Here is a 72,089-nt window from a genome sequence, read left to right as displayed (position 1 = left end):
AGGAACACTGTTGAATCCATTTTTGGAAGCATGTCAACAATAGTGTGATAGTTTTGAAGAAAAAGGTTTAGTATAGATCATATAGGGAAATTTGGGCCTGTTGCACCACATCTAGTCAAGTGAAGACAAGTTGGTTTCTATAGTGAAAAAGGATTTTGTGGTGATGGATGAAGTACATACCTAGGTCAACGACCTATAGGCTTTGAGATCAATAAAAGGTCAAAAGTATTGTATGCTAATGGAGGTGTATGTGGCTAAGGAGATTGATGAAGCTTAATGATTGGATAGATAAACTATTAGTAGGTAATAAGGTTATGGAGGGATTGCATGATGAGATTCAAAAGATTAAAGATAAGGCTCAAGAGCATTTTTTAGAAGTGGAGAGATATTAAAATGCCACTAGCCTTGAGATTTTTAGGATGATCAAAGACCAAGATTTTTGTGGTGCAATCAAATATCCAATAGTTTAGAGCTACATTTGAAGAAGCTTCATCAAAAGATGACATCATACAAGCCTTCAAAACTAAAAAAGTACTATTGGTACTAGACACCAAGCTTGAGAATTTTGGAGAAATAAGGATCAAAGTAAGAAATTACCAATAGCTAGTAAGGCATACATATGGGGGTCTAGATTTACCAGAAGCTACTCAAGTGGTTGAGATAATAGAGAAGTTTAAGAGAAAACATCCAAACATCATTTTAGTGTAAAGAGGGAAAAAACTTAGATGCTAGAAATAAAGTTTTGACACTTGAGAAAATTTTGGATTTTTGGAACCTATCACCAAGGTGTGCAGGTGCACTTTGCATAGAGGTGCATTGAAATTTTTGGAGAAGAAGCAGTGCACCAACAGTTAATTGTCAATTTCTATTTTAGAGCATTCCATGCACTAAAAATATATTTTGACGGTAATTTAGCTTCCATAAATGCCTAGACAAGGTCAAGCTTCAATTTTTACAGCTCCCAGAGACTCCCATATCATCTCGTGGATTCTATCTTCTTATATTCTCATTTATTTATTGTTTTAACTCATGTAAAGACTGATGCTGATTTGATTTCTAGGATCTAGAACTATTACAGATTAATGCTAACCAATTACATAAAGTTAATTTAAAACTTTTAATGAATTAAATTAACATAACTGGAAAGAAAGAACAACACAAAATTAAATGACAAAATGAGAAATGAGAGATAGGGACACAACCCATTTGATCTCAAAGTTCATTCATTATGGACTACGTCTTTGGGTTCTGCACTAATAGGGGGACCAATTTGATTAACTCCAAAATCAGGTATAGTGTTATAAATCACTCCCTCAAAAGTACAACAAAATCACTCTGATGTATGGGATTGAAAAAATGTCCTCATAGAAAAATCACAAATTTTAGAATTTTTGAATCATCTGCCTCCTCCAGAAAGGCCCCTAACCACCCTTTTTTATACAAAAAATTAGCCAAAATAAGGCTATAACAAAATTTTTCAATAATAGACCCTTTACCTGATTCATATTTGAAATAACCCTCTTTAGCCATTTTTACATTTGGCTTATGTAATTTTTGGTGTAACAAGTAACAAATAACCTTATTTTAAATATGGTTAGGTGGTTTAGTTTTCAAGTTTAATAGAAAATGCCATATATGTATCTCAAATCTCACAAATGGCATATTGGTAGTTAAAAATTTTAATCAACTGCCAGTCGGGGGTTCCAACCCCACCAGCGGCCCCTCTTTTCCCCAATTTTTAGCATCAATAGTTTAAGTAAAAAGTGTTTAAGGGTATGGTTGAAGATAGTTGGTGGCTCAACAACCATTGGTCAAGGTTTGGAGTCCAATGGTCATGAATTTGACCCTGTCGACCACCAACATACTTTTGTTATGGCTTATATATATATTATTTTTATTTTATATATATATATATATATATATATATATATATATATATATATATATATATATATATATATATATATATATATATATATATATATATATATTTGCCACATCATCATCTTAGAGTTCGATCAGGCACATGTTTTGTGTACAGGCTCCATTTTTGATGAAACGAACATCATTAGAAAGCTCTCGACGAGTCCTTTATTGTGATGTTGAATTTGACCAATTTTAGAGAGTTTGAAATTTTTCCATTCTGATAGCCTTTGGATCAAGGTTTGACAAACCTTTTACTAGCCATAACTTTTTCATACAGACTCCATTTTCACCCGTTTGAATTGCATTGGGTCCTGACTTTTGAGAACTTTAACATGGTACTGATTATTGGAGTTTTGGAGCTACTTCAATTTTTGATGAAAATATCCTTCAGATCAATCATCCTTACTGAAGAGCTTTTAGATCTCAAAATGTTTGGATTACTTGGAAAGTAGGTAAGGGTATAGTTCCCTCATTTTTCCAATCTCCATCCATCCTTTCCTTACTTGGATGCATCCCCTTCAATCCCACTTGGACGTATTCAACTAGTCCTCTCAAGGAAGTTTTGACATTCCTATCTAGGATAACATCTTCTAGCAATTCTGACATATACTCTAGTGAAAGATCATCAACAGATGGAATCTGAATGTTGGTGTCTTCATCCAAGATCATTGGAGGCTCATACAATTTCAAATTCTCTACATTGACAATTGAGTAAATTTGCATGTATGTAGGAAGATTAAGGTGGAAGGCATTGGTACCGATCTTTTCCAAGATCTCAAAAGGACCATACTTGGTATGCTTGAGCTTCCTTCCTTCACCTTGCATTCTTTCCTTGCTATTATATAACCAAACTCTATCAGTAACTTGGAAATGGTGATTGATGTGATGCTTATCATTGCAAGCCTTGTAATCTACTTGGCTATGCTCAAATTGTGCTTCTACTACTTGATGGATTGCTTGGACCTTCTGGATGAAATTTAAAGCCCTTTCTACATCATGGTATCCATCGATAATGTCATCCTTCCCAAAAGAAAAATCCATTGGTGTCTTAGGAAAATAATCGAAGCAAGGCTCAAAAGGTGACCTCTTTGTAGAAGAGTGTGCTACATGGTTATAATCATGTTGCACATAATGAAGAATTTCATCCCATAACTTAGGATGCTTGCTGTAGTAACCTCTAAGCAGATGCACAACTATCCAATTTACTACCTTTTTCTACCCGTCAGTTTGTGGATGGAAGGCTGTACTTTTCCTTAACTTAGTATCCATGAGGCCCCATAATGCCAACCAAAATTCCCCTAAGAATCAAGAATCTTGATTTGATACAATGGAAGTGGGTAATCCAAAATGAACCCATACATTTTGAAAGTACACATGAACTATCAGTTCAACAAAAATTTTCTTTTTACAAGGCATTAAAATACACATTTTGCTGAATTGATCAACTACTACATACAAATAATTATGACCCTTCCTAGACATAGGTAAACCCCCTACAAAGTCCATAGATACATTTTCCCATGGATAGAATGGTATAGGTAATGGTGTGTACAAATCTAATTTCCTATTACTTGGTTTGCTAGTTGCACACATTACACATACTTTTATATACTTAGTGATAGTTTCTTACATATGAGGCTAGTAACAATATTTTTGTAATTTTACTTACCCCAAAATGTCCTGCAATCAAAGAGGTATGTGCTTCCTAGATTACATGTGCTTGTTCATCTTTAGGAATGCATAATTTTTTGAAGTGGTACAAAAAATTAACCTGCACATAGTAATCTTTCTCTTCTACATGGTTATCTTGGATTAAAGTTGTATAAATATCCTTAAAGTTCTCATCATTAGCATATTGTTCCTGAAAACTTTCATAAACCATAGAACTATTCTGAAGGATTATCAAAGCATTCTTAATAGGAGGGCTAGAGAGCATATGTGCTACTTTGTTATGGGCACCCATCTTGTAGTTAATTACCAAATGAAACAGTTGTAGAAAATCGATCCACCTAAAGTGCCTACTTTTTTGCAACTTAGATTGTGAGTGCAAATATTGCAGTGGCTAGTGATCAGTGTGGATTATAGTTTCCTTTCCCATTAAGTAGTGCTTCCATTTTTTAACACTTTGAACTAAAGTATAAATTTCCTTATCATAAGTGGGATAGTTACATATTGCTCTTGAAAAAGTTTCAGAGTGGTAGCAGACTGGTTTACCTCCTTGCAAGAGTACAAATCCCATGGAAAACTCGCTTGCATCTGTCTCAATCTCAAATGATTGATGTAAATGTAGTAAAACCAAAACTACTGTGATGCTCAACTTTTCCTTCAAAGTGTTGAAAGCCTTCTATTGTGGAGCTCCCCACTAAAAAGTTATCTTGGTACTAGTTAATGCATGCAATGACAATGTAATGAAAGAGAAGTTTTCAATGAACTTTCTCCAATAACTATATTGCACCTAAGAAACTCTTGACTTCTGTAACTATACTCGACTTAGGCCATTTCACAACACATTCAAACTTTGTAGGGTCTACTTTCAATTGAGCATCTCCTACAACATAGCCTAAGTACACTAAGGATGTCTTAGCAAATTCACATTTATACATTTTTACAAAAAGTTTTTCTTTTCTTAGTATATCAAATGCTTTCTTTACATGAATTACATGATCATCCCAAGACTTACTAAATACAAGAATATCATCCAAATAAACTATGACAAAATCATCAATAAAAGGACAAAAGACATCATTCATGACTCTCATGAATGTAGCTCGTGCATTACAAAGCCTGAATGGCATAACCAACCACTCATAAAGTCCCTATTTTGTCTTAAAAGCAGTTTTCCAAATATCATTTTCTGCAATTCTTATCTAATGATATCCACTACGTAAGTCAGCTTAGTGAAATAAATTTCATTTTTCAATTGATCAAGTAAATCATCAATTCTAGGAAGAGGGTACTTGTTCTTTACCATTATCTTGTTTAGAACCCTGTAGTCAATGCACATCCTCCAAGTCCCATATTTCTTTGGGACCAACACAATAGGAGAACCACAAGGAGAAGTACTAGGATGGATAACTCCTTTCTTGACCAGCTCCTAAACTTGCTTCTTCATTTCTTCATTCTGCAAGACTGATAAGCAGTGCATGCCAATATTAGGAAGTGGCACATCTTGCTACAACTAAATCTCATATTGTATCTCTCTCTTAGGAGGCAATCCTTTCAGTTCTTGAAATAGGTCATCATAAGTAGAAACAAATTTGACCAATTCAACCTTATGTTTTGGATCACATCCCTTAAATGCCTTAGATGTTTCATCTTCTTTGGCTTTTACAATCATCAACATAATTCTTACTAGAGTTGACTAACCTTTTAATTTGAGCAGCATTGACTAATGCTAGATTAGTCTGAACCTTATGTGCCTATACAATGTATTCAATTTTATCTTTAAATAGATGATACTTATTTTCCTCATAAAAGATAGCCTGTTGGTCATAAAAATAGGGACTCCCAAGTACAAGTCCACAAATATCTAAAGGGACTACATTAGCTTCTACCTCGTCCACAAAGTTTGTAGTGATAGAAAATCTTAACTTGCATTTCTTAGTTACTTATAATTGTGCATCATCACAAACCCATCCAAGAGGATATGGTTTTGGATGAGGTGTTGTAGTCAAGTTAAGTTTTTTAACTTCTTCAGATATCAAATTAACTTGAGAACCCATATCAAATAAAGTATCAACTTTAGTATGTTTGATAACAACCTAAATATGAAATAATTCATTCCTTTTCTCATCATTCTTAAGAGAAGATTCTATACTTGTACTTGCACTTATGCTAGAAAAAATTGTAGCTGATGAGAGAGATATACCTTTTCCTTTACTTTAGATCCCAGCAACAATAATCTTTGTCTCATCTCCAGAGTCAAATCTAAGATCTTGTTGAATTACAGTAGTAGTCATTTGTTTTCCTTTATTTCCACCATATCTCTTTGGCCTTTTTTTTGGGTGTAGCTTCTAGCACTTAGAATCATCATGCCCTTTTTTCTTGCAATGTGAGCATGTGGGTTTTTCACCCTCTTTCTTTACCGTAGATGTCTTTTTTCTTCACTTTGTCTTTGGATTTACCTTCAAACTTAGATGGCTTCTTCTCAAAATTATCAATGAAGGTACCCTTACCTCTTGACTCTAAATGTGTTTCCTGTACACATACTTCATCCAAATTACAAGGATTCAAGATGAGAATAGAATGCCTTAGCTAAGAATGAAGACCACCTATATACTTGAGTAAAGTGTCCTGGGTATACAATGGGACATTTAATGAAATATCCTTTTTATGAAACTCATGGGTGTACTCCTAGATAGTTTGACCTTTCCCTTGCCTAAAATGTTTCTAGTTCATCATTAACTGCTGCATATGGCCTAGGGTGTGGAATTGCTTCTTTAAAGCACTAACAAATTTTGACCAAGATAGATTGAACTTACCATGTTGTGAAGTTTCATGCCGAGTCCTACTCTCCCACAAAGTTAGAGCTACACCACCTAACCAAAGAGTGGCTAACTGAATTCTATCAACATCATCTACAAGGTTTTGAACTCTACAGTAGACTTCTACTTGCTGAATCTAGTCATCTAGTTTCTTGACATTTAACTCCCTTCAATATTTTGGCAAGTCAAACTTTACATCCAACTTAATTCGAGGCTTATGTCCACCCTTAAAAATATTAGAAGACTTAGAATGGGTAGAAGAAGTAGAAGAGGGGGGAGAAGGAGAAGAGGGAGAAGATGGAGAAGAGGGAGGTGTGTTTGGAGGATCATGATTGCCTCCTTTCTTTTTCCCTTTGTCCTTCTGAGCTACACATCTTTGCATCTTTTCTTCTCTTTCCTGTACCAAAACTTCTACCATTGTTTGCAAATTCTAAAGAGTCTTCTGGATACTCTTATCTTGAAAAACTTGTCCATCACCTTTGTCTACCATTTGTGATGATGGTTTAGTCCTTCATTTTTTGATCTCAAGATTGTATTCCTCGAGCTTTCCTTTGCCTTTCTCAATCCTAGATCTTGTTAGCATTCAAATATGCAATACTAGTCACACAATAGCTCTAATACCAAATTTGATATGATTTCTAGGATCTAGGACTATTACTAAGAAATGCTAACCAATTACATAAAGTTAATTTAAAACTTTTAATGAATCAAATTATCATAATTGGAAAGAAAGAACTACACAAAATTAAATGAAAAAATGAGAAATGAGAGATAGGGACACAACACATTTGATCTCAGAGTTTGTCTAGTATGGACTACGTCTCTGGGTCCTGCACTAGTAGGAGGACCGATCTGATTAACTCCAAAATTAGGTACAGTGTTACAAATCACTCCCTCAAGAGTGCAAAAGCATCACTCTAATGTATGAGACTGAAAAAAAATCCTCATAGAAAAATCTCCAACTTTCAAAATTTTTGAATCATCTGCCTCCTCTAGAAAGGCCCCTAACCCCTCTTTTTATATAAAAGATTAGCCAAAATAAGGCTATAACAAAAATTTTCAATAAGAGGCCCTTTAACTGATTCATATTCGAAATAACCCCTTTTAGCCATTTTTACATTTGGCTTATGTCATTTTTGGGGTAACAAGTAACAAATAACCTTAGTTTAAATAAGGTTAGGTAGGTTCATTTTCAAGTTAAATAAAAAATGCCATATATGTATGTTAAATCCCACAAATGGAATGTTGGCAGTTAAATTTTTTAATCAAGTGCTAGTTGAGGGTTCCAACCCCATTAGTGGCCCCCTTTTTCCCCAATTTTTAGCATCAATAATTTAAGTAAAAACTATGCTGGTGTATGGTTGAAGACAAACGACAACTCAATGGCCACCGATCGAGGTTTGGAGCTCGACGATCATGAGTTTGACCCCGCCGGCCACAAAAATACTTTTGTTGTGGCTTATATATATATATATAATTTTTTTCCACATTATCATCTCAAACTTTGATTGGGCACATCTTTCGCGTACGGGCTCTATTTTTGATGAAACAAACATCATCGAAAAACTCTTCACGAGACCTTCGATCTAATTTCACTTTGAACAATTTTAGAGATTTTGAAAATTTTCCATTCTGATGGCCTCTGGATCAAGGTTTGACCAACCTTTGACTAGCCATAACTTTTGCATACGAACTCCATTTTCACCTGTTCAAATTGCATTGGGTCCAAAATTTTGACAACTTTAACATGGTGTTAATTATTGGAGTTTTGAAGATACTTCAATTTTTGATGGAGAGATCCTCCAGATCACATGCACCCATTAAACTGGTATAAACAAGGGTGGAGATCTATTTAGCACCATTTAGAGAATTAGGTTGTATTTAATTCACTTTATTTTATTAGTTTTAGCATAAGTTTTCATTTTAAGATCTGTCACTTGTAACACAAAGGAAGGAGATGCTTTCTTATAAATACATGGATGTAATGTGTACTCTAGGCCATTATTTTGATGTAATAATATATATTATTGGTGCTCTCATTCTGAGTGTAGTTATTCTTGTTAGAGCGTGTTATGTTTTTGAATGCATGTTCATGAATAATAATGGAGCCAATGGTTTTATTGTGTTGTTATGATTGTGTGATAGTTTAGTTCTAGTGTTTTCTTTGTGTTAACAAAATTTTCTAACATAACAAATTGGAGAAAGCATCATCTTTGTTATTACATAATATCTTTTCTCCCACGGGCACACTTTCTATGGCTTTACAAATTGATGAGACGTGAAACATCTTTCAGTTTATGTTGATTTCCCATCAATGATTACATCAGTGGAGTTAAGGAAGCACTACTCCTAATTTCATGGGTTTCCTACCTAATATTTTTGAAAATGGGCTTTCTAATGAATGGTTCATAAGGCACAACACTTGGTGAAGGTTTTGCAAATGGGTTTGCAAGATTTGGGTTTAACTCTGGAGGAAACTTTGTAGTTAAGTGTGCTCAGGCTGGAGTAGTACTTGGATGGGTGACCTCTTGAGAAGTCCTAGTGCTTCACCCCTGTGAGCATTACCTAGATCCAATGAGTGCTAAGTGTTCCATTTATTCTCATGAGAGATGGATTCATGTTGAATCACTAATCATGAAATATGGGTCAATGAGTTTGACTCAAAAATCACATAGTTAAATCTTGATAGCAATATCATAATTTGACTTGTAGTCGAAATTATCTCCTACTTATCACTCGATTATCTTTTCAAGAGAGGGGTTTGAAAGGATCCCTGTTGTTCAGCATCATTCAAAATGATAGCTCAATATATCCTAGGACCATTAATGACTTCTGAGAATGCATTGGTACCTCTTTATTTGAATTAGGACCTGTTAATACCACTTAGGGTCCCTTAATTTGTATTAGGATTACTTATTACCCATAATGTATCGTAAGGGTCATGGTGGGTCATAAGACTCATTAATGAGTCCTACAAACCATTAGAGATCTTTATTGCACATTAAGACCCCCAAGGACCTACCATGTATTAAAAGGAGTTCTAATGGGTCACAAGACCATTTGTAACCCTTATAACCCCTTATAATGCATTAGAACCCATTATTGTATCCTAAGACCGCTTAGAATGAAAAGTAAAACTCATTAAGATTGTTATTTATAATAGGGGGTCCTTAGGGCTTAAAGGACTCATTAATGATTTGTAAGACAATTAATGATTCATTAATTGGTTTATATGACCCCTTATAATGCATCAAGACCTCCTAGGACCTATTATGCATGATAAAGGGTCTTAACTGATTGTAGGACCCGTTAATGGGTCATAAGCTCATTTAGTATCCTTTATGACCCATTAATGTGTCCCAAGACATTTGAGACCTCTTAAAACTCATTAATGGGTCCTTAAAACCCCTTAGTATGCATTACAACCCCTTACAAGATACTATGTATCATAAAAGTGTCATAAGATCATTTAAAACCTCTTAGTACTCATTAATGGGTGTTATGGCCCCTAAGAACCCTTTAGTATTCCCTAATACCCACTGAAAAATGCTTATGGCCCATTAGAACACATTAACCATCATAAAACACATTAATAGGTCCTAAGGGGTTATAAACTATGATCGTAATGTATTGATTGGGTCATAGGACCATTCAAGACTCTTATAACCCCTTATAATGCGTTATGACCCATTATTGTATCATAAGACCACTTAGTATGAATAGTAGAACTCATGCAGACTATTATGCATAATAAGGGATCCTTAGGGGTCAAATGACTCATTAATGAGTTGTAAGACCATTAAGGATTCATTAATGGGTTCTATGACCCCTTACTATAATTCATGACCTCCTGGGACCCATTATGCATGATAAGGGGTCCTAAGTGATCGTATGACCCATTAATGGATCATAAGACCACCTATCACCCTTTATGACCCATTAATGGGTCATAAGACCACTTATCACCCTTTATGACCCATTAATGTATCCTAAGACCATTTAAGACCTCTCAAGACTCATTAGTGGGTCCTTTAGACTCCTTAATATGCATTACAACCCCTTATAACCTACTATGTATCATAAATATATCCTAAGATCATTTAAAACCTCTTAAGACTTATTAATGGGTCTTATATCCTCTAAGTGTTAGGATTAATCTCAAATAGAAATAACAATTACATGCAAATATAACCAATACCATAAAAAAGTAGATCACATAAAAGAGAACACAAGACACCAAGATTTAACATGGTTCACCCAATCCCTAGGCTACATCCACCAATAGAAGGTCCAATATTATTATTATCTAGTGATTACAACTTGATTACAATTCATAATCTCTTATAGCTCAATACTATCACAAGGTGCTACAATATCACCATTACATCATGAAATCCCTAACCCTAAGCCTTTTTATATAAGTTTTTGCTGCTTACAAAATTAGGGCTAGAATAAGTCGTCCAGTAAGAAAAAATAGCAATCAATGCTTTTTACAATATAGGGGCATTTTTGGCTTCGAGGATGCTGTAGGGGTGCTGCCCCTTGACTTCATTTTGGTTGTGCTACCCTCAAACCCCCATAGAAATAATCTGGGGAGAAAACCATGGTGAATAAACCTATAAGTCTGATTAGGCTCCATATCACAACAATCTCCCACTTAGAGATTGATCAAACTCCATAACAATAACCTCCCACTTGGAGACTGATCATAGCACTACTAAACCTATAGCTCCCACTAGAATATATCAAACCACCCTGAAGTTTTCTGTTCTTTTATTCTATTTAGTTGAAAAGAAATTGAAGCTGGAGAGGAATTAAGCTTCCCCCTTATCACAACCTTTGTAAAAATATCCTCTGGATTATCATCTATATGTATCTTGTCTAACTTTAACTGTTCATCATCCAAATCTAATCAAATGAAATGGTATTGCAACTATATGTGTTTTGTCTTTGAATGTAGAGCTGAATTCTTTGCAAGATGAATGACACTCTGACTATCTATAAATGAATAATTATCCTTGTGAGGGTGTCCCAATTCATCCAAGAAGAATTGTAGCTATATCATCTCCTTAGCTGCCTCTATAGAAGCAACATACTCTACCTTTGTAGCAGATAAATCATTAACCTTTTGTAACCTAGAAACCTAGCTCACGACTACTCCACCAATAGTAAATACATAACTTATATATACTCCACCTGGTAGCAATACCCCCTACCAAATCTGAGTCAATGTAGCCTTGTAAATAAGTAGTAGAGCCCCTAAAGTGTAAACACTTACTAGATGTTCCTCTCAAATATCTGAGAATCCATTTAACTGCATTCCAATGCCCAATTCCTCAATGACTCATATACCTACTAAAAACTCCCACTACATGTGCAATATCTAGCCTAGTACATACCATAGGATACATCAAGCTTCTTACAACTAAAGCATAAGGTACCTTTGAAATCTTGTCCTCCTTTTCTTGTATCTTGTGACACATCTCCTTAGTCAACTTCAAATGACTAGGTAAAGATTTGTTGATAGCTTTAGCATTCTCCATAGAGAAATGTTACAACACCTTCGCACCATAATTGGCTTGAGATAATGTCAATTTCTTGTTCTTCCTATCTCTGCAAATTTTCATACGAAGGATTTTTTTTTTTTGCCCCCAAATCCTTCATAGAAAATGAATGTGCTAACTATTCCTTTAACCCATAAATGTGATCCATGTTAGAACCAACTACAAGCATATCATCAACATATAAACATAAAATAATGTAGTTGTCATCATCCAACCTCTTAAAATAAATACAACGATCTGAATGACACCTATTATATCCATGCTCATGCATAAAACTATCAAATTTTAAATACCATTTCTGAGGTGCTTGCTTTAAGCTATATAAAATTTTCTTCAATCTACACACTAAGTTCTCTTTACTTTTGACCTCAAATACCTATGGCTAAGCCATATATCTCTTCATCCAAATCACTATTAAGGAAGGCTATTTTTGTTGAAATTCTTTTAGAATAACTAAGGGGGGGGGGGGGGGGGGGGAGGTGGTGAATATTAGTTATTCAAGTTCCAGATATACAAATAAAACTTTTTTTATCTTAGTGAACCCATAAAACAATCATATTCATGCATGCATCCAAATAAATATGTGAATACTTAAAACTTGTAGGTTACTGTCTAGTCAAATTGCAAAAATGTAAAGCATGAAACACAACACATTCATCAACACATTGGACACAATGATTTAACATGGAAACCCAATTTGGGAAAAACCACCAGTAAAATGATACTCATTTTCACTCTTCTAAAGTGATGCCTTGTGAAATTCCAAACCTATTAAAGGTTGCAATACACACTATTAAATGTGACTCGATTAAGGGATTTTAGTCACCTTGTTAAAAGTGAGCCTTGTTAGAGGACTTTAGGCCATTCACTTGGAATACCACCCTGTTAAATATTTTCTAATGACTATTAGGTCAACCTTAATCCAAAGGATTTACCCTAGGTTGATACAATTGTTAGAGAGTAATAGTAGTGCTTTCAACTAATACAACTTACAACGTCACTTGCAGATTATAGATCTCTGTTCAATCTTCAATTCTACTTGGATTTCATACTTTGCAACTCTGACATCTAGTTCACCCTTCAAGAATTCATATCCTTAAGCCTTCATGCTTGGTATTCCATTGCAAACACTTCTCTTGGGTCACTTGATGAAGCAAAACCATTAATTCCTTCTCCTCCTTAGGTTCTCACACATGACACCAACCTCTCTGACTTTTTTACTTCATGACCATATAGTCCTCTATAAAGGAAACTAGAATATTTTCTCATTCATTATCCATTGTCTAAATTAGGGTTTTGGATGGATTAGGTAGGATACAATGTATCTACCCCATAGCTTGTCTTTTCTAGAAACTTATCTTAGAATCTCTTTGAATTCGCGTAAAAATAGTTTACATCAAATTCTGTGCCACCAGCTCATTAATCTTATCTTCCTCTTGGTTTACAAGTTCCAAGAAAATAAACTTGTTGACTTATATTTGGTGACTCTTTGATCTTTTTCATAATGCAGTAGCTCAGCATTATCAATCTTCTGATGTTCGGTACATATTATGTCACTCGACGTCAATTGTAAAATCACTTGGCATCAACTAGATTTTACCTTTGCTTGGCATCAACTAAAATTTACTCAGCTCCAATTGTCTTGCTCAATATCTACTAGAATTTTCTTTCACTTAGCTCCAACTGACTTTCTACTCAGCATGCACTAACTTTGCTTGGCACCTACTATCCACTAGGTCAAGCTTGGTAGACAAAATTTATTCAACTTGTTGTTCTAAACTTTCTAAGTGCAGCTAGCCATTTTGTAACCTTAAGTAGATCATCAATACATCATGTCATCACCATCTTAACTAATCCTTGTACTTCATTACATAAGCATAACTCAACCTTTCCTCTAGGTACTTTTGTTACATCTTGTTGATCAAATCGTCCTCATCAATCAACTAAGTGATAGTACTTGAATCTTATAAGCAATTGTCTTACCAAAAAATAGCAAGTTTGACATCATTCATAAAAAAATGATTAAAATGCAGAGTCTTTCTTAAACAATCTCCCTCTTAACAATAGTCTTTTCAAATGATCTTTTCAATTAGATATCAATAATATTTCTCTTTGGCATTGATGGTAAATCAAATTGATCAACCAAGTCAATCAAATGATGAACATCTTGTTCAACAAGACTAACTAGGTTAAAACAATATGACAATACCAAAAAGAAAACTTGTATTTCTTATATCAACAACTTCAATCTTCTAATTAGGTTACAAAAAATCTTTCTTATAACTCCCTCTAATAATGATCAATTCTCCCTTTTTGTTCTAATCCTTTCTTTGATATTCTTTCTCCCTTTTTGATCACTTTCTCCCTCTCTGATATGACCAATTCTCCCTTTTTGTTCTGATCCTTTATCTGATATGATTTCTCCCCCTTTGATCACTTTCTCCCTCTTTGATCAATAGATCAATTTAGGATTTTCTCCCTCTTATCTCTTGATCTTTTAATGATGTACTTTCTCCACTTTTCTCTTGCATTCATTCTCCACTTCTTCTACTGATGATGATCAGTTTAATGTACTTTCTCCCTTTTTGAAAACAATTCCAAAGACATATACCAAACAATTGGCATCTTTAATACATGAAAACATAAGATTTTTTAGGTTCTTCAATTTCTCTCTCTATCACTTTGCTTGTGACTAATTTGTAGTTCTAGTTCTATTATTACTTTAGGCAGTCTCTAATGTAAGATCCACTACATCAATTTGTATTATATGAACATCAGTTTATTTGATATAGGACACTCTCTTTATTTCTTACATAGCCTTTGATAGGGGTATCACCCCTAGTTTACCTCTTAGATACTCATGAGAATCCTTAGGTAATGATTTTGTGAAGATACCAACAATTTTCTCCTTTGAGTTAACATATTCCATCTTCACCTCTTTGTCTTGAACTAAGTCTCTTACATAGTGATACTTGATTTCAATGTGCTTTGTATTTGTGTGCATCACTAGATTCTTTAATATATTGATATCACTTGTATTATCACAATAAAGTATCACTACTTTTGTGATTTCTTCCTTTATTCCTTTGAGTAGTTGTTTGATCCAAACAATGTTTGTGTAGTTTATAGTAGTAGCAACATATTCTGCTTCAACAGTAGATTGGTAAGTACAACTTTGTTTCTTTCTAGTCCATGTAACTAATATTTTGCCTAAAAAGAATGCTCCTCCACTGGTGCTTTTTCTATCATCAATGTTTTTAGCCCAATCAACAACAGTGTATGCTCTTTGTTCAAACTTTGCATTCTTCTTGTAGCATAAACTTGTAGATGCTCAAAAATGGTTCGCATCTATGACTTCATCACTTCTTCATACTAATTTGTCCCATTTTCTCATTCTACTAACTTTGATTTGTTGGCCAGATTGACCATATTTCATCATTTGTATCCCCTTTCACATCAATTTCATATCAACTCGGAATCATATCAAATCAACTCAAAATCACCCCAAATAAACCTGGAATCACTCAGAATCAATCCTAATCAACCTAAAACATATCAAACATCTCAAATCAATCATCATTTATCTGCTCCTAGGCATTGTTGTGGCTTTTAGTGGCTTGGAAACCTATCAACTTATCAATCTTATCAATCTAACTTTAGTACTGTCATGGCTCTCAGTGCTAGGTCAAACTATCATTCATATCATCCAATCTTTGACATTTTTGAGGTTTTCAATGTTAGATCATGGCATCACCAACCCTTTTAATAACATTGACAATGTTCGTCGATGTTATTATGATCAAACCTTATCAATCAATTTCAATCCTATAGCATTTACAATGTCGGTTAAATGTTACATATCAACCAATTCATGTCATGTGTCCTTGGCATGTTATCAACTTCAATCAATCATGGTCATCATCTTATTCCAGATCCATCATCATTACATTTTTATCAAAGGGTACAGTCGCATTCATTTAATCAATTTGGCCAATCATTTACTAATTTTCTCTATAGGATTAAACAACCCATAATTTAATCCTATTCTTTCTAATCATTCTTCCTAATTATCATCCTCAATTAATTAATCTTATTAATTGATTGATTCATTATCTGAAAACCATGGAAATGTACAATTTCCTAAGTTCCATTTTCCATCATTAATTCCATTTTCTACTAATTCTTATTTTGTGGAATAAAGGGGATTTTAATTCGGATATTCCATAAAATATTGCATCATCATGACACTTGGATATGACACCTCGTGGATTCTCCTTCGAAACTTGGCTAAGACTTCTCATAATCAAATATTCTTATTCTCTTATGCATGTCTCTATTTGGCTTCTTTGTCATAGATTCTTGGCTTTAAGTGGGTTGAGGTGTCTTATGACGCATCATAGATTCTCTTCCACATTTAGCTAGGTTTGACTTGCATGTGTCATAGAATCTCACAATTGGCATATTTTGTCATATGTGTCATGGATTCTCAAAGGAATCTCTTGCCACATCACATATATATGGGTGAAAAATCCAATGCTCTCATCCTCCATGTCAATTATAAATTGGACACTTTTTCTCTCATTTTGGGTCCTGGAGTCCTTGAATCTGAATGCTTAAGTTTTAAAAATCCAAATCTTTGAGTCTTTGAGTCTCTACTTCTTTGCATTTTGCATTCTTGCTCTCACATTAAATCACACTTCAAGTATTCTCATGGCTTTATCCCTATCATAGGCTCTTTGCTTCAATCTTGTGTGCACTATAAGAAAATTGGAGCTACAATCATTTGGAGAAGAAAGAAGGACATGGGAGCTACAAACGGAAAAGGGAGTTTTTAATTATGTTTGCTTTCTTTTGATTAGTTTGGCTTTCATGGTAGACTAGTGGGTGCTAACGTATTATTATTGAGTTTTGTGATTTTCTCATAGTATGTTATGCATTTAACCCATTTTCTGGTCCTACATTTGGTGAACCCGACGTGAACCTGCATATCTAACTTGGGTTTTCTTGTTTTGTGCTTGTAGGTGCAAGGAAGGAGCTCACTTGGAAGGGTATAATGACTATCTCCTATTCCTTTTCACACCTAGATTAATTAGGGGGTCTAGAAAAACACTTATATGCTCTTGTTTCATGCATTCTGTTAGCTTGCTGTCCTAGGGTGCACTCTGCTCTGTCAGGATGCACTTGGGACCCCTAGGAGCAGTTTTAGCAGTCCAGAAGTCACCAAAAACTCCTTCTGTTGTTTTTGACTTACCAACTGTGCCCAATTGGGCTCCAACTATGTCATTGATGCAATCTGCACTGTTTGGGTGAACTTGGGAGTGTAGTTTTGAAAATTTCAATTTTTGGGTCTTGTTTAGGTACCATTTCCCCACACTCTGCACCTGACTTCCCAACTGTGCCCTAAAACTACCAATTGCACCCAACTGGGCTCCAACTACATGATTGACATAGTTAGCACTGTTTGGGCTCACTTGGGAGTGTTCTGAGCCATTTTGGCCTTCTGGGGTGCAATCTGCTCTGTCAGAGCACACCTGGGTTCACAGTAAGCACATGCATCAATCAAAATCTACATTTCAGTTTCCTATCACTCTCTAGGACATAGATTAGGAAATTTTGTGTTATTTATGGTCTATTTGCAGCATGTGGCGATCATTGGATGAAGACGTGATCATAAGAAACTACTAATGTGTGCTTTGCAGGATGTTGTCGAAGACTTTGTGTGTTTTTCAAACTATGTGTGTGGATTTCCTAGATTAGATAACATTTTGTTTGGTGCTTAAAATGAACCTTTTTCTTTTCTTCCTAGTATGTCTACAATGTTAAATCCCTAGGAGTTGCATTGGATGTATCCTCTCCCCTCGCCATTCGTGGATCTTGGGTGTAAGAGAAATCCATGTAACTTCTATAGGAGGCCTGCCTTGGACCAAGATACTCGATATTGGGTATGCTAGGGGATGACCTCAGAGTAGTAACAGGCCAAAGCCAGGTCAACGTTCCAACCGCTATATAAAATTTGATTATGGTGAAAGCTGTGTTGGCGGTATTGCTGCGTGATAGCTCTCCTCCAGTACCCTTGTGGTGCGTCAAACCTCAGTTCTCAGGGCTGGGAGACCTTCAGCGAAAGTTTATCATTCAATTTCCAAACAAAATGCCCTTACTAAAAACCATGTTTTAGTGGCCAAAATCCTTTCTATCCACTGGCTCAAGGGGTCACCCATGCCCATGAAGACATCCTACATTCTCGCGGTCCTTAGTAGAGGCAATAGTCCCTTGGGAAGTCATGCCCCTTGGGAAGTGGATCTTGGTAGCCTCAAGAAGTGAGTGTTCTGTAAGGGGGAGCCTGTGGTGCCAAGATCCTAGGTTGTCTACTTTGGATAAGCATGGCTGAACTTTGGTTCAAGTATGAGTCAATGGATACAGTCCTAAAAGCCTAGGTTGTGGTGTGTTTGTGAACTTTTTACAACAACTATTCTTGTCTTAATGTGTCTTGCGTGTGTGTAAAACATAATCAAGATAAAAGCCAAACTTTTAAATTTACACCTTGGATATGATTTGAACTTGTCAAAACATCACACATTGCCAAAAAATTTCAACCTTTATCAAACTTTACAAACTTTGGTTCAACACACTCAAACCTTTGAAAACATGTTGACTTGTGCTCCTAAATGTGCTTGGCAAAACGTAGATCTTACACTTGCATAGAATTAAATTGCATTCACCCTCATATAGGCCTCATTCATGCATCATATAGACTTCATATTTCACCTTTTAATCCTCATTTAGTATCTATTACCTTTCATATTGCATCCATTTAGGTTTAGTTTACTTTCCTTAGTTTTTGCATTCCCATCTCCAAATCAACACTTTGCATTCACCACCTTGCATCTTTGCATACCTATTCATGATCTTGATCACTTTATCCATCATTTTGAGTTTCCTAACCATAATTTTGAGCATTCATACTGGCCCTAATGCTGTTCTCTACTATTTACCTCTCTGTGACATCAATCCTGAAACCATAGCTCCCAGAATTGCCTTAGTTTTAGCCTAGTTTACCAACTGCGCCCAAAAACTACCAACTATGCCCAATTGGGCCCCAACTATGTCATTGACACAATCTACACTATTTGGGTGCACTTGGTGGTCTTAAGATCTAGTTTTGGGTTCTAGATAACATTTTGGGGCTTCAACAGTGTCCTTAGGTACCTGGTTAGCTCCCCTTGCACTAGCTTGCCCAAATCTGCATTCTACATCACCTCGTCATCATCACCTTCACTTAAGACATCATTCTCTACATCATAACCTTCATTTTTCATCTCCCAACCCATCCTAACATCAACCCCAACATCTTAGCTTCTTGGCATGTCAGTTTGGTAACCATACCCTTTAGAATCAGCAAACATTCTTCCTAGCTTACCAACTGCGCCCAAAAACTACCAACTATGCCCAGAATGGATCCAAGTGCATAAATGATGTAGTTGGTACTATTAGGTCACACTTGGGTACTTGCATGACCATTTTGGGCCTCCAAACTGCACTTTGGGACCCCAAAACTGCATCTAGGAGCCTCTAGACCTCCCTGTTCTGCACTTGACCCAAAACCGCATCTTGCACCCAAAATCCCTTTTTGCATCATAGGAATTGCCTATATCACATATATTCTTATCATCACCACCATTTTGAGTCCTCTAAACATCATTTTGAACCCCCAAAACCTTTGAATTTAGTTAGAAATCTAAACAGAGTATGAGTCTTAGAGTATCTCCTAGTGTTGATGGATAATGGATCTTGACTAGTCTTTTTATCTTTTTTTTATCATTTTCTTTGGTCAAAATCTATCTATGTCTTGATATATTTGACCTTTTCATCTTTTATCAATTTGATCTTTTCATCTTTTATCAGCTTTTGGTCAAAATCCAAAGTCCTTTATCACAAGGTTAAACTCCTAGGCAAAATACTTTCAAAAGGTTTTACCTAAGTTCAAAAATTTCCACATACCATTGTCATAGAATAATCATATCCCTAGCATCTCCAAATTTCATTTTGACTTATCCTAGTGGTATATCCCCTTCATATTGCATTGATCAAAATCCTTCAATCATTTTCACTATCAAACCTTATCAAATTGTCCATCAACCAAATTACCTTCTTGAGCATTTACCCTCATTTTGCATGTCCCAAACGTCATTACGAACCCTGGAACACCATCCTTTGCATAATCTACCTTGCATACACCTACCTTTAGTATCATTACCAAGTCCAAAACATAACCCTAATTATCATTTCACATACCTTAGAGTCATTTTCATCTCCTCTAGTCAAACTTCAAAACATCACCTTGCATTTGCATTTGCATAACATCCCTAGGACATTTACACTTTGCACATCAAAACCATAATTCATCTAGCATTTCCTCACATTTCATAACATTCCTAAACAATTAAAAATCCCAAAAACACTCATATCTTGTATACCCATCACTCTAAATCACCCAAAACACTCAAAAATTCCATTGCATTTGCACTCTGAGGTATCATGCCAGCACTTACTAGGACAAAATCAGCTCAAAGACCCAAGGAAATATATCAACCTTTGTTCTCTAAGGCACAAGCACAACCAAAACATCACCCAAGACAGAAAAAGAGCAAAAAAACCCAACAAACCTTTGACGAAGACCAAATCGAGGCATCACAACCATTACTAGCAGACCCCCTGAACATGTATCCGCAAGATCCTCATAATAAAGCTATGGCACAACAAACCTTGAGCAATGAACCTACCATGATATTTCCTCCAAACACTTCCCCCACACATGGGATGGTTCAATGGAGTCTTGAATTTGAACCTATATTCGTGCCAATACCACCAGGAGGAGGAAGTGTACCAACCACACCTTAAGATGAACAATCACATTCCTTTGAATTCAGCCAACCTAACACATAAAACATACAACAAGGTACTGTACACCTAAGTGATGACTCTAACATTTATTATGGCATCACTGATGAAGAAATGGCTAGGGCATGTCAAGACAAAAGTTTTTGCAAGAACTTCAAATGTTTGGCAGCCCAAGAAATTGTCAAATTTAACCCAAACTTGGAAGGTCCTAAGTCCAAACATCAAACCAAAAAAACTATTGAAAACATACAACCCATGATAAATTTGGACTTAGACAAGGGAAAATAACCTTTGGAGTTTTCAAACACAATAATGGCACCTATAAGGTCCCATCAAGAGTCAATTATCGAAATCCTCCAAAGTACATTTGAACACATCAATGTTAATCCCTTGTTTGATGAAATACCACCAATCCCTAAACACCCTAAAAGGACATTAAGACTTGATTTTAGTTACATGATGCAACAAAAAGATGCACCTAAAGGGACTTGTGCTCTAGGGATGCCAAACATACCTCCTTTGGAGGCAAATCAACAAAGTACACCTTTTCTCCTAACTTTACCAAGTGCTATGACATCAAATGCTATGGAGCCTCTCATAAATACAACATGTGAAACATCAAGTGCAACCATCCCTATGGACACACAAAGGAAAAGTCTTATTGACATTACACCCATTCCCAATAGAAACGTATCTCATAGTCAAGTCAATATGATGTCGCAAGTAGGAACATCTAACACAAAAAGGTACCAAAATCACAATCCAAACATGACGTTCAATTCTCAAGGACTTAGTCAACCCCCATGACAATAAAAACCTACAGTGGTACAAGGACTCCACACTTCCAAGGTGTAGCCAAGTATACATCCACTTAACAGACATCCCACATATCAACAACAACATCAACCGCCACGACAACAACCTCAAGTGGGGCAAACATCCAACATTCTTAATACACAGTCCCATGAGAACTCACTTGACTTGCACACAATTTATCAACAATAATTTCAGCAGCAATTTTGACAACAACAACCAATGTTTGCTAAAAAACAAGAGCAACTCAATCAACAGTTGGAATACCAAAGACGCCTTGAGCAAAAAATTGCATACCAGCAACATTTGTTACAACAACAAGAAGTGCCACATCAAATACCACAACAAGTTCCCAAACAACAAAGAAATTTCTTTCTTCGAGGTGCCAACATACCTCCACCACCTAGTGACACTTCATCAGACTCATCAGACACAGAAATGTCAAAACTAAGTAGACATGGTTCTCACCATAGCAAGCGGTCTACTCACAGACAAAAAAGACTTGAAGGAAAGACCATCATACAGAACCCCAATGAAGAACTATTAAAACAATTCAAACAACTTTCCAAAAAAGTTGAGGCATTGGGAGTCCAAAAGAAACAGGCTCTATATATAGAAAGGGACCTACGTCCCAACCCATTCGATAAAAGTTTGTATATGCCTCCATTCCCAAGACACTTTGAGGCTCTAAGGTTTGAAAAATATCGAGGAAAAGGAAACCTTGTTGATCACATCTGAGAATTTTGTGCTTCATGTACCAAACTTAGTGACGAGCCCACTTACCTTATGAGATTGCTCCCTCGTTCTCTAGGTGGCCTACACTTGAATGGTACTCCAAACTTCTTGGTAATATCAAATCTTGGTTAGAACTAGTAGACAAGTTTATCTCCCACATTGCCTTTAATATTACAAATGAGGTGACACTTTCTGATTTGTGCTCAACTAAACAGAAGATGGGAGAGTCATTCATCACATTCTTACTACGTTGGAGAAGCCTAGTTAGTTAATGCTCACTGGACATTCCTGAAGAACAACAAGTAAACTTGTGCATTGAAAACTTAGTCCCTGACTTAATGTATTAACTTAAAATCAAGAGCCCAAGCACCATTTCTAAACTAATGAAAAAAGGCACTAGTATTAAAGATGCTCTTATCCGTAAGGGAATCCTCAAGACAAACAAGGACAATACCAATACCAACTCATCTAATGACAAGCAAAAATTTTTCTCCAAAAACAAGAATGTGACTAATGATGGCATTGTGGATGCTCGAACAATTAGCACAACACAACCTCAATTGACTTTGAAAGGCACAAACCCCACAAATTCACAAACTCCTAATCAAACAACACCTCAACAACAAAAAATTGAGACTTCTACACAAGACAAAAGACATCCTAGAACCAAGGATAGAAAATTCACACCATTGGGAATACCACTTGAGACTGCATTACAACAATTACTGAGTAATAACTTCCTACAGCTACCCCCAATAAAAGATGAACAATTAACTAAAGCAGATTGGTGGGATGACAAAAAGTATTGTGATTATCATCGCACCAAAGGACACAAGACTTCATCATGCTTCCAATTGAAACATGCAATACAAGACCTTATTGATGATGGTGTAATCACAATTGATCCATCACTATTAGCATCCAACTCTAATCATACTATTTTCAAAGATCCTTTGGGTAATCATGACAAAGAGAAACCCTCAAGTTCAAACTCAAACTCACAAGGTAATGTGAATTACACACGCACCGGCTATGACTACACCACCAATTGCTTTAATGAGTCTGATTTCTACATATCCACATTTGCATTAAAGGTTGAAGATGCTTGTTGTGCTATCACTACATGCCATAGCAAGATCACCCTACCTAGAGCCCTATCTAGACCTACTACTTCTACTAGACTTGCACCTCCAAGTAGACCTACTGCTCCTACTTCATCTGATTATAGCCTTGTCAAACAACTTGGAAAAACCCCTGCACAAATATTCATTTTGGACCTACTGCGTGCATCTCCCCAACATCAAAAGATCTTGGATCAAGCCCTTAAAGAGTCAGTAGTCCCAGATAACATTGATGTTGTCTAGTTCCAAGCCATGGTTGGGAACCTATCCACATCATAGCATATCACCTTTTCCCCTTGAGATATTCCTAAGGATAAACCTAACCATAATGATCCCCTTTATCTCAAAGTCTTCATCCATAATGCCAAAGTCAGACGTGTCTTAATAGATGGAGGAGCAGGACTGAACATCTGTACTCTTAAGGTTGTCAACAATTTGGGATATTCTGAAGATGATGTAGATCCCTCTTGAAGAATCACAATAAAAGCTTATGATGACAGTGAACGCTTCTCCAAGGGCATCATCACATTACCTATCAGAGTTGGTCCAACTATTAAAGATACATTGTTCCATGTCCTAGATATAGAAATGAATTGCAACATGATACTAGGATGCCCTTGGCTTCATGCTACGAAAGCAGTCCCTTCTACATATCATCAATGTTTGAAGTTTTCCTATCACAACATAGAGGTTACCATCCCCAGTGATCCAGATCCTTTCCAATCTTGTGCTAATCTAAGAGATGCTACTACATTCCAAATCCCAACAAACAATGAAGCACAACCCACAAATCCCTCTAAGTATGTGGATGCCGATATACTACTCAGTAAAGCCAAGGAAAAGATGAAGATTGAAGACAATGGGTGTGGAGAGTACTTTATGTCTCAAGTCTCTCACATTAGGGAGTCACCACTTTATCGCATCAGTACAAAGAATTATACTTCTATCAATGAGAATACATCTGCAGAACGAGAACCCACTTTGATATCTCCTAGCAAGTATGGACCTGAGTTTACCATCATGCGGAAACAAGGCTATGATGGCTATAGTGGTCTTGGATCTCAAAAACAAGGAATCATTGAACCTATCACAATAGAAGGACAACCTCCTAGTTTGGGGCTTGGATTTAAACCATTACAAATAGGTCCTCCTAGTATCACGGTACCTACATGTAAGACTATGGATGTTTCAAACGATGAAAAGGCATCTGAGGATATCCCACTTCAAACCAACAATCCCCTAGCCTCTGAGCATAACCCCAATGACCCAGTTGAATTAGTTACCCATATATCTACCTTTAACCAAAGCCCATTCAACACTAATGATTACATCTCCTCAAGTTATCCTAAACCTTTGGATTGGGACCAACATGGACCACCAATTTTTGATCGATTCGACAATGATGACACTCTTATAATAGAATTTGAAGGCATTATGATTGAAGATCATAAAGAAGTAGTTTCTCCTAAAGAGAACACATTGGCATATTTTGGGGAGCCAACTCCACTTTCTAGCTACAAAGCAAAAAGAGAAAAAGATAGCAACCATAGGTCTCTTGGTGAAAATCAAAAGGCGCCATTAGACTATAAAAAATCAAAAGCTAAGTAGCTCCCAATGATACAAAATGAAAAATATGATGCCATGAATATCAGTGTTCCAGTGTTCAACATGCCACAAAGTCTTTTGGAGCTCTCTCAATCAGAATTCATGGGGAAGGTCATTGGTCTCAACCTTCCCAACCCTCCCTTATATCCCTTTGTTTATCCCCCACTCCAGTTACCTAATTTATCCTATAACCAAAATCAATCCTTTATCCAACAAGCCTTTGCCTATGTCATCATTAGTGACATCCCACATGACATTTATATTGACCCAATTATCCTTAGATTCCTTGATTCGCAAGAGATAGACATTGTCTTACATACGGTACATGATGGTATCTCTCGAAGCCTTTCTAGTGGTTTGATTTTAGCTACAGACTCAGAACAAATCCTCCATAGTAATGGTCAATCATGGATCCAGAGCTCATGAGCTAGCAACACCAACAACAGATATCTTCTCAACATTTGTCAGTGACATTCTTGATTTCATCTAAAAGTCCTGAAAAAATATCAAAAAAATAGTAAAAAGTCATGAAAAAAGCAAAGAAAAAAAAAGTGAAAAAAGTCATGAAAAGATGGATGCCTTGATGAAAACCTGGTAAATAGGTGTCTTGGCACGAAAATTTGAGTCAAGAGAAAAATTCCATCCAAAAGTGAAAACTTGGCAACCAGGCACTTTGGGCAAGTACCATGGTGAAAACCTGACAAACAGGCGCCATGTGTAATCAATTATTGCTCCTCCATCTATCAGGATTCCATCTAGTCTTTTCCCCCTCTATCATTCCTTGATCATACCCTTCATATTGCAAGACATCCTTGGTCCCTTATCATGGCTCATGAACTGGTTAATGTCATTTGTTACCTTGCCTAAGCATCACTAGTCTGCATACACACTCTGTCATTGGCCTTTGTACATAGTTTGCGTCTTGTCTAGGGGCATATTACCTACATGGTGCATGAGTTTGAATTTGAACTGGGGGCATATCCCTAAGTGCTTTTTTATCCATTATACCTATCGCATAACGAATTGGAGCTAACACTTGTTTATGCTTATACAATCCTAAAAAAATCCCTAAAAATCATAAAATGTCCTGAGAAAATCACTAAAAATCACATAATGTCTTGAAAAAATCCTAAACATTCACATAATGTCCTAAAAAAATCCTAAACATTCAAATACAAACTTGAAAAAGTCACTAAAAATCATAAATTGTCCTTAAAAAACCCTAAAAATCATAAAATGTCCTGAAGAAACTAGTCATGCAAAAACATCATAAAATGTCTTGAAAAAACCCTAAAAATCACAAAACTCATCAAAATTTGCAATAAACCTTGTACATATTCACTGTGGATAACCATCCCTTTTGCATTCACACTTGCACTTTGCAAATTGAAACTCAAAGCACTACACTTTCAAGACAATCACACTATCTGAGCAACGTGAACCAACAATGAATCCAACATGTCACTATGAACCTATCAACTGAATCCACAAACAATGCTATCACATTATCAACCTATCAAACACCATCTAAACACCTAACACACTAAAAATCAAGTAATAATGGACAAGGATAGCTGTTGGCTCATGTTGTTTAGTGAGTGATTTACTTTTTGCTTTGTTTTTCTTTGATCATGTTCCTATGCCACTCGATGATATAAAACTAATCTATGAGACTGGTCGAGATGGTTCATGGTCATCTTTTTCCATTTTTGTCTGTTACAATGTACCTTTGAGAGTCTGGGGCATGTACATATGCCTCAGGAAGGACAAGGTCATTCTCTCTTTGCATCGTGTTTGTTTACACAAAAGGCTTGCATTTGCGCTCTTGCCCTTTATGCCATGATGCGTTGCATTCCCTTTGCCAAATAAAAATAAAGCTGCATTTGACATATAGTGCACTTTTTAGAAGCAAAAGTCTTTCCATCATACTAACATCTCCTCATCTCATATTTCTTTTTCATCTCATTCTCCATCACCATGATCATGTCTTCTGATTTACCAAATCATCTTCATCTTGCATTCATGCATTCTTGCATCATCCTACACTGTCAATCAACTTTCTATGGCTTTCCACCTGGTTCAACCTTAGTCTGACATTTGTCTCATCATATTTGACCAAATACGACCATTTTTGATGATTTCCCTCATGTTATGACATCTTTCCATCATTTTGGGCATGCACGCATAGTTTCAGGTCATTCCGAGTCCAATCGGGCTGATTTTGCGTTTTAACTCCGATTTTTGATCCGTCAGTTCCTATGGCTTTTTTTTCCTGTTGTTGATGAAATTGACCTATCATATGCCTATGTTGGTCAATTTCTTGAGGGGTAATAAATATATACCACATCACTGGGGCATGCTTTTATGGCTTTTTCGTTAGCATTCTTTGACACAATGCTCTAAATCACATTGTGTCAAAGAGGGGCAAAATGTAGATGCTCAAAAATGGTTCACATCTACGACTTCATCACTTCTTCATACTAATTTGTCCCATTTTTTCATTCTACTAACTTTGATCTGTTGGCTAGATTGACCATATTTCGTCATTTGTATCCCCTTTCACATCAATTTTATATCAACTCGGAATCATATCAAATCAACTCAAAACCATATCAAATCAACCCAAAATCACCCCAAATCAACCCAAAATCACTCAGAATCAGTCCTAATCAACTCAAAATGTATCAAACATCTCAAATCAATCATCATTTATCTACTCCTAGGCATTGTTGTGGCTTTCAGTGCCTTGGAAACCTATCAACTTATCAATCTTATCAATCTGACCTTAGTATTGTCGTGGCTCTCAGTGCTAGGTAAAACTATCATTCATGTCATCCAATCTTTGACATTGTTGAGGATTTCAATGTCATATCATGGCATCATCAACCATTTTAATAACATTGACAATGTTTACCAATGTTATTATGATCAAACCTTATCAATCAATTTCAATCCTATAGCATTTACAATGTTGGTTAAATGTTACATATCAACCAATTCATGTCATGTGTCCTTGGCATGTTATCAACTTCAATCAATCAATCTAATCATTGCTTTGATCTACTAGTCATCATCTTATTCCATATCCATCATCATTACATTTTCATCAAAGGGTATAGTCGCATTCATTTGATCAATTTGGCCAATCATTTACTAATTTTCTCTATAGGATTAAATAACCCATAATTTAATCCTATTCTTTCTAATCATTCTTCCTAATTATAATCCTCAATTAATTAATCTTATTAATTGATTGATTCATTATCTGCAAACCATGGAAATGTACAATTTCCTAAGTTCCATTTTCCATCATTAATTCCATTTTCTACTAATTCTTATTTTGTGGAATAAAGGGATTTTTAATTTAGATATTCCATAAAATATTGCATCATCATGACACTTGGATATGACACCTCGTGGATTCTCCTTCGACACTTGGCTAAGACTTCTTATAATCAAATATTCTTATTCTCTTATGCATGTCTCTATTTGGCTTCTTTGTCATAGATTCTTGGCTTTAAGTGAGTTGAGGTGTCTTATGACGTGTCATAGATTCTCTTCCACATTTAGCCAGGTTTGACTTGCATGTGTCATAGAATCTCACAATTGACATATTTTGTCATATGTGTCATGGATTCTCAAAGGAATCTCTTGCCACATCGCATATCTATGAGTGAAAAATCCAATGCTCTCATCCTCCATGTCAATTATAAATTGGACACTTTTTCTCTCATTTTGGGTCCTAGAGTCCTTGAATCTGAATGCTTAAGTTTTAAAAATCCAAATCTTTGAGTCTTTGAGTCTCTAATTTGCATTTTGCATTCTTTCTCTCACATTAAATCACACTTCAAGTATTCTCATGGCTTTATCCCTATCATAGGCTCTTTGCTTCAATCTTGTGTGCACTATAAGAAAATTGGAGCTACAATCATTTGGAGAAGAAAGAAGGACATGGGAGCTATAAACAGAAAAGGGAGTTTTTAATTATGTTTGCTTTCTTTTGATTAGTTTGGATTTCATGGTAGACTAGTGGGTGCTAACGTATGATTATTGAGTTTTGTGATTTTCTCATAGTATGTTATGCATTTAACCCATTTTTTGGTCCTACAAAACTAAAATCTTTTGTCCCTTTCAGATATCTTATTATTCTCTTCACAACCATCAAGTGATTCTGTCTAGGATTAGCAAAGAATCTTGCAACTATCCCCACAACTAATGCAATATTAGGTCTGCTATGTACTAAATATTGCAACTTGCCAATCATAGACCTATACAGTGTCTGATTCACCTCACCTAAATGATCATTCTTTGACAACTTGTGTCCTGTCACCATAGGTGTACTTACTGGTTTGGAATCCTCTATTCCAAATGTCTTCAATATCTCTCTTACATACTTTTATTGAGTGATGTATATACCATACTTCATCTAATATACTTGCAATCCCACAAAAAATTTGATCTCTCCAAAAATAAACATTTGGAATTCTTGCTTCATTTGATTTGCAAAGTTCTTACACAAAGCATCTTGTCCTCCAAATATGATATTATTAATAAATATTTCAGATAACAAAATACATTTTCCCTTTTCTATCTTAATGTACATATTGTTGTTATCGTCAATCCTTTCAAATCCAATCTTCACAAGGTAAGTATGAAGTCTCCCATACTATGCTCTTAGTGCTTGCTTCAATCCATATAGGGCTTTGTGTAGTCTACATACCATGTTCTTATTGTTATCATCATCAAATCCTTCTATCTATTCTATGTAGACTTCCTCTTCTAGTATGGCATTCAAAAATGTAGATTTAACATCCATCTGATAAACTTTGAAACCTTTGTATGCAGCATAAGAAAGTAGAGTAATTACTCCTTCCATTTTTGGAACAGGGGCAAATGTCTCACCATAGTGAATTCCTTCTTCTTGTGCATATCCTTTGCAAACAAATTTTTTTTTGTTTCTTATCACTTCACCATTCTCATCTAGCTTGTTTCTGAATACCCACTTGGTGCCAATCACATTCTTGTCTTTTGGTCTAGGAACTAGACTGCATGTTTTCTTCTTCTCTATCTATTGAATCTCTTCTTCCATGGCCTTGTACCATTAATCATCTTCCAATGCATCTTTCATTATTTTGGGCTCCTTCATGTTTAACAAACATGATTCAATTCTCAATCTATTTCTTGTCATTGGCCTAGCATCTTTGTTTCCAATAATTTGGTTAGCAAGATGATGTCTTTCGACATATTTAGACAATCTTGGCTTTGCTCTTGTTTCTAAATTTTATCTTTCATCTTTAGAGTCACTATGTTCATCTCTGTCAGGTATCTCAACATCTCTTTCATGTATACTAATCTCAAAATCAGAATGTGCATTTTCTTCATTCTGCAACTCGACATCTGAATGCAGCTCGGTTCCTAAATGCAACTCATCATTCATAGGATGTCACTTGACAATTACTGGGACTTCCTATTGATTTGTAACTTGATTTGTAGCATCTTCTTCAGCAGGAATTCCTTCATAAAAGTATACAAATGATTTTATTCTTCTTGTTCTTTCATAGGTTCAACCTCATGTACTTCTATAAATTCATCAAAATTCACATTTGCACTTTCCACAATTTTGTCAGTGTTAGTATTTAAACACTTATAGGCTTTGCTTCTTGTGGAGTATCCAAAGAATATACCTTCATCACTTTTTGCATCAAACTTTCCATTCTTAACATCTCTAAGAATATAATACTTACTTCCAAATACCTTAAAGTATTTTACATTAGGTGGATATTCATACCATAGTTCAAAAGGTGTTGAATGAGTACCTTTTTTGACTTGCACATGGTTCAAGGTATATACAACATTACTTACAACTTCTCTCCAGTATTTCAGAGAAACATTCTTCTCCATCATAAGTGTTCTAGCACAGTCCATTATAGACCTATTTCTCTTTCAGAAATTTCATTTTGTGGAGGGGTCCTAGGTGTAGATGTCTGTCTTTTGATTTCTTTGTCATTATAGAACATCTCAAACTCATTTGAAGTGAATTATCCTCCTTTGTCTAATCTCAAGCATTTCAAACTCTTACCTATTTCTTTTTCAACTCTTGCTAAGTACCAGTTAAACATTTGAAAAGCATCATTTAATTTCTATTTTAGAAACATGATTGTCATCATCCTAGAGTAATCATCAACAAATAATATTATGTACTTATCTCCTCTGTAGCTTTGCACTTCAATAGGTCCACACAAGTCAGTATGAAAAATCTCTAGTATCTTTTTAGAGGTCTAAGCTTTACTCTTAAAGCTTGACTTTGACATTTTTCCTAGCTGACTATTTGCACAGTATATTATGAGGTTTCTTCAACTTAAGAAAATTTCTAAGTGTTTTCATGTTACTGATACTAACCAAATTATCAAAATTAACATGACATAATCTCTTGTGCCAAATTCATACATCATCAAGTTTTGCAATGAGACAAGCAACATCCTCTATATCTAGATAGAAAGATTGCTTCTAGTTTTATCACATTTTCCAATCAGCTTCCCATTTGTGTCATATATCTTGGCAATTTTTTTTTCAAATTCAACCTTGCATCCTAGATTGTTCAATTGTGACACACTTAACAAGTTATAATTTAATCCTTCAACATAGTAAGCATTGTCACATGAAATCTTGTTTCTAAATTTGATAGACCCTTTTCCTTTTATCCATCATAGCAAGTTAAGGTAATGAACTTACTTTTGTCTCTAGTCATCTGATGTGAGCATCCACTGCCAATGATCCATCTAGCATTCTTGTTCACACAAGTCACAAGTGTTGTTGCCTCATCTTCATTAGATTTTTCCTTCATTGCAACAAATACCACTTCATCATCATGTTCATCAGAGTCATGTTCATTAGCAATGTAGCATGACTTCTTTCCTTTGTCTTTGTAATCTCTACCATCATCTTCTCTTCTATTTTTGTACTTGTTTCCTTCTTTGTAGTTCTTCTTCTATGTACATCTTGCAACAATATGAACAACTTCATTGCAATTGAAACAAATGATGGGTAACTTACCTTTGAACTTGCCTTCTGTTGGTGTTCGAAAATGTTACCCGTTTCCAATTACCCTGATGAGAACAAAATGCATCTAGGGGCAGCTATCTCCCATTGTCAACACATCCATTCAGACACCATGCCAACTATAAGGCTATACACCTTTTGCACTTCAAGCTCTGCAAAACCTAGGCGGGTGAACCTATAGATTCCTTATATGGTACCGGTTATCAAAACATACACTGAATCTAATACAAAGCAGATAGAAACCCTTATTTCTCCTAATAACTTTTGAAATAACATATATTTGTAGTAGCTAGATGCCAAACAATGAAATTTATAAGCTGAGTGAGGGAATTCTATTTATAGATCTTCAACATGAAAGGGAAATTCATTTGATTAAAGATATTGATTCAACAAAACCTCAAAAATGCAATAGTATAACCAGTGATCCTATAATTGATCAGTGCCTAATCCATTGGGCAATTCCATGAATTCAAAACATACATCTGTGACATCAGGACGTATCTCATATACCCAGACATCAGATCTATCCAACCACCTTGTGATTTAGACATCAGTCTTCATTCAGGTCTCACTCTCACAAAATATCCTTCTCACACAATCAGTAACCTTGTTTAAACATATCGAGCATTTACTTGGCCCTTTGGTCCAATAGTAAAATACATCAAACATACAACCTGAAAGGGATGCAAATGGGTCTCAAATCTTTGTTCCAAAACCACATAAGACTTACAGATTGCTGAGACAGGAGAAAAGAACCAGAACAAAACTAGTGAAATTGTTGCTCATATGTATTCATTTCCTTGAAACTATACATTCAGATGCATGAAATTAAAACATGAAACAACCTAATATCTCAGAATTATCTATATTATCTCTACAATGCTGTTCACATGAGAGTTTTGCTGAAGAAAAATGGTGTCACAGTCATGGAAACATGTCAAAATACTGGAACCAATGGTCTCACAGTGAAAAAACTAGAATCCCTAATGGTATCACAACAATGAACTTTTTCTTCCCAGAAACTGGAACTTCCCAAAAAACTAGAACCCTCTAAAAGACAGAAAGAAAGAATGATATAGAAGAGAAAGAATTTTCGGATCTGATCTTTACTTTACAAGTGTCCACTTGAAATTCAATCTTCTAGCAACTGAAAACTTCGTCCTTCCTTCTCCATCTTGATCTGATTTGATTTCATCATTGCCTTGTAACTGATTTGCAAAATATCCCCTCTCGAATGATGAAATCTCTTATTTGCTAAATATCTGATTTGCATCAAAATGTTGATAAAACCTGCTTTAACGGACTCAGAGATGCCCCCAACTGAATTCTCCTTGTCTTTTATGCATATTCAAGCTATCAACTTGCCAAAAATCACAACTAAACTTCCTGGTCTGAAAAAGGTTGCAATTCAGGTACCTGATAGAAAACCTCCTGTAGCTTGAACTAGCTACTAACTGTGCAAAAACTGACTCTAGAATTGGATAGTTCATCTTTTTCCAGTTTCGACGATGTATTGGAGTGCACATCTAGCTTATCGAAAACCCACTAAGTCTTCGTTTGAAAATCACCCCTCTGGTTAAAAATTCAAGCTTGCACTCAATTTGATTTTAAATTTCAAGAATTTAATATTCTTTAAAGTCAAAACTTTACATTTAAGCCCTTCTTAAATTTAAAATCAACTTGCACGTAGCACATTTTTTATAAAAATAATAATAAAATATTATTATTTTTTTATTCTTTAATATTGCCCCTTCTTCAATCTGGGTCAACCTTCAGTTGACCAGCCTTTCTGCCATGTGGTGGCCTCTGATTGGCCAACCATTGTTCTCAGATGCCACATCAGCACCGCAGGGACCCAGTGCCACATGTCGCCAAGGCGCATCCCCGCATTACTTAAATCCCTACAACTCCATATTGTGGGGATGCATAGACCGTCGGATCTCGCCACGTGGAAAAATCCTGTGCCTCTGCTTGAGCTGCTCATTCTCGCCATGTCATCACTAGTGGGACCCATGGTGCCATGTGGTGCATAGGCGCATCTTCGCATTATTTATCTCCTGAGCATCTTAAAAATGTGGGCAAGAACGCACTGCTGGATGTGACACATGTTGTCATCTCCTTCACCGCCTTCGAATCTGCCAAGTCATCATTCCTATGTGTTTGATCAAAATTTCACATATTTTTCCCCAATTGACATCATCTATGGCTTCACTTGCGTGTTGCCTTTTCAAAACCATTGTCTTTTAAGACAACATACATATTATGTGCAAGTGTATTTAAAGAACTTTGAAACTCCCCCATTGGCAAATGTGGGATATATAGATTTTTCTTTATTTTTCCTTTTCTTGCGCTGACGTGATCTCCAAAAATGGCATGGGCGTCTCTGCACAGACTTCTCCATTTTCAAAAAATGGCTCCTCTCTAATTTGCATTTTTTTTGTTTTGTTTTAACTCGTGGCTCTTTCTTGTTCAAAAGGCGTGAGTTGTCTTTTGTATGCGTGGAGTTTTTCTTTTTACTGGTGACTTTCTTTTGTTAAGCGAAGGGCATGCATGTGATACCATGCCATGTCCGGTTGACTTTGATGATCAAAAGTTTCATCTATGACTACATGCAGAATGAAGTGAACAATCTTTAGCTCCTTAAAACTGCCTCGAGCCAAGGTTTTGGAACAAATTAGTGAGCTGCGGCTGATGACAAACACAGACAAGATCGAGACGCTGGTGTGTTCGATTAGAAAAATGACTCTTGAGCGCCCCCTCCTCCTTGTACCTGGCTCTAGCTTTGGATCTGCTGCGGGTTTCACCCATATTTAGGTGCAAATTTTCTTTTAAACGTAGAGCTCCCCTGCATACTTCATGAGTGATACTAAAAACATAGCATGAGTCTTTGTTTGAAGGCGTGGGTTTATCCTCTCAAGGTGTTGATTTCCTATCTCAACGTGGAGGTCTTCTTTTGTTGAGTGGAAGTTCTGCCCTGTCTGATGCCGCCCTATATCTATGATGCCACTCTATATCTGATATGGCCGCACGCAGGGGCTCCTTTTCTTCTTGGCGCTTGTGGTTCTCTTTATCTGTGTTTTGTGTGGTTACTTGTTGATGAGTGGACGTTCTGCCTCCTACAGACCATGCCAATGTTGCATGAGTATCTTTTATTTCAATGGCGTCTTCTTCTTTTTTACTACTCACATAGGCTCCTTTCAAGTAGGTGGCTTCCTCCTTTTATGTTGCACGGGATATATTTAAATTTAGTATGGAAAGTTCTTTCCCTCCTGCAACATCATGCATACCATATGACACAACATTAAATATAAATCACACTTGCTTTTCCATATCTTTAACTGCAGCAGCAATGCGTGAAATTACTGAAGAAGCAAGTGTTCCACATTCTAAAATATCTGATTCTGAATTTGATGTTTTTGATATCAAGGGTACTACCAATAGCTGCATACTACGGGTACAAAGAAATCAAAGTGGGAAGTTAATGTCAAATTCCAAGTTTGAAGTGATAGATCAGTTGAAGGGGAAGTCAAACCAAACACTTTCTACTCCAACTTGCAATGAGGACTCATTGTTTTTCATGGACGAGTGTAACCACTAGCTCAAAGACCAAAAAACTGCGGCATCACTTCCAATTCTAAAAGAAAGCAGCTTACATTTTTTAGTTTTAAGACATGCTTCCAAATGATTCCTCAAGAATAAGAAGAAGATTGGAAAATATCACTGTTGTCCAAATCCGTCAGAACTAAATAATAAGCAACACTAGTAGCTTTCTAATGCCTTGGAACAAGAAAGAATTGTTATCGTCCTCTGATTGTTTAGCTTTCCTTCTATCCATTAAAATATGTCTCTGAGACTCATTAATCTTTCCACCATAGTCTACTTCTTCACCCTTCAATCCCTTCATAAGGGCCTCTGATTCCCTGGCCTTGTGATTCAGTGATTTCCCTCTTAATCTTCTCAAATTGACTGGAGTCAAATTTGATCACAAATTGATCATTAAAACTCTTTTTAAATCAATTCCGCACCACTGCAAAATCTCTGTCAGGAGGCCTATTCCCTGGCTTTAAAAACTGTCATAATCACCTGACCAGGCTCCGAAACTCAGGATCTTTGTTCTCTCCGACATGCTTAACAGGCCTGCCAAATCTTCTCACATGAAGACATTGGAGTCAAAAGATATTGACATCCGAAGTTGGCCACTTCAAACTACCTGCAGAATAACATGTCAGAAAACCACAAAGTGCATTTGGTTTGATCTCTGAAAACTAGGCAAAAGGATGTTTAAGGATCTGGAAATAGGGGCATTGGTACTTTTTCATGAGGAGAATATGATTATATGATTTAGGCTCATGATGAATCACGGGGCATGCTTGGCGAAGGCGCAAGGTTGGCTACTTGGAATTGCTGGACAAGGGACAATAGCAGAAAGATGTTTTTGGCAAATGGAATAACCTTGGTAAAGTGTGAAGACGGATTCGTCAAGTTTTGAAAATTGGCATACTTGGAGTATTTTAAGTATAGAAAATAGGGAAAAAAATGATTTGATCAAACCTATCACAGATCAGGAGATATGACGTCCCGAATAGGGGTTACAATCAATCTGCAATTACTGACACCAGTTAAAACTTATAAACTGCGTTTGGAATCACGCTTGAAAACTGACCAAACGGATTCTTCATAAGCTGAAACTTGGAATATAACAAGTCTCTGACGTCTACAATGCAATGAAAAAGGAATTTTCTCATTTGGGTCAACTGGTCAAAAGTTATTGCACGTCAAAGAGGGCTTCCCAGAATTAGGTGCAAAGTGCAAAAGCATGAAAACAATAACTGACCAACTTTGAGGGATTCAAAACCTATTCAAATGGACTCAAAATGACTTGAAATCTGAAACATAGGTTCTCAAGTATGGATATTAGACACTCTCAAAGGGGTAAGTCATGACACATTTCTAGGTGCGAGATATTCACTCACCAACAAGGCCTCTTATCGCTGTCTAACACGGTGAAAAAGCAAGATTGGCAATTGTTCAAAATAGGACTTCACTGAATAGCTCAGAATGATGATTTGACCATATGGAACAGGTAGACAGGATGAATGGAAGGTGTTAGAAACATTAAACACCTCTTAGGCCTCATACTGACAGCCAGGTACATAGGCATATGAAAGCATTTATAGGGCTCAAATTCACTATGGTGCTCAAAATCAGGGCTGCAATTTTGAGCGCCAACTCCTTCACCTCTGTGAAATATCCTTGCTAGTAGTGCTTCCAATTATTTAATGTCTTCCTCATTTGTATTACTATCACTAGATGCATATCTTATCTTTCTTCTTCTTCTTCTTCTTCTTCTTATGCTTTACCTCCTCAGTTTCCTTCAATAACAACTTAGCTTTAAAAGTAGATTCAAGACTCTCTGGCTTGTAGTTGTCAATGTTAGATAGCTCAAAAGTAGTGAGTCTACCTACTAGACCTTGAAGGGTTAGATCATTTCTTAGAATACATCTCAACTCTTGGATTGCAGAAACTCTAATAGCATAGATAGGCAATAATGTTCTCAAGATATTGCTTAACATAGTATCATCATCTATATGACTAGTAGCTCCTCTTATTGCACTAAAAAATTCCTTTGTCCTAGAAACATATTGAGCAATATTCTCACCTTCTTCCATTCCCATGTCATCAAACTTACCTCTGAGGCTTTCAGATTTGGCTCTTTGAACATTTTTGTCTCCTCCATAAATGGTGGTTAGGGCATCCCACATCTTCTTTCTAGTGTTGCAACCTTTGACATCATCAAGATGTGGGATGCCATAGTGCTATATCAAAATCTATAGCAACTATTTGTTCTCCTTGCTCAACTAGAACAACTGTTCCTAAACATTCATTTTTCTCTAAAAAAATCAAAGTAGAAGGAACAATATGACCTATAAAAAGATATAAGGTGTCTGCTTTCACACATTTTGCTACTACAAGGGAACCTTTTGAAATATTCCAATTTTTATCATTAAAAGTAACTACACAACCCTAATCACCTAGTTGCCTTGTTGAAATTAAATTCCTACTTAGTCTTGGAACATGTCTTACTTCATGTAGTAGCCAGTGATTCCCATTCTGCAACTTAATCTTAACTTTTCCCTTTCCAACAATCTAATAGGGTTCATTATCCTCCAAATAAAAAAGCCCAAAATCCCCCTAGACATAATCAATGAAATAACCTCTATGAGGTGTAGGATGAAATGAAGTACCTGAATCTAAAACCCATGAATCATTAACACTTTCTAAAGATGGAAGCAAAGCATCCTCTTCAGATTTTTTACTTACCACATTTGCCTCCCTTGTTGCCTTCTGGTTTATCTCCTTCATTGTTCTTTTGAGTCCAACAATCTTTCTTCTTATGCCCTGATTTCCCACAGTACCAACAATCTCTGGGTCCTCTAGATTGAGACCTCTTCCCCTTTGACTTTGCTCTTGATTTCCTATGATTTCCAAAATTATTTTCTCTCTCAGTCATTCTACCTCTACTTTATGCATTTAATGTACTTCCTGATGTAGACCCACCTAAGGTTTTCCTATGAGTTTCCTCACTCAAAATAACATCGATCACATCATCATATTTTATGGTATTAGATCCTAAAATAGAATTACTCACAACTATTACCAAGTCATTCCAGCTTTCAGGCAAAGAACACAAAATCAAGAGAACCTTAATTTCTTCATCAAAATTGATACCCATAGAAGATAACCGACTAGTAATAGTATTGAACTCATTTAAATGATCTGTAATAGATCCGCATTCTACCATTTTCATATTAAATAAATGCTTCATGAGAAATACCTTATTTGAAGTGAAGGGCTTTTCATACAATTTCACTAGGGTTTGCATCAACTCTTCTATCATCTTTTCTTTTGTAATATTAAATGCCATTGATGGTGCAAGCATAATCAAATGCTTTCAAATGCCTTTCTATCTATAAGATCCTAGACATCATTTGTCATAGATCCATGATTCTTGGTTTTTCCTTCCACTGGCTTCCATAAATCCTTCTAATAAAGATAGTCCTCCGTACTAAAAGTTCTACCCATTAAACTTGTCAACCCTCAAATTACCCTTGTCTGTCATCGCTCCCACTCAACCATAAGACCTTCCTATAGAGGATCGCTAAAAAAAAAAAATGGTGGTGTGGCTAAAAAAAAGATGACCATCTGGCTCTGATACCACTTGCTAGGATTAACCTCAAATAGAGATAACAATTACTTGCAAATATAACTAATACCCAAAAAAAGTAGATTGCATAAAAGAGAAGACAAGACACCAATATTTAATGTGGTTCACCCAACCCCTAGGCCACGTCCACCAACAAAAAGTCCAATATTATTATTATCCAGTTATTATAGCCTGATTACAATCCATAATCCCTTACAACTCAATACCACCACAATAAGCTACAATATCACCCTTATATCACAAAATCCCTAACCCTAAGCCTTTTTATACAAGATTTTTCCAATTACAAAATTACGGCTAGAATAGGTCATCCAATAGGAAAAATAACAGCCCACACCTTTTACAATATATAAGAAAATAGCCCCTTGACCCCAACCTATAGAAATAATATGGGGAGAAAACCATGCCTAATAAAACTCCAAGTCTGATTAGGCTCCATATCACAATAGTAAGAACCCCTTATTATTCCTTAATACCCATTACAACACATACTAATAGGTCTTGAGTGGTTATAAACTATGATAATAATATATCTAATGGGTCATAGGACCATTTAGGACCATTATAACCTATTATAATGCATTGTTATCCATTATTGTATCCTAAGACCATATAGTATGAAAAATAGAACACATTAAGGCTATTATGTATAATAAGGGGTCCTTGGGTCAGAGGATACTTTAATGAGTTGTAAGGCCATTAAGGATTCATTAATGGGTTTTATGACCCCTTACTATGCATCAAGACCTCCTCGGACCCATTATATATGATAAAGGGTCCTAAGTGTTTATGAGACCCATTAATGGGTCATAAGACCATTTTAAACCCTTTATGACCAATTAATGTGTAGACCATTTAAGACGTCCTAGAATGCATTAATGGGTCCTGAGAACCCCATAATATACATTACAACCCCTTATAACCTACTATGTATCATAAATGTGTCCTAATATCTTTTAAAATCTCTTAGGACTCATTAATGGGTTGTATGGACCTTGAGAACCCTTGGCATTTCTTAATACCCATTGGGAACACTTATGACCCATTAGAACACATTAATCATCATAGCACAAACTAATAGGTCCCAAGGGGTTATAAGTTATGATCATAATGTATTATATGGGGTCCTAATGGATCTAAATGGTCCTATGAACCTTTAGGACATATAAGGAAATATTAAGATCCATTAGAACACATTGGAAAACATTAGGACCCATTAGGTTACATTAGGACCCCTTACAATGCATTAACCATCATACACAAAGTAATGGGTCCTAAAGTATCCTAAGATGTCATAATAGATTGTAATTGGTTTTGGCACCCCCAATGACCCTTGTGATACATTAAGATCCATTATATTTTCCTAAGATCCCTTAGTATTCAAATTAGGACCCCCTAAAACCAATCATGTATCATAAGGGGGTCCTTATTGGTCTTACAAATCATTATGGGACCCTACATGGTGGTAACATATTGTAAGGGCTCATAATGTGTCCTAGGTGTTCCCAGGACCCCTTAGAACCCATTATGACCCATTAGAACCCCTATGACCCATTGCAACTCTTATGATACATAATGGGTCTTAATGAGTCCTATTTCACAAGACGTATCCTAAGGGGTCCTAATCGAGAACTAATTGGTCATAAATAGTCCTATGACCCTTAGTACCTACTAGGCCACATTAGGATGTAATGCATAAAAATAGTCCTAAGGGGTCTTGATACCCATTAGGACCAAATAGGACATATTAGGATCCATTAAGACCCATTAAAACTCATTAGCATCCTATTGATTTGTAATTACTTCTAACACACAATAAGTGTCCTAAGGGGTTCTAATTGATACTAAGGGGTATTGTGATCCCTTAAGACCTATTAGGATTATACATTTAATGACACATTTTGATTTATTACAAAAATTAAGATCCTTTAAGACACATTAGTCCTAGTAGAATAGCCTAGGACCTCTTAGGACCCTATAGAACACATTACTATTGTACAATATTGTCATGATACATAAGTGGTCCTAATGTATTATAAGGGGTAATAATGGGTCCTTAGTGTTTGTATCACCCATTAGGGAAAATTAAAACCTTTTAGGACACATTATGACAAATTAAGATTAATTAGGAAACATACACCTTAGGACCCCAAAGAACACATTACCTATTGTATGACACTTTTATGATACCTAATGGTAGCTTATACATAATAGGGGTCTTAAGGCCCCCTTAAGATCCATTAGGACCCATTAAGACCCATTATGAAAAACTAAGACCCATTAATGCCCATTACAAAAAATTAAGACCAATTAAAACCCATTACAACAAATTAAGACTAATTAGGAGACATCATGCCCCATTAGAACAATGTAGGATCCATTAGGATCCTTTAAAACACATTACCTATTGTACAATATTTCCATGATACAAAAGTAGTGCTCACACATCGTTAGGGGTCATAATGGGTCCTAAGTCTTCATAGGGCCCATTTGGACACCTTAGGACCAATTTTAACCCTTATAATAATTGGTCCTAATGGGACCTAATGGTTAATAAGGGTCATAATGGGTATTGAAGGTTCCTAAGTGGTCCTGGGACCCATTAAGACCTATAAAGACCCATTATGATGCATTAATACCTATCCAAATACATTAGCTTCCATTGGGACCTATTAAAACTTATTAGCACCGTTGTGATATGATGGAGACACAACCAAAGACCAGAATGGACACACCAGAAAAGGGAAATATTATTATCAACAAAAAAATTCCTTATGGGCTTACAATAGTATGATTCTGGAGAAAGAAATCCTTTGCACAATACCTTCTCTCTAACTCCACTAAGAACTACCTTTACAATGCCAGAAATGTTCTTAAATAGACCCCAATTCATTTAGGGTTAGGAATACATTCTTAGAATACACTAGTTGGCATCCACTGCCAAAAAAAAAGGTTCCAAAAGTCACGTTAGAAGTTTGTGTAAAATTAGAAGTATCTAGAAATGGTAGTCCAACTTCTGGGAGGCATAACTTTTGAACTGGGACTCTGATTGACAAACTGTTTACATTTTTAGAAAGATCTCAAAGCACTCTATAGCCTTATGGACCAGCTTTTCTCATCCTCATTTTTTTTTCCCCATAAGAGGCTATTTAGTGCCCCATATATGACTTTGAAGTGCTCTTAGTAGGTCTCTAGGAAACTTAAAACTGCATTAACTTTCTAACCGTAAAGTCTTTTGACCTGATTCTTTTTCTGGAATATTTTAAATTAAAAATATAATAATCCCTCCAAATTAAACCCTATAACTCATAATAATTTTGTCTCTATTACAAAATAACCCATTTTTTGCATTTACACATATCCCAAGGTGCTTAAAAACTCTAACCCAAAAAACTAATAGTGGAACTGTGAGAGTTCAAACTTTTATTTGACCCAAATGGGTATCCAGAAATAAAAATACATTAAAATAAAACTATCCCTAAGCATATTTTGTTTAGGTGATACAAGATTTCCCTTACACCACTGGATGCTCCTGCATCAGACACCTGGGGTGGATTGAAAAGTGACCCTGTCATTTTATGGTAGAGGAAAACCTAAATGGGCAACTTCCATTGCTGATATACAAGTTGAGTCCTCTATTGGTCATCCTTTCCACTTCACCAGGTACTCTTCATACTATCTATTTCTGGTACTACTAACCGCACGACTATCCAAAATCTCTTCTAGCTCCTCCTTCTTAGAAGTAGGAATTGGACATGGCTCCAGCATCAACCCTTCTTTTGTACCATCATTATGATATTATGTTAAGTCTCCAATGTTGAAGATAAGAGAAATGTGAATCCCATTTGGAAACTCCACCTCATATGCATTTCCCAAGTCATGTTTCTTCAAAATTTTGTAGAGGCCAAATTTCTTCATCTTCAGCTTGTTGTAAGTATGCATTGGAAACCGTTCCTTTCATAAGTGTACCATAACCAAATCCCCTAATTGGAACTCCTTATGTCTCCTCCTTTGATCTGCCCTATCTTTATACTATTGATTCACCTTGGTGATGTGTCCATGGACTTCCTCATGTAGGCTCTTGATATGTTTAGCAAATTCTTTTGCCTCGGCACTTGTCTTCTCCCCTTGCTCCATTTTCCTTAATTTTGGTGTAGTCCTTGGATTACTTCCATATACAATTTGGAATGGTGATCTAGCAGTACTCCTATTTATAGAATTATTATAAGAAAATTTTGCTTGTGGCATAATCAAATCCCATCCCTTGGGCTTATCTCCCACTAAATAGCTCAACAAATTGCCCAAACTTATATTTACCACTTTGGTCCATCTGTCAGACTTCAGATGATGTGTAGAACTAAACCTCAATTTTTTCCTCAAATTCTTGCATAAAGTCCTCCAGAAATACCCCACAACTTTAGTATCTCTTTCGGAGACAATACTCTTTGGGAGACCATGTAGTCTCACCACCTCTTTGAAAAAAAAATCTGCAATATGTATCGCATCATGAGTCTTGTGGCATGGGATGAAATATGCCATCTTGGAGAACCTATCAACCACCACAAATATTGAGTCATTACCCCTTTGTGTCCTAGGTAATCGAAGAACAAAATCCATACTTATGTCCTCCCATGGCTTTGATGGAACAAGTAATGGCTGATAAAGTCCAATGTTGTGACTAAATCCTTTGGCTGCTTGACATACTTAACAACTCTACACAAATTTCTTGACATCTTATGAAATTTGAGGCCAAAAATAATGTTTTCTAGGAATGGAAATGGTCTTTCTCGACCAAAGTGTCCTGTCATTCTTCCACTATGTTTCTCTTTGATCAAGTTTTCTCTCATGGAACTCCTTGGAATGCATAATTGACTACCCTTGAACAACATACCATCCTGAATCAAATAATCTAGCCACCTAGTTCTATCTACAGTAATAGGTTCTTTACAAGCCTTCCATGCTTCCGCAAAATCAAGATCCTTATGGTACAGATTCTTGAGTTCATCAAACCAAACCACTTCAACCTACATTACTATAAGCAACAACTATCTCCTACTCAATGCATCTACAACCCTATTAGACCTTCCACTTCTATGTTTCAACACAAATGTATAGCTCTACATGAACTCTACCCACTTCATATGTCTCTGGTTCAATTTACCCTAGCTATTTAGGTACTACAATGCCTGGTGATCAGTATACAAGACAAATTCTTTTGGAAATAAATAATGCCTCCATTTCTTTAAGGCTTGAATGATTGCATAGAAATCTTGATCATAAACATAATACTTCTTCTTTGCATCATTCAATTTTTCACTAAAATATGCAATAGGCTTACCTTCTTGGCTCAATATAGCCCCTATAGCATTGCCACTAGCATCACAATCTACTTGGAACACTTTAATGAAATTAGGAAGTGCCAACATAGGTTGTTCTGTCACCTTCTTCTTCAACAATTCAAAAATCCTTGCAGCTACTATCGTCCACTTGAACTCTTTCCTATCCCCCCTTATTGTTTCAGTCGGGGGTGCACATATGCCACTGAAATTCTTATTGAACTTCCTGTAAAAACTAACTAGACTATGAAATGATCTCACCTTAGTAGCACATCTTGGAGTAGGCCATTCCAAGATGGCCTTTACCTTCTTTAGATCCATTTTGAGACCTTTAGATGATACAACAAACCCCAAGTAGACTAACTCTTTTTTACAAAGCTACATTTCTTCAAATTAATCAACATTTTCTCTTCGCTCAACCTTTTAAGGACACTACAAATGTGCAATAAATGTTCATCCAAAGTCTTACTAAAAATTAAAATATAATCCAAATACACAATAACAAATTTTCCCAAGAACTTCTTTAGTACCTCATTCATAAGCCGCATGAAGGTGCTTGGCATGTTGGTCAGTCCAAAGGGCATGACTAACCACTCATATAGACCATCCTTGGTCTTGAATGTAGTATTCCACTCATCTCCCTCTCGTATCTGTATCTGATGATAGCCACTCTTGAGATCTATTTTTGTGAAGTACTAAGCTCCATTCAAATAGTCCATAATATCATCCATTCTTGGCAAAGGAAATTGATACTTGATAGTTATTTTATTTATAGCTTGAGAGTCTGTGCACATTCTCCACTGTCCTTCCTTCTTTGGTGCCAGTACTGTAGGTACTGCACATGGACTCAGGCTCTCTCGAATCAAACCCTTCCTCAATAGCTCCTAAACTTGTCTGTTTAGCTCCTCAGTTTCAATAGGAGTCATCCTATGAGCAGCCTTGTTAGACAAACTAGCTCTAGGGATTAGATCTATCTAATGACTGATCTGCCTTACTGGTGGCAACCCTTCTAGAACATTATTAGAGATGACATCTCCATACTCACTTAATAGGCCTAAAAATTTAGGTGTAATTTCACTACTAACTTATTTATCTCTTCTAGGAATCAAAGCATGACACATATGCTGATGTTTTATACCATCCAAAAAATTTCTTCTATCAACAAGACATATCCTAGCACTACTATATACCTTTTCACCTTCCTTTACCAAGGGGTTCAGTTTGTGGTGAATGCCATCCTTTTTCATAGAGTATGTATTTGAATGACCATCATGTACTGCATGTCTATCAAATTGCCATGATCTTCCCAACAATAAATGGTAGACATCCATTGGAATAATGTCACAGAGAACTTCATCATGGTAACTCCCACTCTTGAACTTCACCAAAAATTGTTCATTGACCAGGACCTTATGATCATCCTTCTCCCAAGTTGTCTGATAGGGTTGAGGGTGTTTCTTCCTTTTGAGCTTTAGCTTAGAGACCATCTCCTTAGACACCAAGTTGTCAATACTGCCACCATCAAGAATCACATCACAACACTTATCCTCGCACTTGCACCAGGTGTGAAACAAACTCCTCCTTTGTCCAAGTTCAATCGCATTTCTTAGTAAGACCCTCTCATTTAAAAGAACCTCTCCTCTTTCTACATCTTTAGAATGTGATGACTACACATCTTCATCCACATGAGCAACCCTCGCTTGACCATCAACTCTCCTATCTATCCTTCCTTATCATTGAGGGCATTCAAATACACGATGATCTTCTTCATTGCAATGAAAATAGGTACCATGAAAGCCTCCTCTTCCTGAACCTTGTCCATTTCCTCTACGTCTTCCTCTCTAATCTCCAAAGTTTTGATCATGGGAGTGGTTGAAAACCTCATTCCTTTGGTTCCTGTTAGTACCCACATCTTCATTTTTCTTCTGGGTCTCATTTTGGCCTCCAAATGACCTACCACCACCCCTTCCTCTTTGATCATGCCCTCTTTTCCTTCCATAAAACTTTTTGTTTAACTTCAATTCAACTCGTAGGGAAAATTGGTATGCCTCTTCAATAGTAGTCATTCTAACTAGACTTAACTCCTCTTGAATGCTAGGTCATAACCCATTGAGGTAACGTGTAACCTTCTACTTATTAGCTTCTACATGCCTTTCCTTAATAAGAAGTTGATAAAATTCCTCTATATATTCCTGGATAGGTTTTCTTGCTTGCTTTAAGCCTTGCATTTTCTTGAACAAATCGAGCTCATAATCAATAGGAATGAACTGCTTCTTTAGTTTGTCCACCATGTGATCCCACCTTGTGATTTTCTCCTTTCCTCTTCTATTCCTTTCCAGCTAAACCTCTTGCCACCAAATTTTTGCATGGCCTTTAATTTTATCTTTTACAAATTTAACCCTCTCTGGGTCTCTGATATCCTCATACTCAAAATACTCCTTTAGTTCATTGATCCAATTGATCAACTCATCTGAGTTTAGGGTTCTTGAAAACATACCCACATTAGTTTTAGGTATTTTTCCAAGCTTAGAAATGGCCCTAAAAAGCCTCTCCTTTGCCTAATTTAGGACTTCCTCTTCACCCTCTGATTCCTATCCAATATTTTCTTCTTCTTCATTTTCTTCCTAACTTTTTTTGCCTATGGCAACATTCAATCCTCTGCAGATCTCTTCTTGCAATGCTTGAACTTGTCTCTGGAGGGCTCTAACCTCAAGAGTAACAACTCTAGCCCTTCCACCATATTCCATTTGTGGAGGCATCTTCTTGTCTCAAACCCACAACCACACAGTCCTAGTGCAAACTGCCTCACAGTCGGTGCTCTATCTACACACTCAGGAAAACCTTGCTCTGATACCACTTGATGGAGACACAATCAAAGACCAGAATGTGTTAGGATAAACCACGGAAAAAAATAAAAACTACATGCAAATATAACCAATAACAAAAAATAATAGATCACAAAGAAATGAACAGAAGGCACCAAGATTTAACATGGTTCACCCAATCCCTAGGCTATGTCAACCAAACAGTAAGTCTGATCTTATTACAATCCAGTGATTACAACCTGATTACAGTTTGTTATCCCTTACAACTCAATACCACTATAAGAAGAAATTTCACATCACAACATAATGAAAAATACCTAACCCTAAACCCTTTTATACAAGTATTTTATCCATTTTGGGGTTACAACATGTTGGTCATATGTTGGCCATAATCTAACAATCTCCCTCTTGGGAACTGATCAGGCTCCACACTAAACAAAAATCTCCCACTTGGAGACTGATCCTTTAGCAATACCACTACCACATGGGGCTCCCATTGGATCAAACCACCCTGGACTCTGCTGTTCTTTGATTCATATTCAGTCTGAAAGACAAATCGAAGCTGAAGAGGAGTTCAGCTTCTCCCTTGTTACATCCTTTGTCAATATATCTACTGGATTGCCATTTGTATGTACCTTCTCCAGCTTTAACTATCCATCCTCAAAAATTGACCAAATGAAATGGTACTACAACTATATGTGTTTGATCTTATAATGTAGAGCTGAATTATTTGCAAGATGAATTGCACTTTGAGTATCTGTGAACAAATAATTATCCTTCTAAGGATGTCCCAATTCTTCCAAGAAGAACTAAAGCCATATCATCTCCTTGGCTGCCTCTGTAGCAACAACATACTCTACCTCTGTAGTGGATAGAGCATTAATCTTTTGTAACCTAGAAACCCAGCTCACAACTGCCCCACCAACAGTAAAGACATAATCTGTAGTACTCTGCCTGGTATCAATATCCCCTGCCAAATGTGAGTCAACACAGCCTTGCAAATCAGTAGCAGAGCCCCCAAAGTGTAAAAATTTATTGGATGTTCCTCTCAAATATCTGAGAATCCACTTGACAACATTCCAATGCTCAAATCCTGGATGACTCATATATCTACTAACGACTCCCACTGCATGTGCAATATCTAGCCTAGTGCATACCATAGCATACATCAAGCTTCCTATAGCTGAAGCATAGGGTACCTTGGACATCTTATCCTCCTCTTCTTGTGTCTTAGGACACATCTCCTTAGTCAACTTCAAATGAGCAGGTAAAGGTGTGCTGACAACTTTAGCATTCTCCATAGAGGAACGTTGCAACACTTTCTCAACATAATCAACCTGAGATAGCATTAATGTTTTGTTCTTCCTATCTTTAGAAATATTCATACCAAGGATTTGTTTTTCTGCCCCCAAATCCTTCATAGAAAATTCATGTGATAATTGGCATTTTAGCCCCTTAATATGATCCATGTTAGACCCAGCTACAAGCATATCATCAACATATAAACATAAAATAATGTAGCTATCATCATCCAACCTCATAAAATAAACATAGTAATTTGAATGACACCTATTATATCCATGCTCATGCATAAAACTATCAAATTTCATATACCATTGTCGAGGTGCTTGCTTCAAGCCATATAAACTTTTCTTCAATTTGCACACTAAGTTCTCCTTATCTTTGACCTCAAATCCCTATGGTTGAGCCATATATATTTCTTCTTTGAAATAACCATGAAGGAATGCTATATTAAAATCCAAATACTCTAAATGCAAATCTTCAGTAGCCACAAGACTTAAAACAGTACGGATATAAGTCATTTTAACAACAGGAGAAAATATCTCATCAAAATCAATTCCCTTTTTCTGTGCAAATCCTTTCACAACTAACCTGGCCTTAAATCTTTTCTTACCTCTTTCCTTTTCTTTCAAAATGTAAACCCACTTATTCTATAAATCCTTTTTACCTATAGGCAACTTGCATAGATCCCATGTCTTATTCATTAGCAAAGAGTCCATTTCATCTTTCTCTGCAGACTCCCACTGAATCTTAGTATTCACCTGCACAGCTTAATCATAACTCTTAGGTTCACCAAGATTAGTAAGTAAAATAGAATACAAAGAGGGAGAAAATCTTTGTGGAGGTCTAATTTGCCTCGTTGATCATCTAACATTCATTGGTGTGTGTGGTATTTGTTGTTGTAGTTGTTGTACATCATGAGGAATGGTTGGAACATCAGCTTCTGGAGTATCATCCAGCACTACATAATCATCTTCTTTCTTCTCATGTTGCTGCAATAGATCTTTGTACAACACTTTCTCATTGAATATGACATCTCGACTTCTTACAATTTTATGGTTTTCAAAATCCGAAAGCCTATAACCAAATTTATTAATGCCATATCCAAAAAAGACACATTTCTTTGATTTAGCTTCTAGCTTGGTTCTATTTTCAGAGTCTATATGAGCAAAAGCTTCACAACTAAAGGTCTTGAGAAAAGAATAACTCACTTCTTACCAGTCCATCCTTCCTCTGGAATACCACAACCCAAAGGAGTAGAGGGACCTCTATTAATCAAATATACTACAGTATTGATAGCCTCTGCCCACATGTGTAAGGGCAACCCAGCATGCAACCTCATGCTCCTTGTGCGCTCCATTATAGTCCTATTCATGCGTTCAGCCACTCCATTTTCCTCTGGAGTCCTTGGAATAGTTTTTTTTCTATGAATACCATTAGTGGAGAAATAATATTCAAATTCATGACTGCAATACTCACCACCATTATCAAATCTAAGACATTTTAATTTCTTACCAGTCTCATTTTCAACCAAGTATTTCCATTTCTTAAAAGTTTGAAATACATCAAATTTTTGTCCAAGGAAATAAACCCATACTTTTCTAGTTGGATCATCAATAAATGTAACATAATAATGAGAGCCACCAAGGGAAGATATCTAAGCTGGTCCCCATACATCTGTATGCACAAGCTCTAATTTCTCTTTTTTATTTTTCTTCCCAGTCTTTACAAAACTCACTCTCTTTTGTCTTCCATACACACAACTTTTACAGAAATCCATATTAACACATTTCAGATCTGGTAAATTTTTTTTTGAATGAAGTACTTTCATACCTTTCTCACTCATGTGCCCAAGTCTATTGTGCCATAGCGATGTATCATAATCTACAACAACTATTTGTTCTCCCTGCTCTACTGCAGCAATTGTTCCTTAACATTAATTTTTCTCTAAAACAATCAAAGTAGAAGGAACAATATGACCTATAAAAAGATATAAGGTGCCTACTTTCACGCCTTTTTCTACTACAAGGGAACCTTTTGAAACCTTCCAATTTTTATCATTAAAATCAACTACACAACCCTCATCACTGAGTTGCCCCGCTGAAATTAAATTCCTACTTAGCCTTGGAACATGTCTTACATATGTAGTAGCCAATGATTCCCATTCTGTAACTTAATCTTAATTTTTTCCTTTCCAACAATCTGACAAGGTTCATTATCCCCCAAATAAACAAGCCCAAAATCCCCTTGGACATAATCAATGAAATAACCTCTATAAGATGTAGCATGAAATGAAGCACCAGAATCTAAAACCCATGAATCATCAAAAATTTCTAAAGACAGAAGCAAAGCATCATCTTCAAATTTGTTACTTACCACATTTGCCTCGTTGTCTCCATCTGATTTATCTCCTTCATTTTTCTTTCAATTCTAGCAATCTTTCTTTTTGTGCTGTAGTTTCCCATAATACTAGCAGTCGTTCGGTCCTCTCTATTGAGACCTCTTCCCTTTTGACTTTCCTCTTGATTTCCCATGATTTTTAGAGTTACTTCCTCTCTCAGTCATTCTGCCCCGCTTTGTGCATTCAAAGCACTTCCTAATGTAGATCCCTGATTCTTGGCTTTGCCTTCCAATGGTTTCCATAAATCCTTTTGATACATATAGTCTTCCATTTTCATCTTCCATTACTAGAAGTTCTTCCCATTAAACCTATCAACCCTCAGCTTACCCTCATCTACCATTTCTCTCACTCAACTGTGAGACTCCCACTCAACCATGAAACTTTCCTGTAGAGGGTAACTGAAAAAAAAACTAGGCTCAAATACCACTTGTTAGGATAAACCATGGACAGAAATAAAAACTACATGCAAATATAACCAATAATGAAAAATAATAGATCACACAGAAATGAACACAAGGCACCAAGATTTAACGTGGTTCACCCAATCCCTGGGCTACACCCACTAAACAACAAGCCCGATCTTATTACAATCCAGTGATTACAACCTGATTACAGTCAGTAATCCCTTACAACTCAATACCACTACAAGAAGCAATTTCATATCACAACATAATGAAAAATAACTAACCCTAACTCTTTTATGCAAGTATTTTATCCATTTTAGGGTTACAACATGTTGGCCATATGTCTACCATAATATGTCGGCTGTAATGTTGGCCACGACCCAAATTTTTTTTCTAATTATGGAGTATGTATAGTACTTTCCTGATCAGTCACCATAATCTAATATAATGGACACACAAGAAAATGGAAATATTATTATCAATGAAAAAAATGCTCTATGGGCTTACAATAGTATGATTCTGGAGAAAGAAATCCTCCACACAATACCTTCTCTCTAACTCCACTAAGAATTGCCTTTACAATGCCATAAATGTCCTTAAATAGACCCCAATTCATTTAGGGTTAGGAATACATTCTATAATATTCCAATTGGTATCCACCACCAAAATAGAAGGTTCTAGAAGTCACGTTAGAAGTCAATGTAAAATTAGAAGAATCTAAAAATGGTAGTCCAACTTTCAGGAGGCATAACTTTTGAACCAGGACTCCGATTGACAAATTGTTTACATTTCTAGAAAGCTCTCAAAGAACTCTATAGCCATATGTACCAGCTTTTCTCTTTCCCCATTTTTTGGCCTTGTACAAGGCCATTTAGTGCCCCATATCTAACTTTGAAGCATTGTTAGTAGGTCTCTAGGAAACTTAAAATTGCATTAACTTTCTAACCGTAAAGTCTTTTGACTTGATTCTTTTTCTGGAGCATTTTAAGTTAAAAATATAATAATCCCTCCAAATTACAGCCTCTAACTCATCATAATTTTGGCTCTATTACAAAATAACCCATTTTTTGCATTTACATGTATCCCAAGGTGCTTAAAAACTCTAACCCAGAAAACTAATAGTGGAACTATGAGAGTTGGAACCTTTACTTGACCCAAATGGGTATCCAAAAATAAAAGCACATTAAATAGAAACTATCCCTAAGCATATTTTTTTTGGGTGATACAGGATTGCCCTTAGACCACTGGATGCTCCTACATCATGATACATAATGGGTCCAAACAGAAAATAAGTGTCCCAAGGGATCCTAATCAAGAACTAATTGGTGATAAGGGGCCCTATGACCCCTTAAGATCCATTAGGACCATTTAATACCTATTAGGACACATTAGGAACCATTATGATAAATTATGGCCCATTATGATACAATAGGTCCCATTAGAACACCCCATGACCCTGAGGACTCTGTAGAATATATTACTTATTGTGTGACACCATCTGATACATAAGTGGTTTAAATGTATCATAAGGGATCATAATGGATCCTAAGTGGTCCTAGGACCCATTATGGCTCGTATGACCCATTATGACCCTTATGATATGTAATGGGTGCTAATTGGACTTAATGTGTAATACTGGTCATAAAGGGTCCTAATGGATCTTATGTGGTCCTAAGACCCCTTAGAATCCATTAGGACCCATTATGAAAAAAATAGATATGTTTAAGACCCATTAGGACACATCAGGTCCTAATTAAATATCGTAAAATCCCTTAAGACCTTGTAGAATATATTATATATTGTGTGACAGCCTTATGATACATAAGTAGTGTAACGCCCTGCCAGGAAACCCAAAAGAAATTAACCTAAAGTTTCACTTAGTTTGTCAAACATTTATTTTTGAAAGATTATAACAACAAGAGATAACATAGTGGAATCAATAACTCACAAACATACATACAATCCATCAACATATTACATCTCTTAATGGTCCCATGACATTTAATCACATATATAAATTTTATTAATACTAAATATGATACATTAAAAAATTCACATCATAGAATAACCACAAGTATGAATCTAATTAAAATAATATACAATTACATAGGATGCCACATGGCATAACTAGAATGCATAATCATTCGCTATACAAGTCATAGGGTATGAAAAGCTCAAAGAATATATATCATGAATAAATACATCATCTCAAAAAATCTCCAAATAATTGAGTATATTACAATATAATATATCAATTCAATATAAATGTTGGAATATTCAAATATGGAAAGAATACTTATGAGAGTGGGGGGGGGGGGGTGTGAATCAGAAGTATTGTACTTTAACCAATAAAACCTTTTAACTGAAAGTAAATTGCATGTATGTAAATACATCAAGAAAATATGAAACTAAAACATGCATACACAACACATAACACTGGGATTTGGTATCCCAGAAACCCTCCAGGAATAAGAAGGTAAAACTAGGGTGGGGATGATACCCACAAAAATTACTGCAGCAGTATTGTTCAACCACTTCTGATGGTCTGCCCTATTAAAGGCTTTACACTGTGTCAATAGTGACCTGGTTAAAGGATTTCAAAGCACTCAACATGAAGTGTCACCCTGTTAAAGGATTTATTCACCTTTTGATAAGGATCTACAGATAACTGTTAAGCCAACCTATCTACATAGGATTTCCTTTCTAATACACTGGTAAGAGAGTATTAGATATTATAAACCTGATTGTTTGCAATCCTTGTTTGCTGAATGCAGGTACTTGTTCTAGCTCTTTCTCTGATTTTGATCCTCTAAGATCTAATTTTTGGTTTTCTTCTTTGCTTTGTTCTGATCAATTGATTATTGAATTTCTGCTCTTATTTTCTATGTCTCCTTTCACTGAATTCCATTATGGTTTTCCTTTAACACTGCTCTAATTCTCTCATCTCTCTTTCAATGAAACTTTCATCTTCCTTAAAAAGACTTTGAAGAGTTAGGGTTTGATATGAATCTACGATCCACATTGATTCTTAATTTCCCACTCAATACTTGCCTTTTGCCGATTGGTTGCATGCCTTTCCAATTTTCCAATTGGCTGCATGCAGATTGCATAGAAAATGTAAAAGATTCATTCTTATCTCTATATCTTTCAAGATTTATCTTATGTCAGCTACAAAAATAGTTTACATCATAGTTTGTGCAATCACAAAATCTTATGCTGATATCCTGAGTTACTCGGCTCCTGAAGCATTACTGATACTCGACACATGTTGTTTCCTGGATAGCTCAGCACCTTAACAAAATTGTATCACTGGACACTTTATGCTACTCGACACTTATTAACACTTGGTACCTTATGTTGCTCGACACTTGTCATTACTTGGTACCTTATGTTACTCGGCACCTTATGTTACTCGACACTTGTTATTACTTGGCACCTTATGTTACTCAGTACTTGTTATTACTTGGCACCTCATGTTACTTGGCACTTGTTATTACTCGGCACCTACTCTTTGCTCGGCATGTATAGTGAAAAATGGTTAAGTGTATTGACACTCATCTTTCAAAATTATTCTTTAAACCAAAAATCTCCCCCTTTGACATGAGTGGCAAAAACACTTAACTAAGATCTTGGTATCTTTGTCATTATTGCATGTATCTTTTTATTTTCTACAAAATTTTTAGGAGCAAATAACAATATACCTTATGACTCCTTGTTAGTTGATCCTGTATGTACACTCAGTGATTTTTGTCCTATTTTTGCATTCTGACTAATCAAAATTTGTCAAAAATTTGCTATCTCCCCCTTTTATCATACTTATCATTTCATTCCTGTACTTAACTCACCCATACTTAATATTTTCTTATCACTCCCCCATACTTATTCTCCCCCTTTTTGACACTTATGTCAAAGGTTCTAGAGGGAAATGCCATACTTAGCTAAAAATGTACTATTTACTTCAAGGAGTACCTTCAGAGCTACATCCCAATTTGCTAGTGCAACATCCAATGACTTGTGCTGGATGGAAATCTCTGCTGCTAGGTGTACAAGTCCATCAGATATAGAAAGATTGGGGTCTTTCTTGAGGACTGTCTCTGCATTTATCTGCTCCTTGTGAAGTAATTCCAAATGAGGAGTAATTGAAGATTGAATTTGCATCAATTTAGCTTTTGTGGTTGCCTCCTCTACTGCTAAGATAGATAACTCTCTTTGTGTGTGAAGCGATTGGGAAAAATGCTTCTCATTTTGAGCTAGATTTGTGGGGAGTTTCATGTTAGAAATCTTCATATTTTTCTCTAAGCTCAGTATCTTCTGGCTAGTGTCCTATGTTAATGTGGAAAAATCACACAACTTGTTGTACAAGAAAAAGATCTTTCCTAGTATAGTTTTAACTATTTCAATTTTCTTTTCCAGTTCTACTTGTGATAGTGCTAAATCACTGGATATTTTATTATTTACCTTTCCTTGGAACTTTCTTTCTGACCATTCTAGCAATTTGGCATTTGTTTCTTGGTCTTCACTAGTCACCTAGTCAACTATATTAGATAGTTGCTCTATAATTGGTCTTGACTCATCTGGAGACTGTAAGCAAAAAGCTTCTATGAATATGTCTTTGATTTCATTCAAGGTGAGCTTATTCTTGTGTTCTCTTCTTAGTGCTTCTTGTCTCCTTCTTCTGTCCAATGCACTCTGAATTTCATTGATCTTCTCTCCAGTGAGAGTGCTAGATTCATAATATGGAATCTTTATTTCTTCATCAAGTTTAGGAACTCCATAGTGAATTTTTCTAACTGACTTTGATGAGCTCAAGCCTGGTGTCCTGATTTGTAATTGCAACCCATCAGTGCTCGGCTGCTGAAGAGTCTGTGTTGGAGTACCAAATTTTGATAATGTAACCAGTGTTTGTATTGCAGACTCCTCCTTCTTCTTTGTCTCATCTTTTTCTTTAGCTTGTGTATCCTTTTAATGATCACAAGGTGGGGTTGAACTTACTGGTTGTTTAGATGTTTCTTTTATTTCTCCTATTTCTGTACTCAACATTTGAAGTATATAGGAGACTACACTTGGTGGAGGTGGTGGTGGAAGAAATAGAATACCAATAGTTTGTATGGTTGAAGGTGACACTTGTGTTTTCACCTTGACTGTCTTTGTTTTAACTTTTGGATTTTTTAATTCATCAACACTGACCAATACAGGATTTGAACTTAATTTTGCTACTAGTGATGATTGGTCAAGGATTTCTAAATCCTCTGCAGTTAATAGATTGATGTTTGGGTTTGAAGTGTTTGTAACATCCTTGATTTTTATAATCTCTGTAGGTATGATGGTGGCATGAGGAGGACTAGGAGGGGATAACTGTGTGTCTTGCACACTTTGATCTTGTGGCTCAGCTGTATCTTTCTCTTCCTCTTTCTCCTTAGTATGTGCCTTTTCTTTCTTTTTCTTCTTCAACCTTCTTCTCCAATTGTTCCTTCTCTTTTTCTTTGATGCCTGATGCCTTCTTTTCCTTTATCTTGGCACTTGCCTCTGCCTTATATTCTTCATTATACACATCATCTATTTTCTTGTAAACTATTTTCCACAATCTTGTGGATTTTGTAACTACCTCTTCAATTTTGTTCTGTAGAATGCTAAATGCTCTATGCTTGGGTGTGAATCTATTGTTATGCCTTTTTACTGCATTTGTTACTTGATCTCTAGAAAAATTAGGCAACAATATAGCTAATGTTGACTCCCTTATCTCCCTTTCTATTTGTAAACAAAAATGCCATTTATCCTCTACAATTTTGTACAATTCTTTAGGTATTGATTCATCTAATTCAAGAGGTGTGTGCTTATATTCAGCCATCATAGCATACACAAATTCCTCTAATTTATTTTGCTCTTCTTTGGTGAGCTTAGAAAAATTTAGGTTCTTTAAACCTTTCAAATCATCATTCCTAATTTGTGAACATAATTTATCAACAACAGTCCGAGGTTTGTGTCTTACCACTTGAAATTGGCTTTTGTCCTTTGACTCTGTCTTCTCCTCATCTATTTTAGGCTGGGCAACAAATTTTCTTTTCTTCTTAGACTCGAAAATAGTCTTCTTTGGAGTTTTCTTCTTCTCTTTTTCCTCCTCTTGGGCTTTTTGTGTTGCAACCCTTGTAGTTGGTCTCTTTTGTGCAGGAGCAGCTACTTTCTTTCCTTTGGGTTGAGGAGCAGGAGGAGTTGTGGCCTTTCTTTTTATGACCTTGGGTTCAACTTGTGCTTCCTCGGCTTCTTCTTCCTTAGCACTTTCCTCTTTGTCTTCTCCTAACCCTTGAGTCAAACCTTGTGATTCATCTCCCTTATCTTCAATGTCTTCTTCTTCTTCTTCTGTTGTTCCTTCACCTTCAACGCCAAATTTTCTCTTGATTTGTCTCACCAACTTTTCTTTCTTCTTTACTGCTGAGACAGTCTTCAAATTTGTTATCACCCTTAATTTAACAACATCATAAGTTCCAAAGGCTTTTGCATTATTATCAACTTCTTTTGTAAGAAGGGCTGTTATTGCTGCAGAAGCTTGATCAATATCAAGTTCATAACCTAGTGGCCTAAGCCATCTTACTCTAGGTATGACTGCTTGCATATAGGTATAATCAATATCTACAAGAAAACAAATATCTTTTTCATATTTCTCAGTCAATGAGACTGGAATCCTCATTCTTTGTTTCATGGACTGTTTAAAGTCCTCAAAGTAACTAGTCATTTGGGCATCAAAATTTTCACCCATCTATTCAATATATCCATTGATTTGTTCAACAATTGTTTTGTCTAGACTCCATCTTACCTTACCTACTAAAGGGAATTCTTTCATTAGATAGAAAAATATGCATACCAAAACTGATCCGGATTTGCATTGAGATCCCTTGCTTTTCCTTATAGCTCTCAAGTTTTCATTAATTTGTTGAAACATGAGCTCTGCTAGATCATAGGTATGATCCTTTTTAATTATCTTATATGAAACATCAACTGCTATACAAGGCACACTATTCAATCTAATTGATTGATATAATTTGTGTGAAATGATTCTCACAGAAAAATCTAGTAGAGGATCTGTGATTGTATCAATAGTCATTCCTCTATTATTCCATTTACCACCTGTGTTTTTCTCTATTACTTCCCTTTTGTCACTTCACAGGGTCTTTGGCTGATCTAGGGTTGGAATACCAGTAACCCTATGGACATTTTTCTTGGTGAATTTTACTGGCCCTAACTCTAACCAAAAGGCTCCATCATGTATTCTATTCAAAACTATCCGTACCCATTCAATTTTGAAAACAATCAAAAATTCTATGGTTTTGGTTAATCCTTTTCTTTCTACTATTGAGAACTCATCTTTCAGTATCTTGTTCTCACATAGCTTGTCATATGCATTGTAAATCTCTAAATCTCCTATGGATCCAATTTTGTAGTTATAACATCTGCAAACATCTTGGACCATAACAATTTTATCAGGAATAACTGATAATGCACCTGTGGGATCATTCTTGTATGCTACTTCTGGAATGGGTTTGAATTCAGGTTGTTTTACTTCATTACTGACCAGCTGCATTTCATGACTCTCTTTACCCTTAGTGGTTCCTAACCCATATTCCATTGTTTTCCAAACTAGGGTTCACAATTTAAACAAGTTTATAAACTCTACATAGCTCGGCACTTAAGTAAAATACCTCAAATTGATGAAACTTGTGCTGAATCGCTGTTGAAGTTTTCACAAATGGCTTCTAAGATAACCTTGATCTTCTCTGCTCTTCTCAGCTTTGCTTCTCATTTGAATGGTGGGAAATGATCGAAAATCAAATTATGTACCCTTCAAAATAGAGTAATTAATGCTTAGTGTGCTGACAACTATCTACTCGACACTTATTGTATTTTCACTTTGCTTGGCTTCCATTAGTATTTTACAGCTCGGCATCATCTATCAACTCGATCGCTCTTAGCAACTTGGCATCTGAAGACAAATTTGAAAATTTTTGCAAGACTCTCAATTTTGAATTGGCATCTCTGCTTATGCTGATTTTTTCTTTGCAGTTATTCAATCTTTTGGGACTAATGTTTGATGTACCTTAGTTTATCAATCCCACACACCTATGCTTGCTTAATTTGATGAAGTGTGATCACTTGACCTATTAGGTGAAGTGATCTCTGCACTTGATGTGCTACTTTCATCTTTCATCTTCCATGTCTTATTCATTTCACTTCTGATGTGTTCAACATTTGTCTTTGCCTTTCTATTGCTAAACTCAGAACTTGGTGCCTTTGACCTTGTTGGGCAATTTTTGCTGACATGACCAGTTTTTAAGAAACTAAAACATGTAGTTTGACTCAACCATCTTTTATAGTTTCCCTTGAAATGGGTTCTTATGCAATTCTAGGGTGTATGTCCATATTCTTGACAATAGTGACAACTGTACCTAGTGTTGTAATCCCAAAATTCATGGTTTGATGTCCTTGCTGGTTGATTTGATGTCCACATAGGCTTTGATCTACATTCAAAAGCTCTATGTCCATATTTCTTCCAATTATGACAGTGACCCTCAAATCTTGATGCCTTAATAGTCTTGGTTCTACATTCATATGCTTGATGACCTTGCTTCTTACACTTATGACAATGGTTCATACTTTTAGGTTTATCATGCTGATGGGTATTCTTGCTTCTACATACATTAGATGTATGACCTTTCTTTCCATAGAAATGACATGTAGGTTTGACATTTTTACCTTTATCACTTCTTTGTTTTGCACTCTTTGATGATTCTCCAACTTCAGTGCTGTTGTATCCAAGTCCTGATGTATCATGGGTTGATCTTGGGGATTTCAGTAATTGCTCAAAATACTTGATGGCTTCATTGGGTTTATTGAATTTTTTTGAAATTTCCTTCTCTATTCTTAGGTCATTCTGCAATTGTTCATTCTGCATCTTCAGTGTAGAGATCTCAATGTCTTTCACATTAAGTTCATGATGAAGGTTCATCATTTGGGCAAGTGCATCCATCTGCATGTTTGAGATCCTTGTCAATTCAGTACATTTTTCTTCAAGCTTGTTTGCAAGATTCCTTTTGTCATTTTCCATCACGACTTTATCTTCAACTACTCTTTTCTTTTGTTCAGTGATTTCACATAATATTATAGCCTGTGATTCATGTTCCATTCTAAGAGATCTTATCTCATCTACTTGAACTTTGTTTTTTTCCATCAGTTCTGCAACTGCTGCATCAAACTCTTTAGTATCTCCATTAGAAAATATATTTGTGGTATCAATCTCCTTGTAGTTTATCTCATTTTCGGCTATGGCTAGATCCTTCCTCTTTTTTAATGAGTTTATCAACTTATTTCTAAATTCCTCCAAGCTATGCAAAGCAAGTTGCACATCTATCACCTGATTTTCAATGATCTTTCCAAGTTTGAAAGCTTCCATCTTTAGATCTTTTCCTCCAAGTTGTTAGACTTTTTCTTGTGAGAACCTAACTAGGCTCTAATATCAATTGTTGGAATATTCAAATATGGAAAGAATACTTATGAGAGGGGGGGGGGGGGGGGTGGGGGTGAATCAGAAGTATTGTACTTTAACCAATAAAACCTTTTAACTGAAAGTAAATTGCATGTACATAAATACATCAAGAAAATATGAAACTAAAACATGCATACACAACACATAACACTGGGATTTGGTAACCCAAAAACCCTCCAGGAATAAGAAGGTAAAACTAGGGTGGGGATGATACCCACAAAAATTACTGCAACAATGTTGTTCAACCACTTCTAATGGTCTGCCCTGTTAAAGGATTTCAAAACACTCAACATGAAGTGTCACCCTGTTAAAAGATTTATTCACCTTTTGATAAGGATCTACAGATAGCTATTAAGCCAACCTATCTACATAGGATTTCCTTTCTAATACACTAGTAAGAGAGTATTAGATATTATAAACCTGATTGTTTGCAATCCTTGTTTGGTGAATACAGGTACTTGTTCTAGCTCTTTCTTTGATTTCGATCCTCTAAGATCTGGTTTCTGGTTTTCTTCTTTGCTTTATTCTGATCAACTGATTATTGAATTGCTGCTCTTATTTTTTATGTCTCCTTTCACTGAATTCCATTATGTTTTTCCTTTAACATTGCTCTACTTCTCTCATCTCTCTTTCAATGAAACTTTCGTCTTCCTTAAAAAAACTTTGAAGACTTAGGGTTTGATATGAATCTATGATCCACATTGATTCTTAATTTCCCACTCAATACTTGCCTTTTGCTGATTGGTTGCATGCCTTTCTAATTTTCCAATTGGCTGCATGTAGATTGCATAGAAAATGTAAAAGATTCGTTCTTATCTCTATATCTTTCAAGATTTATCTTATGTCGGCTTCAAAAATGGTTTACATCATAGTTTGTTGTGAGGCCTCACCCTGACCCTTCATAGCCTTAGTTGTTACTCTATCATATTGATACTCATGACTCGAGATGTCGAGACATTATCTGATGCTTAGAACATATCATATTATTACATGTTGTGTGACATTACTTTCAGATATATTTGATGTCCGTCATTTAATGTTTTATGTATATGTATGTCGATGAATTAAGTAAAAAGGTAGGATTAACATTTTGGTTTAAGATGTTTTAAATGGTTAAGAATTAAGTGGGATGAAGAAACCCTTATTGATGTATGTTTCAATTTATGTGGATTTCTAATACGTATACATATATGTACATGTGATTTTATGGGACTACTGATGTGTGCAATGAGTGTGCAGATATTTTAGTCAAGAAACCCTACGGACGAACATAACTAATCTCTATGTGCTAATTTTGGAAATCTTGTTGTTCGTAATTCAAGTATTGTTTTGTGAGATGTATGTATGTATCTCTCTGTGTTCAGTGAATGTTAGTGTTCGTAACTATGTTCTTGTAGTGTCGCTTGACACTTGTAAATTGTTTATGTTTTCTAGTGTGCTGATTAGGGTTAGTTTTGTAACCTTTGGACCCAAAGTTGTTTTAAGTTAGTTTCAGTTTTCTATTTGGTTCTTAATCAAGGTTAGTCATCCCTTAATTCGGGTTAGTGCTTAATCTACATTGTTAGAGTTGTTAGTTGGTCCTAATTATTTCCTAGCTTTTGTTTGGCTCTAAACCTATTACTTAGGCTTTAAAACATGAAATAATTATACCCAAGGGGTATGGGTATGGGTTGGGGGTCTTTTCCAACCCCTAAGCCCCTTTTGTTGACTTTGGAGATCACTCAAAAAGTCTCATTTTACCTTTGTGCGAAAATTGCAAGTGGTTATCTTGAGTTACCTCACCTCCACTTAGTGATTAATCATAGTGTGGGTTGAGTTAGAAGTTTCCAGAATTGTTAGTGGGTGGGAGAAGTTATTGATCCTTTTGGGTGGTTGAGTTTGAGGCTTATTTAGAGGCCTTTCTTGGTCTAGTGGAGGTTGTTAGCCAATCTCTACATTTAGAGAGGAGTTTTTGAAGATGGAAGGAAGGAAGTGGAAACTCTACTCAAACTTGTTCATTTCCATTACCTCTTTGTGAAGGTAGGAAATTCTCATCTCCCTTATTCAGTTTTCATGTTTGTTTCATGCTTATGCTACCTTGTTGTTGTTTCAATGTTTGTATGTTTGTGGGTATGTTGGGAAGATTTGAAAACCATGTTATTTTGGATGATTTCTTTTCATGTTTATGTTTGAAATTTTGAGATTTTCTTGCATGGGTGTTTTGGTATTACTCACCCTTAGATAGGGTAGAAGTGACCAATTTTGGGAAAGGTCTGTTTAGTCAGACTCCAACTAGTGTAGAGTCTGTTCTTAGGATGAGAAGAGGGAGAAAGGGTAGGGTGCATGGGCTCCTACCTGTTAGCACAAACCTTGTATGATTATGGTATGTTGAAATGGAAGAACGGAAGTTCTTGGTTTATAGCCCCGATTGGGCATCTGTTTGGTGTTGTGCTTGACTTCTCCTAGTTGGAAGAATCCACCTTTCCCTAGTGTTGATTTATTTTGAATCATATAGTGATAGCCTTGTGTGAATATGTATGGTTGAATGTTTCTTGGTCATGCTTGTTGTCACCTGATCAGAATTCTATTCCATCCATGGTTCTAGAAATGTGTTGCAGAAATTGTTATGAATCCCTTGATGAGGGTCATGAAGAAAATTAAATTATATTGTTAAAATTTGGGATTGATATCCTATGTAAATTGGTATTTCAAACTTTTTTGGATTGGCAACGAAGCTGAGTTTTCTTCCTGATTCTTTCCCGGCTGAGCCCTTGAATCAGGTTTGCCAATAAAATTGGTGTTTGAGTATAATTGCTTGTCATGTGATTTAATTGTAAATTTTAAATTGGATGGATGCACATCAAAATAGGATGGAGATAATGTCGATTTAACTAGGCAAATTTCAGGTTTACTTCTATGTTGGAAACAAAAATTATATCATGGATGTAGATTCAGTTTGATTGAGCAAATTATTAAGTTTTTCCTTATATGATAAATATGAAAATTTATGTTAAGGAAAGAAAAATGTTTATAGTTAATAGTTCTATTCAGGATGTTTAGGAGATAAAATTTAATCATGTATTTATAAGACATAAAATATTGTATCAATGTTTAAAGCTATTCAAAAAAAAATATATACCTAAAAAAAAAGAGAAAAATACATTGCTTTAAAATCCATACTTAGAAAAATAAAGCTTCAAAAAAAAAAAGGTTTGCCCAAGAGCAAAAGCCCTTTGGATTTTGTATGGGCTTGGAAATTAAATGTCTTCTTGCAATAGAGAATATTCTTATTTTTTGTAAAAAAAAATGAGAGTAAAACAAATAGAAAGAATACATAGAATGTTATAATAATAAAGATATTAAAAAATATATGTATATAAAATACCATCTCAATTATCCAAGTCTTACCAAATTAACTTTTGGCTTTAATTTGTCGTTGGTAGGCGTCAGTCTTGGTTTGTTTCTTTTTGAAATTAATGGGATCATCAAAGTCAATTGCTTTGTGGGAGGGTGACATCATTCTGTCCCCCCATCCCATCTCCCATCTTTTGAGCGCTCACCTCTTTAAGGGATGGAAGTTTTATTGTTTAAAAACATGGATAGATTTTTGCTTTAATACTTTTCCTCCCCCTTGAGTATGGTCGCCACCCCACCTTTGATGGGAAAGGGGGTCAGCGTACCCCACTTGGGTCTACGCTTGTAGGCGTGGGGCAGCGCACCTCGCTTGGGAATTCGCCCAAGCAAGTGGGGCATAGGGGGGTATGGTAGGGTTAGTAGGTTTGATGGTTAGTGGTTAGAGTAGTTAGTAGGTAGGTTAGTTTTAGTATTAAGTGTTTTTATTTATTTTAGTTTAGTTTAGTTTTATAATATTAGTTTATATTAGTTTAAGGAATTAAAGTTTTTAGGTTAGTCTAATTCAAGTTAAATTAATTTCTTAATTTGTTTTTTAGTTAGCCTTAACTTATGCAAAGTCTTTTGCTTAAGTTTTAATATTTATTTAATTTAGTAATATTCATTTTAGTATTAGTCATTAAAGTTAGTTGTTATTTTGATCTAGTTTTGTTTAACTTTGTAAAGGTAAATTTAGTTATTTTATATCAAATTAAGTTAGTTTAGTATCAAATTTTTTATTAAATGTAATATAGTTTAGGTTTTAATTAGTTAGTATTTTTTTAATAGATATATATTTTAATATAGTTTAGTAGCAATTATAGTTTTAATTTGGCATTAATTGAATGGTGATCTTATTAGAATTAAAAGGATAAGTTTAATTTTGTTATAAATTATGTATCATGCTAAATTATAGGTTCTATCATCATTTAACTTGTGGAACTATAGTTCTCTTCTAATATGTTTTTTTTTAAAAACTAGTTTTAATGTATTATTGATTTATATTTAGTTAGTACGTATTAGATTCAGTTAGTTGTTAGTTAGTTGTTAGTAAATGAAATTTAAAATTAGTAAGATTAGATAGTTAATTTTTATGATAAGATAGTTGATAGATGTATTATTAAGTCAGTCGAGTGATTAGTCGATAAATGTTAATTTGTTTAATTAATGATCGATATCAATCTTTTAACAAAACTTCCAAAATTTTAACGATGTATTCCTTCACAAATTTATAACTTAAGATGTATCATAGCGAACCTTCAATTCTCTTGCTAGAAATCAGTTTTAAACTTAGAGCACTTTAATTATTATAAAAAAAAAAATTAAGTGTGTGTTTTTTCCTTCGAGATTTGGGCATGACATTTGTGCAATCACAAACTCTTATGCTGATATCCTGAGTTACTTGGCTCCTGAAGCATTATTGATACTCGACACATGCTATTTCCTAGATAGCTCAGAACCTTAACAAAACTGTATCACTCAGCACTTTATGCTACTCGACACTTATTAACACTCGGCACCTTATGTTGCTCGACACTTGTCATTACTCGACACCTTATGTTACTCGGCACTTGTTATTACTCAGCACCTTATGTTACTTAGCACTTGTTATTACTCAGCACCTTATGTTACTCGACACTTGTTATTAATCAGCACCTCATGTTACTCGGCACTTGTTATTACTTGGCACCTACTCTTTGCTCGGCATGTATAGTAAAAAATGGTTAAGTGTATTGACACTCAGCTGTCAAAATATTATTCTTTAAACCAACAATAAACACAAGATTAGAATGAAAGGAACAACTGTGCAAGTACATCCAACAATGACATCTAGTTGTCGGATCTCAATGGTATAAGAAACACTACCACCCGACTTCATAGAACCTAAATGACCCACTCCCATCGTACTACAAAGATAATCCCAAGTTCCACATAGATATCGATCCACAAGTCATAACCATAAACTAGATCAAGGAAATCCTAATAGAAATCTATCTCAAAGGTACCAAGAAACGAGTAACATCTAAACCCAAAAGCAATAAAGACACATAGGAAACTTACTATGTAAGTGGGAAAGTTTTTGTAGATGCTTAAAATCATTCCAAAAACTTCATTAATTCATTTAATATTTATTTTGAAATTATAATTAATTAATTATTAAGTAATTATATTTGTCATATTCTTCTACTTATTTAATTAAATAGGTTCATTTCCCATTTCATTTAATGCAGTGTTCCATAAATCCCATTTTAAATAAATTCTAATTTATTTAATTCCCTCCACTTTAGTAAATTCTTTAGTTCTATGATTAAGTTAAATCCTATTTAATTTAACCATAATCCCATCCTAAAACCTAGTCTACACCCATCACTATCATCCTTCTAAGCCTACCTATTAGTTAATCCGACTTAATTATCCTAAACACCTTTTAGCTCCTAAGTGTTTTCTCACACATGTGTGAGAAACTCAAGATCCAATAAAGCTTCCATTTTATTATTTTATTCACACCTCTTACACCTCTTACACACTTGTCCCCCTTTCCTTTCTCCAAGGTTTCTCACACATGTCTGAGCAAACCTTGAGCCATCACTTTCATCCAAAAGGCTCATGTTGACTTTTTCATGGCTTGTCCCCTTATTCCATGTGTCTCCCTTGTAGCACCTATGTGGATGCCACATAGATGCCACCTCCCTAAGGCCTCTCTCAAACCTATAAATAGAGCCCTTGTCTTAAGCATTTTTCATCTCCCTCATTTGCATTGTTATCATGCTAGTTTGTGCTTAGATCTTTCTAGTTATTTTAGAGATTTCCATATTACTAACCTTTTTGGTAGATGTTAGATTTCTTGCACTTATGGTTTTATTTTCATGATAGCTTACTATTGATATTTTACTTCATTGCATACCATTTCCATATTCATATCTTTAGAATCCTTTGAGTTGAAGCTCATTCAAAGCCATTTCTTGAAGGTACTCCACATTCATCTTAGTTTAGATTCATTTCACATTACATTTTCATTTCAATCACTTTGGGATTCACCATAATTGTGTTTGGGGAGAGCACACTCACATTCCTCCAATCTAAAGCACACCAACAAGATGTCTTATGGGTTCACTTGTTGAGTTTCTTTGAGGTTGCATGAGGAGTGTAACATGTTGGTTACATAGTTTTTTAAAATTCAAGTAGAATTAGTAGTTTTTTTTACTCTTGTTTGAATCTTTAAATGCATATGTTTCTAACATTTTCTTATTTATGCATGCTCCCAATAGATTAGGATTTTTCTGCATACATTTTGGCATGCCCAATGGGACCCACATCCCTATTCCACCATCAAATTTCACCAAAAAATTGTAACTTGTTGTCAAAAGTCGTGCACTCTCATCTCCATTAGGATATAGTGTCATTTGCATTGTGTTTGAGCCTATTTTTTTTTTCAAAAATCTATTAATCTTCCAACCAAATGCATTCTATCATCTCTGATACATTTTGACATCTCTAAAGCTTACTTTGTCATCTCCACATTTTACCATCCTATCATCTATGTAGTGGGCAGCTAGAAAATTTTTGCTTTTATCAAACTATCATCTTTGATATTCAGGTTGTACTATCATCTCTTCTTCATTAAACCTATTGTCTTTGCTCAGCACTTTGTCACATGTGCCAGGTAGAATTTCCTATATTCTATCATCTGCATCTTTTTTCATCTAGGATGTTTGAAATCTTTGAGGTTGTTATTTCATCTACGACTATAATGTGTTAGTGAAAAGTAAACCATACTCCTCTATTCTATTGTCTACGAGTTTTGTCAGCTTTGTTGTTTTGTCATTTGTGCCTAGTGTCTTTCATCTCCAAATATTGACAGATCAATTTATATTTTTAATACCTAACTCATTGTTCGATTGATATATAGGGATTTCTAATCTATTTTTTTATTGTAGGAGATAAACTTTGGAGTATTTTTAGTGATTTTAATCACTTGGATTTTTGTAGTGATTTTGATCACTTGAAGATTTGTAGTGATTTTAGTCATTTGGAGATTTGTAGTGATTTTAATCACTTGTAGGATTTAAAATGGTAAATGAACTTGCATGAATTAATCATTTGTCCTTGGAATGTATTGGTGTTTTTCAACAATTGAGCAATAGAATGCTCAATACCAAGATAATAAATTCACAAATAATCTGAGGATCAACTACTTCCTTTAAACAATTATCTATGTTTTATATCAGGATCCACTTCAACAAAATCAAGATAGATTTTCTACTCTATAAGCTCTACAAAACTAAGGTGGGTATACCTTAGGGATGGGAGAAATTTCACTTGATACTACATACATATTTAGTTTATTTCATGACATTTTACTACAAACACACACCCCTTATAGTAGATTTGGTCACAATTCTTCTTAGGTTTACAAGTACTTCTGGTAATAGTAGCTAGCTAAGACTCAGAGATTAGATGCAAACAAGTGCTAACCAATATTGATATTCTTTACACAATAAAGTAAAAATGATTTTGAACTTAAGCTTGATGCTTATTTATGATCTTTTCATCTATAGACTGAATCAATTAGATTAGTGCCTCATCCATTGGGACTCAGAGTTCATTCAATTCTTAGATCTAATTGATTGCATAAAAATCAATACTATCAACAATTCTCATTGAAACTTATTCTTACAAACATCCTTCCCATTACCAAGAGAAATCCTATCAATCTCACTGAAGCATTTACTTAATTCATTGAATTAAAAGTAGTAGTTAATTGACATACAATTAGATTTAATTGCATTCAATTGAATAAGCCTTGCTCATACAATATCAACATAACCAAGTAATAAAATGGAGACAAGATTCAACCAGAACAGATATGGGGAGAGTTCAATTTTGTATTAATTTCCTTTAACAATTGTATACAGTTGAAAAAGACTTAGAATAACTCAAGATAAAACATCTAAATCCTACCAAATTAATGTATTCTCATAAAATTGCAGAGAAAACATGTCACAAAGTGTACATCAAGAAAACTAGACCAAACAAGTCTTTATAAAGATTAAAATATGCAATAATTCAGACCCTTTCTCTAGCCCTGGAATCTCACTTATATAATGTGAGATGAAAAAAGCTTCAAGCATAGAAAATTGATAGCTGTCCTTTTGACAAAAGATATTTACATTTGTTGTTGTCACAAAAAACAAAAATTTATGTAACAAAAAACTTCATATCAAAGTATTATTCTTGGTGGGCCCATTTTCTATTACATCTTTGAATGCTTTGACTTCCATGATTGGCTCTTTTGCTATTCTAATTCCTTAGAATATTTAGCTATCAAACTTGCTAATGATGTGTCTGGTTCTGATGTTTGCAAGTTTACTTCAACTTAGGGATCTCTATTGGCCTCATCATGAATTGTTTGGGTAATAGTTACTTTTGCATCCTCAACTGCTACATCATCTTCTTTTGTTGCCACTTTTTCTGAAGATAAAAGTTCTTCCTTCAATTTGTTGAAAATAGTATTAGTAGGGCAATTAAAATTTAGGATTTCTCGCCACTTTTTATTATAAAATTCCCAATCTTTTCAATTCCAACATAATATTTTCTAATAGTATTATAGAGCAATTGTACTTTGACAAATTCTTCATTAGTCATTTCTTGTAGTACATGCCCCTTTTCATTTATAACATTGTTCATTCTGTGGCATAACAACTCATCTAATTCCTTTCTCCATTCTTCCTTTTCTTTTATTTTATCAATCTTTTCAAGTGCACTAGAAAAGAGATCAAACTTCTCTCCTATATACTTAGAAAAATAAATTGTTATCCTCTTCTAAACAAAAACTCATTTTTCATTAAATTCTATTAGATTATTAATTATATCAAAAATCTTCTCTATTTGATCACATGATAATTCGATGATAGAGATACACATGGAAGTAACATCATTATCCCTTTCCTTCCATTTTTGCACAATGGGCTTCAATGTGTCTTCATTTCTCTTTATTTCATCCCACATCTCTAGGATTCCTACCAGTTGATCATAAAATACTGGCCAATCAATCTTATCTACTAAGTACAAAATTGTTTTCCTAAGCTTTTCTTCATATTGACTATTTAGTTCAACATGCATTTTCCATAGTTTGTTCTTTTCTTCTTCAAATTCTTCTACAGTGTAGAACTTAGGTGTCTAGATCTCTAGGGTGTATCAGGTAATTCAATAGTGGGGGCAGATTTGAATGACTCAACTAGGGGGCAAGGATATGCAATTTTTGGCTTAATGGACTCTCCCACTTTCATTTTTCCAAGCTATTATCTGGGATACTTGATTTTCCAACAATTGTATCCTCTTTCCTCTTTCCTCATATGCCTTAAGCATTTCTTCAAACTTGGCATTGAGCTCTAAGAATCTACTCTTTTCTTTCCCAGTTACCACACCTCCAAAAGCTAGCATTTCTTGAGCCATTTTGGTGACTTCTCCACTATCAATCTCATCTTCTCTGTACATTGTGAGTGTATTAGTATGCTCAACACTTGAAATCTGTTGCATCCTAGTCTTATTTCTTTTTTCAATAGACCATATAACCAAAGCTTGGTGATCATTACTTAATTTTACCCCTCTACGTGCCTATAATATTTCTTCTTCAATCTTATATTGCACATCTTTCTCCTTTTTAATGGAGTGAAAAATCATAGCATTAGCTATGTCACATTTAGGAAGAACTAAAACTCCTGATTCTCTAACCAACTGTCTCCCAACCTCAGGTGTTAGCTAGGAAAAATCCTCTAAAAATTTGGCTTTCACCTCTTCCTCAATTTTAGAGTCCAATTTGTTTGCTTTCTCCACCTTTATTATTTTACATTTTTCATCAAAATTACCTATATTTCTCCTCCACAAAAATTGTGCAAAAGCCCTAGATGTAATAAAATTTTCATAATCTATAAATTTTTGGGATGCTTGTGCAGTGATCAGATCGATCTCTTTTCCTATGTAATCAACAATGGTAAGGTCAAAAGATGGCATAGAAGGCTCCTCAGGCACTCCTCTTTCTATGTCAGCAGTGGTGATGATGATATCTCCCTCCCCTCCCATTTGTCTCAATTTCTCTCTCAGAGATGTTTCATCATCTATTCTGAGTGGGGTTTGGGATAGAGAATACTCTCCTGCATAAGAAGAGGATCCCTATTCTAACCTTTATCTCTTAGGTGCACTAGTGTCAAGTGGACTCTTTGATCTTGGCCTTTTGTAGGGGGAAATTTGCTGAATATTTTGAGCCACAATATATCTAGCCCTCCTTTGTAGAGTATATTGGCCTAGAGTAACCACCATTCTGCTATTTATCCTCCTTTCCACCTCTACAAACTTATCTAGATATGCTTTAACTATGATGCTCTTCTTCTTATTTAAAGTTTGCATTATCACATCAAAATTATTCATTAGTGTGTTCATTTTAGCCCCCCAATACTTCTTATTTTCCAAGGGGTTATAATTGGGCT

Source organism: Cupressus sempervirens, chromosome 3 (assembly GCF_028749045.1).
Source record: "Cupressus sempervirens isolate cs-2001-9-10 chromosome 3, ASM2874904v1, whole genome shotgun sequence".
Lineage (NCBI taxonomy): Eukaryota > Viridiplantae > Streptophyta > Pinopsida > Cupressales > Cupressaceae > Cupressus > Cupressus sempervirens.
This window is presented reverse-complemented; position numbering follows the sequence as displayed.